Source organism: Budorcas taxicolor, chromosome 20 (assembly GCF_023091745.1).
Source record: "Budorcas taxicolor isolate Tak-1 chromosome 20, Takin1.1, whole genome shotgun sequence".
Lineage (NCBI taxonomy): Eukaryota > Metazoa > Chordata > Mammalia > Artiodactyla > Bovidae > Budorcas > Budorcas taxicolor.
In genome coordinates, this window is record NC_068929.1 from 42,515,621 (window position 1) to 42,587,709 (window position 72,089).

At 43.3% G+C, this 72,089-nt stretch overlaps 1 protein-coding gene across 1 annotated transcript; it reads left to right on the forward strand.

Moving 5' to 3' along the window:
* The first annotated feature begins 15,354 nt into the window (after window positions 1-15,354).
* Window positions 15,355-59,812, forward strand: AGXT2 (alanine--glyoxylate aminotransferase 2). The gene is made up of 14 exons (XM_052659306.1): window positions 15,355-15,442; window positions 22,120-22,208; window positions 23,311-23,495; window positions 27,296-27,419; window positions 29,035-29,129; window positions 33,540-33,633; window positions 34,300-34,393; window positions 39,004-39,104; window positions 39,667-39,759; window positions 42,941-43,073; window positions 44,829-44,920; window positions 46,677-46,826; window positions 52,570-52,668; window positions 59,696-59,812. Exons 1-14 carry the CDS (start codon window positions 15,355-15,357, stop codon window positions 59,810-59,812), a joined length of 1,554 nt encoding a protein of 517 aa, XP_052515266.1.
* Window positions 59,813-72,089: the final 12,277 nt, after the last annotated feature.

A 72,089-nucleotide genomic window follows, 5' to 3' on the forward strand; every position in this document is an offset into this window, starting at 1 on the left:
TGCATCTTTAGTTCTGTAAATCTTTAGTTATTGCACCTTGTGCTTTCTGTTGCCCATGGATTTATTAATTTGTCTCTTCCCATTTTGAGAGGACATCATGGATAGCTAAATCCATATCAAGAGGATGGGAGATGATGCTAACTGCTATTACCAGAACATCTTCACTTTTTACTCCATGCCGAAAACGATGCTTGCCAAACAAAATCATCCCAGTATAATATTATCATTATATTTCTACTCATGTTATTGAAAATTCCCAGCTCAGTGCCTGGCTCAATAAATGTTTATTCTCCTTGCCTCCCCTTCCTCTATTTATTTTTATTTGATATGTAAATGAAAAAAATAACACATGCCTGGCTGAAACAATATTCTTGATGGATTTTTGCTGCAAAAGGATTTGTAATCCAGAAACTATTTATATAAATTAGACCAAAACAATTTTCCTCCTTCTCTTCACCCTTCTGTATGATTGCAAAGTATAATTTCCTTCCTTTACCCCCATCCCTCACACAAGAAGCTGCTAAAAATAAAAATAAAATGAGATGGAACCAAGAACCCAGGGATAGATCAGAAAAGCTCATTTAAGTATTATAAAATAAAGGAAAAATCAAGCCATTTGGAAAAATAGCATGCTTTTGAACAGTATGATTCATCCATATTACTAACAACATCTCTTCTGACCAAATTCATTGGATTAAGTGTAAAATGCTAATCTTTTAATGGATCTAGATCTAGAAATCTTTACCTACTGCTTATGCTTGTGTTGCAGAATTATGGGATGGTGTGGGGTTTGCTTTACAAATTCTTCTCTGACTCCTAAATTCTCTATGGCCATGTCTTACCAGGGAATAAGAAATTTCTTACACGAATATCATTCCCTAAAACTTGGCGTCTGTCAAAGACTGACTCCCCCATGCTTACATTGGTGCCATCTGCCTTTAATTATTGGACACACATTTACTTTGAAGCTGGAAAAATTGGAGTGTCAGTCACCAGACACAGCATTCACATAATAATGAGTTGGAGAAGTACTGTGTAGCTAATTTTCCAAAATGACATGCTTTCCTAAAATGAAACAGAAATTATATGTTGCCACATCTTTCCAGAACCATATCTGAAACCTTAACCCCACCAAACTCTACAACTGACTAATCAACTTTTACACATTCTAAATCACCCCTATTTTGAGGGACTGTGAGATATAATACCTATTTAGCAGAAATCTTGATGTCTTGGGGTTGGAAGATAGGGCAGGATTATAGGAAATGGGGGCTTCCCTGGTAGCTCAGCTGGTAAAGAATCTGCCCACAATGCAGGAGACCCTGGTTCAATTCCTGGGTCAGGAAGATCCTCTGGAGAAGGGATAGGCTACCCACTCTAGTATTCTTGGGCTTCCCTGGTGACTCAGACAATAAACAATCTGCCTGCAATACGGAAGACCTGGGTTCAGCCCCTCAGTTGGAAAGATCCCCTGAAGGAGGGCTTGGCAACCCACTCCAGTATTCTTGCCTGGAGAATCCCCATGGACAGAGTTGCTTGGCAGGCTACAGTCCATGGGTCACAAAGAGCTGGACATGACTGAGCAACTAAGCACAGCGCAGCACATAGGAAATGGAGTTATTGAAAAACCTCCAATAGGACCTTATCCGTTAGGGAAGCAGATTCTCACAGTTTTATCCTTCTGAAGAGTACAGAAGAGATTAAACCCATTCTTGGTATTGTAAAGCATAGTCTACATTGGAGTCTTGACACTTAAATTGGAATTCTTTTGCCCATATCCTCACCTACTCCTGCTGCCTATACAAGTGTTAAGCAATTTTGTCTTATGATCAGTTTCACACTAAAACTTATACTTACCAATGAACTTGAAACACAGGTACTTTTATGAATGTGATAAAATATTTTTTAAGTAAATCTAGAGGATGTTAGTCAAATGCTACTTAGGTTGTCAGTTGGGGGAACACTGGTATAAGCTAAGGGAGCTCAGGAATTTTTATTACTGTATTTATAAATGTGTTTGAAAGAATTTGTAAATGTCACAGGTACATTTTTAAGGTGATACACATTTGCTCCATAAATTATTAAAAATTAATGAAATGAGTTTCAATGACATTTGGCAGTAGTTTTGCTTCAAGTGATCAATATTGATATTGTTACTGAACTATGTAATCTCATGATACATTTTTCAATACTTTTTCATAGCAACTGCTTTTGCAATGGTACCAATGCTTAATTTAAATTGAATCAATAAATTTCTTCCTAAGCAATGATTTCTGGAGGGTCTTTTACTATGTATGTGAAACATATTTAATGAATAATATAAGCTTGGGAGGTTTTAAATTTGTTTCAAAAAAAACTTTATTAGGACATATTTTTAAAAAAGAAGGAAAAATATCAGCAATCTAAGCCTCTCTGGAAATAAAAAACGCAGACACATGCTAAAATGTTTGGCTTAGAACACTCATCCAAGGCTTTTTTTCCAGGCATGCATTCTTGACCTCCTCTTTCAACATATTCCCTGATTTTATTTTCCTATTAATTCTAAATCAAAACTGACATCTTGCTTCCAACCCAGCTAAATTCTACATCTTCTCTTTCCACTGCCCTCAAGTTCCTGAGTCTTTAGCCATTTGCCAGACTCGAGCTTTAAAAATGCAAACATGTTTGGAAGCACTAAGAAATTCCTTGGGCCTTCTGGGAACAACCAAGACCAATGAAGATGACGGGTTCCAAATCTAATAAACCAGCTCTCCCAAGTGAGGCTTAAGCCACAAATCTCAGTGCCAATGATATACATTTTCTTTTGTTTACTTCTTTCTATCCCATGTCTTCACTTAAAACTCCAGCTGTGATTGACTTTTCCATTTATAATCTTTTGTCTTTTGCACCAAATATGCCATACACATGAAAATTATAGAGGATGATATAACAAAGATCTCCACTTACCAACACCCAAATTTCACAAATATTACCTCTTTACCAGACATTTTCTTTTTAATAAATGAAATACAATGGATGCAGAAAATGACATCCCTCAATAACCAAATTCTCTATCTTCCTTCTCCAGTGGTAACCATAATCCTGCAGTTGTATATCCATTCTGGCCATTTAAACAATGCCTTTACTTCATACATATGTATCTATAAACAACATGTACAGTTATTCTCATATTTATGAATTTAACATAAATAATAACATATATCATCATGCACTTTTTTTTCATTCAGCTTTGGGTTATGGAGATCCAAATAGATTCAATTGATTGGTTCTTTTTTCCTGCTTTTTGTTTTATATTAGAGTGTGGCTGATTAACAATATTATGATAGTTTCAGGCAGACAGCAAAGGGACTCAGCCATACAAAAAAATAAATGCATTCTGCCCCAAACTCCCCCCCAGTTCAGGCTACTACATAACATTGAGCAGTTTCCTGTGCTATACAGTAGGACCTTGTTAGTTATCCATTTTAAGTATAGCAGTATGTACACGTGATCCCAAACTCCCTAATTATCCCCTCCCCTCATTCTTCCCCCTGGCAACCATAGCTTTGTTCTCTAAGTCTATGAGTCTCTTTCTGTTTTGTAAGTAAGCTCATTTGCATCATTTCTTTTAGATTCTCCTCTGTCTGACTGCCTTCACTCAGTTCTCTCTGCTGCATGTAGTTGTGTACGTCTAAAATTAATTTGTTAATCCTTGTGTTGATCAACTTTCCATTTCCACTACTATACGTGACTTGTAATGAACATTCTTACCCGTCTCATATTTTAAATATTTTCAAGACTTTCTCCAGGATGTGCGTCTAGAGGTAAATTACTGGATCACATGAGACACATGTCTTAATATTTTCTCAGTATCTATAAATTTCTTTCCAATGCAGTTGTACCAGTGTCTACCCCAGTCAGCAGTGTAGGAGTTCCCTCCTTAATGATTACCTAGTATTGTCAGATATTTAATTTTTGACAATTTGATGATCATAAAGTAACTTGTTATTGTTGTTTTCATTTTCATTGTCCTAATGAATCCATTCTGGATCTGAATAACTCACCCCTGATTTGCTTTTATGCCATCTTTGTCATCTTCTGAGTCTCTACATAAGCTTTCAGTCCTACATCTGGGTGTCTCTTCCAGTCCAGTGATCTGCTTATCTATTCTTGCTCCAGTGTCCCCCTCTTATAGCTTAGTTTTATGCAGCCTTTTTACCCAGTAAATTAATTCCTACACCTCCCTATCTTCTTCAAAATTATTCTGGCAATTCTGGGCCATTTGTTTATCATATGAATTTTAAGCCTATCAACTTTCCAAAGCACTTCTGTGAGGAATTAAATTATTGTTAATAAAATTTATGTATTAATTCTTGGAGAAGTCACATCTTTATAACACTGTGTCTTCTTAATCATCATCATGAAATATCACTTCATTTACTTTTGTATTTAATAAAGCTTTACACTATTCTTCATTAATGTCTACATGTGTTTTACTATATTCATTCCTAGGCACCATAATATTTTGTTGCTTTTGGAAATCGTATCTTTTTAAAAATTATCTTATTCTAAGTGTTTGTTGCTTATATATAGAAACCACTGAATTTTTATATTGATCCTATATCCTGAAACCTTCAGTTCAGTTCAGTTCAGTCACTCAGTCATGTCCGTCTGTTTGCGACCCATGAATCGCAGCACGCCAGGCCTCCTTGTCCATCACCAACTCCCAGAGTTCACTCAGACTCACATCCATCGAGTCAGTGATGCCATCCAGCCATCTCATCCTCTGTCGTCCCCTTCTCCTCCTGCCCCCAATCCCTCCCAGCATCAGAGTCTTTTCCAATGAGTCAACTCTTCTCATGAGGTGGCCAAAATACTGGAGTTTCAGCTTTAGCATCATTCCTTCCAAAGAAATCCCAGGGCTGATCTCCTTCAGAATGGACTGGTTGGATCTCCTTGCAGTCCAAGGGACTCTCAAGAGTCTTCTCCAACACCACAGTTCAAAAGCATCAATTCTTCTGCTCTCAGCCTTCTCCACAGTCCAACTCTCACATCCATACATGACCAATGGAAAAACCATAGCCTTGACTAGACGGACTTTAGTCAGCAAAGTAATGTCTCTGCTTTTGAATATACTATCTAGGTTGGTCATAACTTTTCTTCCAAGGAGTAAGCGTCTTTTAATTTCATGGCTGCAGTCACCATCTGCAGTGATTTTGGAGCCCCCAAAAATAAAGTCTGACACTGTTTCCACTGTTTCCCCATCTACTTCCCATGAAGTCATGGGACCAGATGCCATGATCTTCGTTTGCTGATTGTTGAGCTTTAAGCCAAATTTTTGACTCTCTTCTTTCACTTTCATCAACAGGCTTTTTAGTTCCTCTTCACTTTCTGCCATAAGGGTGGTGTCATCTGCATATCTGAGGTTCTTGATATTTCTCCCGGCAATCTTGATTCCAGCTTGTGTTTCTTCCAGTCCAGCGTTTCTCATGATGTACTCTGCATATAAGTTAAATAAGCAGGGTGACAACATACAGCCTTGACGTACTCCTTTTCTTATTTGGAACCAGTCTGTTGTTCCATGTCCAGTTCTAACTGTTGCTTCCTGACCTGCATACAGATTTCTCAAGAGGCAGGTCAGGTGGGCTGGTATTCCCATCCCTTTCAGAATTTTCCACAGTTTCTTGTGATCCACACAGTCCAAGGCTTTGGCATAGTCAATAAAGCAGAAATAGATGTTTTTCTGGAACTCTCTTGCTTTTTCCATGATCCAGCAGATGTTGGCAATTTGATCTCTGGTTCCTCTGCCTTTTCTAAAGCCAGCTTGAACATCAGGAAGTTCATGGTTCATGTATTGCTGAAGTCTGGCTTGGAGAATTTTGAGCATTACTTTACTAGCACTTGAGATGCGTGCAATTGTGTGGTAGTTTGAGCATTCTTTGGCATTGCCTTTCTTTGGGATTGGAATGAAAACTGACCTTTTCCAGTCCTGTGGCCACGCTGAGTTTTCCAAATGTGCTGGCATATTGAGCACAGCACTTTCACAGCATCATCTTTCTAGGATTTGAAATAGCTCAACTGGAATTCCATCACCTCCACTACCTTTGTTCGTAGTGATGCTTTCTGAGGCCCACTTGACTTCACATTCCAGGATGTCTGGCTCTAGATGAGTGATCACACCTTCGTGATTATCTGGGTCATGAATCTCTTTTTTGTACAGTTTTTCTGTGTATTCTTGCCACCTCTTCTTCATATCTTCTGCTTCTGTTAGGTCCATACCATTTCTGTCCTTTATAGAGCCCATCTTTGCATGAAATGTTCCCTTGGTATCTCTAATTTTCTTGAAGAGATCTCTAGTCCTTCCCATTCTGTTCTTTTCCTCTATTTCTTTGCATTGATCGCTGAAGAAGGCTTTCTTATCTCTTCTTGCTATTCTTTGGAACTCTGCATCCAGATGCTTATATCTTTCCTTTTCTCCTTTGCTTTTCACTTCTCTTCTTTTCACAGCTATTTGTAAGGCCTCCCCAGACAGCCATTTTGCCTTTTTGCATTTCTTTTCCATGGGGATGGTCTTGATCCCTGTCTCCTCTACAATGTCACAAACCTCATTCCATAGTTCATCAGGCACTCTATCTATCAGATCTAGGCCCTTAAATCTATTTCTCACTTCCACTGTATAATCATAAGGGATTTGATTTAGGTCATACCTGAATGGTCTAGCAGTTTTCCCTACTTTCTTCAATTCGAGTCTGAATTTGGAAATAAGGAGTTCATGATCTGAGCCACAGTCAGCTCCTGGTCTTGTTTTTGTTGACTGTATAGAGCTTCTCCATCTTTGGCTGCAAAGAATATAATCAATCTGATTTTGGTGTTGACCATCTGGTGATATCCACGTGTAGAGTCTTCTCTTGTGTTGTTGGAAGAGGGTGTTTGCTATGACCAGTGCATTTTCTTGGCAAAACTCTATTAGTCTTTGCCTTGCTTCATTCTGCATTTCACGGCCAAATTTTCCTGTTACTCCAGGTGTTTCTTGACTTCCTACTTTTGCATTCCAGTCCCCTATAATGAAAAGGACATCTTTTTGGGGTGTTAGTTCTAAAAGGTCTTGTAAGTCTTCATAGAGCCATTCAACTTCAGCTTCTTCAGCGTTACTGATTGAGGCATAGACTTGGATTACTGTGATATTGAGTGATTTGCCTTGGAAATGAACAGAGATCATTCTGTCGTTTTTGAGACTGCATCCAAGTACTTCATTTCAGACTCTCTTGTTGACCATGATGGCTACTCCATTTCTTCTGAGGGATTCCTGCCCGCAGTAGTAGATATAATGGTCATCTGAGTTAAATTCACCCATTCCAGTCCATTTTAGTTCTCTGATTCCTAGAATGTCAACGTTCACTCTTGCCATGTCTTGTTTGACCAGTTCCAATTTGCCTTGATTCATGGACCTGACATTCCAGGTTCCTATGCAATATTGCTCTTTACAGCATAGGCCTTTGCTTCTATCACCAGTCACATCCACAGCTGTGCATTGTTTTTGCTTTGGCTCCATCCCTTCATTCTTTCTGGAGTTATTTCTCCACTGATCTCCAGTAGCATATTGGGCACCTAATGACCTGGGGAGTTCCTCTTTCACTATCCTATCATTTTGCCTTTTCATACTGTTCATGGGGTTCTCAAAGCAAGAATACTGAAGTGGTTTGCCATTCCCTTCCCCAGTGGACCACATTCTGTCAGACCTCTCCACCATGACCCGCCCATCTTGGGTTGCCCTGCGGACACGGCTTAGTTTCATTGAGTTCAACAAGGCTGTGGTCCTAGTGTGATTAGATTGACTAATTTTCTGTGAGTATGGTTTCAATGTGTCTGCCCTCTGATGCCCTCTTGCAACACCTACTATCTTACTTGAGTTTCTCTTACCTTGGGCATGGGGTATCTCTTCACGGCTGCTTCAGCAAAGCACAGCCACTGCTCCTTACCTTGGATGAGGGGTATCTCCTCACCACCACCCTTCCTGACCTTCAACGTGGGATAGCTCCTCTAGGCCCTCCTGTGCCCACGAAGCCACCACTCCTTGGATGTGGTGTGGCTCCTCCCGGTCGCTGCCCCTGGCCTCGGGGGCAGGGTTGCTCCTCCCAGCCACCTTATTGAACTCCAATTATTACTCCTTTCAATTTGTAGGTTTTCTTGGATTTTCCATTTTTACAACTAGATCATCAGAAAGTAATAACTGTGTTTTCTCCTTTCCTGACCCTTAAAAATTGTATTTCTTTTTCCTAACCTATTTCTTGGGGTTGGATTACCAGTACAGAAATGAATAGAAAGAGAATAGTGGACATTCCTTCTTGATCCTGACATTAAAGAAAGTGCTACTAAAATTTCACCATTAAGTGCAATATCCATTTTTGCAGATACTTTTGGCCATGTTAAGGAAGCTCCTTTCTATTCCTTGTTGGCTAATAATAATTTTTATCTTAAATTATTGCTGAAGGCTCTCAAATATTTTTCTACATAAGGCTTCCCTGGTGGCTCAGCTGGTAAAGAATCCTCTTGCAATGCAGGAGACCTGGGTTCAATCCCTGTGTTGGGAAGATCCCTTGGAAGAGGGTATGGCTACCCGCTCCAGTATTCTAACCTGGAGAATTCCATTAATTGTATAGTCCATGGGGTCACAAAGAGTTGGACACAACTGAGCAACTTTTACTTCACTTCACTTCATTGATACAACTGTCTTTTCTCTGTTAGTTAATATGAAAATTATTATAGAGAATTTATTTAGAGAAAACATTTCAATGTTAAATTACCCTCACATTCTTGGAATGAATTCTACTTGGTCATGATGCATTTTTTGCAAACTTTGCTGCCTCAGTTTGCTAACATTTTATTTAAGACTTTTGCATTTATGAGAGTCATCTTTTGTGCTGCTTAAGATATAATTCTCTGAGGTATTTAGTAAATAAGTTAAAATCGTGTAGGATTATGGAAATTCTTCTTTCTCCTTGTAATTCTGTCATTTTTTGCTTTATATATTTGGAGGCCATTATTAGGTATATATACATTCAAATATTCAGTTTTCCTAACAAATTATACCTTTCATCCTCCTCTTAACACTCCCTCAATTAAGTGGTCTGTCAGTCATTCGACCATATGCATTGTTGAACACGATGAGCCTTGTATGCCAAACATGGTGCTAGGATTTAGGAAGCATTAGAAACGTGCCCTCTGCTCTCCTGGGGACCATAATCTGATGCGAAGGCTGAGGTAAGTATTGTGTCCCCAGGTCTTACCAGACTGACTTTAAAAAATATTAACTCTAGTAATTCCACATGAGCCTTGCTCAAAGAGTTCATCCTAATAATTAAATTGAAGGACTTTGCACCTTTTTTTCAAGAAAATCAGTGTTGCCTGAAACTCTAAGGGTTACCATGTCTGAGCCTCATTTCCATGCAGTTCTTCTTCCCGACACACCTGCCAACTCTGCCCCTCAGTCTCAACACCTGCACACACCCTCATTCAGAGTCCATTCACTATGAACAGACTATCTGTCACTGGAGGTTTCATGTAAATTGGATTTTTTCTGAAATTCTTCCAAAACGTTTCCCTTTCCTTCAATCTGGCACTCCTAAACGAGGAGAGGGAAAGGATCACTTTGGAAAAGCTGTTATCTTACAGACCCTGCTGTTACTGGCAGAAGAATTAGGATCAAAGAGCAAAGTTCACTCAAGATTTAACTGATAAATCATTAGTAAACCTGTGTACAAATTTAAAAGACCCTATAATTATTAACATGACAACAGAATTTCCATGTTTCCTCATTTCTCAATTATCTTTCTCAAGAAGAAATTCCAACATTTTCCTAACTGATGAAATATATTCTGTATCTTAAAAGTAATTCACTATGTGGAAACTATAGATGGCAAGTCCCTTGACTGATGTCCTGATACTCCTATTTGCCAGTCATAGGAAGTTCCTCATCTTCTCTGGTCTTATATAAAATGAAAAAAATTATACCTGATCTGCTTAAAGAGAGAACAAAAAGAACCAGAGCAAATGTCTCTTAACATCCTTTATAATTCAATGATAATTTCTATATAATATTCATTTTACCTCTGAACCTAGAAGATCTTAGAGTGTTATTTCAAATGCCTCCTACATCTGAAAATGTAGTCATGTCCAACTCTTTGTGACCACAAAGACTGTAGCCCACCAGGCTCCTCTGCCCATGGGCTTCCCCAGACAAGAATACTGGAGTGGGATGGAATACTCAGGGATCCAACCCGGGTCTCTTGCTTTACAGGCAGAGTCTTCACTGTCTGAGCCACTCCTAGATCTGAAGGGAACCTAATGTTTCCTCCTCATCCTAGTTTTCAGATTCAGTGGATATCACTGTTGCTATAAAAGTCAAAAGACCCAACATTTTGGAAAACAGTTTTGTGTCATGTTAGGTAAATGACAAGTCGATGTCATTTCACTGGAGTGCATTTAAAACATATATACATTTTGACCTAGAAATTTCTCTTCAGGAATTTATCCAAAGTAAAAAAAAAAACAGTTATTCTAGTGCACAAAGTTCTATGCCCTAGGATGCTGGAGAAAATATAGCTGTCCATCTATAGGAACTCACTAAGTAAAATATATGGAGACTTCCAGCTTCTCCAACATGTAAAGGGCTTGGAAGATGTCACTCTCATTTTTACAAGAAACTGAAAACCAATGGCTTTTCTTGAACCCATTGGAGAAGTGAGATTGCAGAGAGAAATGTCACTCTGAAATCTAGAAATACAGGCAAGTCTCCAAAGTCACAGTCAAGACCTTCTTAATCTGAAGCCACAACTGGTAGAAACACAAAACAGCAATGTTGAAAAATTGCTAGAGGCTGAGTGTGGACTAGCATGAGAGTGAGAAACTCCCTGTTTGCCAGAGTTTTAAGAGGATCCTTAATTTTCTGGGCATCATCTACAGTACAGGAACACCACTAGATTTTCATGGTGAAGGTCCCTTTGGCTGGGGAAAAAGTGAAAATGTTAGTTGCTCAGTCGTATCTGACTCTTCGCAACCTGTGGCCTGTATCTCACCAGGCTTCTCTGTCCATGGGATTCTCCAGGCAGGAATACTGGAGAGGATTGCCATGACCTTCTCTAGGGGATCTTCCTGACCCAGGGATTGAACCCAAATCTCCCACACTGCAGGCAGATTCTTTACTGTCTGAGCCACCAGGGAAGGCCTTGGCTGGGGAAGAAGAAGAGTAACCATCACAAGATATGCACAGAGACTTCACCTTAACACAGATCTGTTCTCCAGGGCAGACTTTGCAGGAGTCCTGTATCAGTTGGCAAAGTGCTCCAGCCACCCCTATGCTTCCTACCTCACCTAAGGGAGAAAATAAAGAACATAGTGAAAAGGAATAAAGGCTTCAAGGAAACAGACTGGGAAAACTGAAGCCAGGGAAGGGAGTAGAGGGCAGATTTTTTTTATTCTTTTAGTTTATACTTACTGAAAATTCATAGATAAATACTTGTGACGATCACCCAGTTCAGAGACATAGGTCCACTAAAAGACTGAGATCCAATCATAAGATTTTAGCACTCCAGTTTCCCAGTGGCTCAAATGGTAAAGAATCTGCTTGCAATGCAGGAGACCAGGGTTTGATCCCTGGGTCAGGAAGATCTTCTGGAGAAGGGAATGGCTACCCATTCCAGTATGCTTTCCTGGAGAGTTCCATGGCCAGGGGAGCCTGGAGGGCTACAGCACACGGGGTGGCAAAAAGTCAGACATGACTGAGCGGCAAATGTAATAACAGAGGATTATAGCTGAAAGAGCTGCCTTGGCTCTATTTAAAGAGAAGGAAGCCCTAAAATCACAGGGGACAAAACAAGGACACTAGAGCAATTTGAATCCTCTGGCATGTACAGCTACAGAAAACAAACACATCCCAGCTTCTACCAGATTAACATAAAACCTCACAGTAAAAACTTATTTACCTCAGGTCCTGTGACCTAATACAGCACGTCTATCTTTCATTTAAAAGTTTCCAGGGATGCTAAAATGACAGAGGAAAAAAATAATCTGAAGAGACAAATTGAGCATCAGAATCAGACTCAACTATGACGCCAATATTGGAGTTATCAGACAACTTTAAAATAATTATGATTAATATGTTCAATGTCCTAATGGGAAAGGCAGACATTATGTAATATCAGATGGGTAAAGGAAGCAGATAGAAACTGCAAGAAAGAATTGAAAGGAAATGCTAGAAATGAAAAATGCATAACAACAACAAACAAAAATTTTAAGTGTCTTTGGCTCATCAGTAGACTGAACACAGCTGAGGAAATGATCAGTGAACTCTGAAGATGGATAAGGGAAATATCCCAGATTAAAATAGAGTGGGGGAAAAAAGAACCTCCAAGAACTTTGGGACAATTTCAAAAGATGTAATATGTGTATAATTAAAACACCAGAAGAAGAGAGAACTGGGAAGAAATACTGAAGTAACAATGGCCAAGAATTTTCCAAAATTAAATAAAACATATCACAGAATACTTTGAAAGAATTAGGAATGATGACTCAGATCTTTATTTTAAACAAAAAGCTATATTGTTGACTATAAGCAGTTTATGAAAAAAAATTGTGTATACACAGGTACACACATGAGAACAAATTTTTTCTGTTTTCACAGAGAGCATATATTGTATTATGGTAATCAAAATAAATGTCTTTCCTTTTGAATAATGAAGGTACAAGTGCTCACTGTGAAATAATTCCAAGTGCCATGCTCTGCTTCCCCACCCTAGGCAGCCCCAGATGGGTACCTCTCACCTTAATAATCTTTAAACTTAAAGCCCCCAAAAAATCTCAGATCAAAGGAGTTTACAGTCCGCAGTGTTCACAGAAGCAAAACAGATCACAGCCCAGTGGAGTTGAGGTCACGTGCCAGACTTCAGGAGCTCAGTGTTTTCTCACCTCAGTTCAACAGTGAGACAGCTTAGGCAGCCCAGTGAGAGGCTGTGTTGCAACTGGCCTCATTGACGTGGGTCAGTCCCATGGCAGTTCTTCTCCAAACCCCCAAAGCAGAATGGGGCTGGGAGCTGGGAACCCACACAAAAGTGGGCAATTTACATTGAATTTAAAACAGTTTCTGCGCTTACCTGGTACCCTCACCTCTCCTTGGCATCTGGGATAAAAAGATTGTTTCCCAGATGTTTGTGGAGGATGTGGCCAAGCCAGTGGGTCCTCTGTGAAAGGCGACTCGAGACGTCCACCCTATATGGTATTTCCCCAACCCCACCCTTCTTGAAGGAGGAGATGGAAAGGATGTGACCACTGGTTGAGCCAAAAGCTGGATCCAGGCGCTCAGAGACTCCTCACCCCCTCTTCTGTCCTTGGCGTGTGCGTTCTGCCCATCATTCACACAGTGGGAACTGGTCCAAGGATGCAGGCTTGAGAGAGTAACATGTACATTACTGGACAGTGTACCCGACTGACTTCACTTAAGGCCTCTATATAAAATTTTAAGGGGCTTCCCTGGTGACTCAGTGGTAAAGAATCCACCTGCCAATGCAGGAGACACGGCTTCAATCCCTGTTCTGGGAAGATGCCACATTCACGGAGCAACTAAACCTGTGCACCATGACTATTGAGCCTGTGCTCTAGAGCCTGGGAACCGCAACTACTGAGCTCACTTGCTACAGCTACTGAAGCCTGAGCACCCTAGAGCCTGTGCTCCGCAGCAAGAGAAGCCTGCGCACCAGCTAGAGAGTAGGCCCTGCTTGCCGCAACTAGAGAAAAGTCCATGCAGCAACAGAGACTCAGCACAGCCAGACAGAAATTAAATCAATAAAATTATTTTAAAAACACATTTTGAGATTCCGGTGGATGGGATGCAAAGATCTACTTTCCAAAGACAAGCCTCATAAGTAAGTTCCCTTGCTTATGAAATCTGCCACCTACCACTGTAGAGAGACCTGCCTCTTTCTTCTGTCCCTCCTTGCCTTCCATTAACAGGAGCCATTTCCACACCAACACCCCCTTACCCTCCCAGCTCCAGCTGCCTTTGTCACTCTCCCCACTTAGGCACTGCCCTACTCCACAGGCACCCACTCCAGAGCTGCTGGAAGAAGTCTATTCACAGCAACCTGGATGGATTTGAAAAGCATGGCTCTGAGTGGAAAAAAAATAAGTATGCATATTTACATAAATTAAAAGTGCATTCACCCCAAACAATACACATTTTACAAGAATTTGTTGTTGTTTTATCACTTAGTCGTGTCTGACTCTGTGACCATATGGACTATAGCTCACCAGGCTCTTCTGTCCATAGGATTCTCCAGACAAGAATTCCGGAATGGGTTGCCATTTCCTTCTCCAGGGGATCTTCCCAACCCAGGGATCAAACTGGGGTCTCCTACATCGCAGGTGGATTATTCACTGCTGAGTCACTGGGAAGCCCTTTACGAGAGTACTTATCAAGAAAAAGGTATACATTAAACACACAGAATAGTTACTTATGGAGGTTAAGGGTGCAGGAGACTCAGGAGTGACGAATGGGAATTTAAGAAATTAAAGCATAGTAAAAATAAACCCCCTAACTCCTCAGCTCTCAACTTCTTGCACTATTCTGATACCTAAGGCAGCAGTCCAGGGCCTTCCCTAGCTAATCGATGCCCCTCTGCTTTCCCATGGACCACCCTCTTCCCCATTAGTCCCTCCTGTCTTCCTCAAGACCCCCCACACCAACAGCAATGTCTTTACCTGTTCATTTCATGCATATCTTCCTTCTTTCTCTTTTTCACTGTTTCCTTTCTAAGTCTCTGACCCTTGCAACTATATCCTGGGCATTCTCCCATACACATCATCACCCTTCTGCAGAGAGACGTTCATCCAAAGAGACCTTCATGGGACACAAAACTAACAAAATAGTCCAGGAGAACCAGAGGGGTAGGATGCTGTGGGAGTTGGGGGGTGGAGGGGAGGTTCCAGATGGAGGGGACATATGTACACCTATAGCTGGTTCATGTTGATATATGGCAGAAACCAACACAATACTGTATAGCGATTATCCTTCAATTAAAAAAGTCCAGAAGACTTTTGCTTTGCCTACCTGCCTCCTGTTTTCTCTCTCCCTCCCTCTCTCCTTCCCTCTCCCTCTTTCCTTTGCCCTTTCTCTCCCCCTAAGGCACTGTTGCCAACCACGGAAGCTCTGCGGCCCCCGGAAGTGAAGGCAGTAATCCCTCCACAACTCCCCTCTGGAGCTCCTCCCCTTCCTTCCTAATCTCAAAGTCCAGCTGGTCAGTGAGCAGTTGAGTCCTTGCTCCGTGGGAAGCACAGGTTTAGTCGCTCCTGCTTCTGTGGGGACTTGCTTCCTGACTGCGAGAAATGACAGGAGCCTGGAGACATTTGCTGAGAGCTTTGCACCTGAAAACCTTATCTCTCTGGACCCCCAAGACGTGCTTTTCCCTTAACGGTGAGTGGAAACCAGGGGGATGTGGGTCAGTGGAAGGGTCAGTGAGAGCAGAAGGGCTGAGTTCTGGAGCTTGTTGCCTGAGATTCTGGAATTCCACACAGATCATCTAAGACGTGGGCTAGACCCCACCTTGTCAAACCCAGTGCCCCCTTCTCATGTTTAATATTTGGTAATGCATCCTTTCATCCCAAAATGAAATTCATGGGTAATAAAATCAGACTAGACACAATTTTAAACTAAAAATATTTGCAGAAACATAAAGAAGAAATAAAAGAAAGTAATTCAAATAATGAAGTATTAACTGTAGTATTAACTGTAGTTATCCTCTACTTTAAAAGACATAAAGCATCCTCACAAATTTCTGACATCCCCCTAGAAGGTGGTACCCCCCCCCCCTCAATTACCAACAAGGAAACTAAGCCTCAGAGAAAAGCCTTAGGTAAAGCCTTAAGTGGCTTTACCCAAAGCCACCTAAGCCAGGACTAGACTGTGAACCTCTTCTTCCACGCAGACTCTCCTTTTTCTCCAGCAGGAACAGACCTGGGGTGGCCAGGTCTGGTGGTAGCTTCATGTATTCCTGATTTTCACACATATCTTGTTTCACTTGGAGCCCACCACCTCCTCACTAATCCCTCTGATGAGATGTGAGCATAAGCAAGCATCATATATCTCATTGATGAGACATAGCAAGACCCCATGCCCCACAGGCCCTGAACAAAGGGGACCCTTTTCCATTGCCCTACGATGATCAATTTTATCTTCATTTTCTCCACATCTTTCCTTTCCCTCTCTCCTGCCTTCCTCTTCCATTTGCTTTCTTCCCCCTTAACAGCTGTGATTCTTTGAAACTTATTATATATCTGGTGCTCTCATCTTCAACCAAACTTATTAGGGAGTACTATGGTCCCATTTCACAGATGAGACAGAAGGATAAAGGATCATTTAAAAATTTGATCAAAGGCAGAAATGTGGACATGACAACTTGAGATTCAAAGCCAGGTCTGTTTGACTCCAAAGTCAGAGTGATTCCACCAGGCCCTTTCTAAACCACTCTTCTTCCAGTTCTGTTTGGATTTCTCTTTTCCCCCAGTCATGGGTCCTTTGCCAGAACACTATTTAACTCCAACATTTTCTGAGAAGGAGCTAGAGTTACACCCAGAGTCTCATACTCGGTAAAGAAGACACTATCCTAAAAGTACCAGTTGTTGACAAAGCAAGAGAAAATACTGTCTCTGCTGGCCCTTTCCCTTTTCTACTCCATCCCTGAGAGTTGTGGAGCTGGGCTGGGGGTGGGACCAGGTGAGGCTCGGTGCCTAGAGGTCTTGATCAACTCAGCGGAGATTCTTCCACCAAGGGCACTGCAGGGAAGAAGTCGTCTTGCAAAAACCCACAACACATAGACATGGGTGTCCTACTCTACCTGGCTTTTCAAAACACTTTGGTGCTTGACTTCCACTTTCTTAGCTACTAGTCTTAAATACCTGCCTGTTTGTTTGTTCATCCAAGCACACACTTATTGAACACACCCTTCTTATGGACCTGCTGGGTTCTACAAATAGACATTTAGTCAATAAGTAATTGAGCACTTACCCCTGTGCTTAAACCAAGCCACAGTGAGCAAAACAAAACCTTAGCCCTTATGTGTCTCAGTGGGGGAGACTGAGGATAAACAGAAAAATGCATAAATATATTTTTAAAATATCCAGTAGAGATATGGGCTATAAATTATGGTGAGGGGATAGAAAAATACAATGAGGGGAGGGGAGACAGGGTTCATGTTAGATAGAAAGATCACCTGGTGTAAGTATTGCCAGATATGCAAAAAAAAAAAAAAAGTGTCACAATCCTTATGTAACACCTACCTGTATATTGTGCGATATATGTGTGCACGCAATATTCAGCCTTGCCTCTGTTTGACGGGCACAATCACTTTAAGCTAACTATATCCACAAAGTTACAGAAGCAATTTGTTTTTTTGATGAAAGAGTATAGAAAATATCTTAGCTGTGCCTTTTTTACTAATTAGCTAAATTGGCGCTCGTGGTAAGGAATTCATCTGCCAGTGCAGGAGATACAAGAGACTCAGGTTCTATCCCTGGGTTGGGAAGATCCCCTGGAGGAGGAAATGGCAACCCACTCCAGCATTCTTGCCTGGAGAATCCCATGAACAGAGAAGCCTGGTGAGCTACAATCCATGAGGTCGCAAAGAGTCCAACACAACTGAGCACACACACACACACACACACACACAAATTATTGAATGCATAACATGTTCAGGCATGTGGGTATACACTCAAACATACCATTTTGCTACCATCTGCCTTCTCTCCCACAAGGAGGGGTGCATAGGAGAGCAAATTAATTGCACATAACCCCCATTTCCAGCTGAGAAACTTCCCAAGCCTCCAGCAAAGTCTTTCCTAAGAAAATCATTCAAATTAGCCTAAAAGTAGGTGTTCCACCTACACCACCAGACCATCCTTTCTGCCATCTGTGGACTGATCTAAGCCCAACAGAAGGCTAGGAGGGGCTCAGACTAGGCTTGCCCCCTAAAGTGCCAAAAGGAAGGACAAGAGTCACCAGCCTCAGAATCAGGCAGAGCTCTTGCTAGTGAACAACGTCAACTGGCCCCAGTTCACTTTAAGCAAAAGAACATTTATTGGAAGGATATGGAGGTGTTTGTAAGAATCAACAGGGTGGTGAGGGGTGGCTCAAAACTGCAAACACCTCACTTTTAGTCACGTCCTCAGCTCTAAGGTGAGTGATAATATCTTCCTTTCTAAACCCATTGGCTATGCCAAGTATCAAATGAGACACCCAAAGTGACAAGTTTGTTTTGGTTTTGAATTTTTAATTAAAGATATTTATTTCAGTTTTTGTTTTCTTATTGGAATATAGTTGCTTTACAATATCATGTTAGTTTCTGCTGTACAGCAAAGTGGATCAATGATACATGTACATGTATCCCCTCTTTTTTGGATTTCATTCACATTTAGGTTGCCACAGGGCACTGAGTAGAGTTCCCTGCACTCTACAGTAGGTTCTCATTAGTTACCTATTTTATACATGAGTGTACATCTGTCAATCCCAATCTCCCAATCCATTCCCCCTCTCGACAACTTTTTTAAAGTGACTTAATATGCTATGCAGAAATAAGGTGTCATTAGCACTTTAATAAACTTCTTTAATATTCTACCAAGTATGAGCATTGTATATTTTCAAATGTTTTATAATCTTTTTTTTTTCATTTGAAAGAATCACAAGCTCTTGATAAATTTCCACTCTGTGTTGAAAGCTGGTTATGAATATTAGAAAACTTTTTATCATTACAAAGAGAATTTCCCCTAGAATTTTCACCTGGAAATCCTCATGTGCACAATTTCCAGGAGTCTCAGAGAAGCTTTATTAAACTTCAAATCTATGGCATCCTCAAAACACAGGTTATTTTGAATAGAGAACGCAGGCAATTAACAATATATTTAGGTTTTTTCTAGTAAATAATGAAAACGGAAGCATTTTGCTTCTTTATGTCCACTGATTATTGTATTTTCTATTTTTGTTGAGTTTGGGTTGTTTAGCAAGAGAGACTTTTAGCTGTTTTAAGATGTTATCTACATTTTTTTATTTTTTCATTAAAGTACAAACAGCTTAGTTTCATGCATACAAATAGTGATTCAATATTTTTATAAACTATATTCTATTTAAATAATTATAAAATATTGGCTATATGCCCTGTGCTATACAATATATTCTTATGCCTTACTTATTTTATACATAGTGAAAGTGAAGTTGCTCAGTCATGTCCAACTCTGCGACCCCATGGACTGTAGCCTACCACGCTCCTCCATTCATGGGATGTTCCAGGCAAGAGTACTGGAGTGGGTTGCCATTTCCTTCTCCAGAGAATCTTCCCAACCCAGAGATCTTCCCAACCCTGGGTCTCCCACATTGTAGGCAGACACTTTACCATCTGAGCCACCAGGGAAGTTATACAGAGTAATTATACCTTTTAATCTCTTACCCATGTCTTGCCCCTCCCCCCATCCTTCTCACCACTGGTAACCCCAGTTTGTTCTCTATATCTGTGAGTTGGTTTCTTTTTTGTTATTAATATGGTTATTCACTTGTTTTATTGTTTGGATTCCACATATAAATATGAGATGTTATTTAGACTTATTTTACTTGTTGACATTATTTTTCTTACTTGATAACTAATCTTTCTTCCTTCCCTCTTCCTTCCTGAGAGCAGAATTCTATGAATTTCATTTTGAGCCCTCATTTCACCATCATATTCCCATGAATTTGGTGAATAAACAAATGAATGATTGAATATACCTACCTTGACCACTTAAAATTCAAGTTTTCTTTATCGAATTTTTCCAACTCCCCTTATTTTCCTCTCCAGACCACTTTCATAATTTCCTGTAGCTTTGGAGTCAAGAGACCTTTCAGTCTCCTCGGTGGGTAGCTTCAGTTCTACAGATAGGAAAATGAGACTGCAGGATTGAAGAGAGCTTGAATTCTTAGAAACACTCAGAATTTTTTTCCCCATTTCAGAAGAGTAACTAATGTAGAGAGGCACAATGAAAAGCTTTTCAAAAGGTGAAATTCTCAGAAAACTTAGTTTTATTTTTGGGTCATTTCTATGTATGGATAGCCAAAGCCATTTGCTTCTAAATTAAGAGCAATCATGACTATTTAGAGCAGAAAAGTGAATGACTTTCATGAAAGAAAGAAAACATATTCAGAGTCATTACTTTCCAGCTCATTTAAAAACACAATTGTTCATTGTGTTTCTCAGGATGATGACCCCATAGCCACACAAAACTCCAACATTTCATCCGTGGATTCAAACTTTCATGCTGAACAAGACAAATCATTTGCCAAGCTCTCTCCACCTGTAAAATTATCTCTATACTGACCTTGAACCTCAAAATTAACAGCATTCTTTTCCAAGAGTACTTATAAAGTTTCTTGACATCTCTTTCAGCTCCAGTGTTCTCTGATTCTATTATTCCATCCCCTGCTATATAGAGGGGTCAAAATCTGTGATGGAAAAGGAGGGTGGAGGTAGCCAGTGAATGAGCAAAATGGTACCAGGCTGGGAGTCAGAAACTCAAAGTTTTGTTCTTCTTCTGTAGCTAACTGAATTGGTGATCTTAAATTAATTCACCACTTTAGGGTGGCTTCAACATCTATAAAATGAGCATCTTGACCAAAAGAAAAAAAAAAAAAAAAAAACACCTAAGCTTCCTTCTAGCTCCGAATATTTAATGATTCCTCTGACTCCAGTTTATCTTGTGTTTTCCTGGACTTTGAGTTGTGTTTTACAAGAAGGTTTTGTCTTCCAAGTCTCTTTGCATGTATGTGTTATTATAGTCCATGGCCTAGCACCCCTTTTTTGTCCTCCCCAACAATAGTCAACAGCCATTCATTCCTTGTTTATTGAGAGCCAACGCAGTACCAGAAACTGGATTTGGCACTGGGATTCAGGGACTAGGCAGCCCAAAGCTTAGAAAGCACCTCCATTAACAAAAAGGATGTACTCCAGCAACCCTCCGGCCCTGAGGGAAGTTTGAGCTGAGCAGAGAATTGCCATCCTTACAGTATGGCGGCAGAGGGAAGAGCCTCCCAAGTTTGTGAGGGACCAAGGCGGGAGAAACCATGACTTTCCCCAGTAACTTCCATGCCTTCCCTCAGATTTGAGAGGAACTCTTTTTTTCTCCAGAAATTCATTATTTTTTGTTTTTTAATTTTATTGAAGTATAGTTGATTTACAATCTTGTGTTCGTTTCTGCTATACAGCAAGTGATTCAGCTATACATACATATAAATGCATTCTTTTTCATATTCTTTCCCATTGTGGTTTATCATAGGCTATTAAATACAGTTCCCTGTGCTATGCAGTAGGACCTTGTTGTTTAAGAAAATTCATCATTGGGAATTCCCTGACTAGGCAGTGGTTAGAACTCTGCCTTTTCACTGCTAAGGGCCTGGGGTCAATTCCTGGTCAGGGAACTAAGATCCTGCAAACCTCAATGCATGGCCAAAAAAAGAAAAAGTTAATTATTAAGGTACCTCAGTCTGTGGCCTGTGCAGGTGTCTGGACACTGGCTTGGTGACATCGGAGGCCAGAAAATTCCATCCTCTGATCATGCTCAGAGCCTCCACTTTGGGTTTTTGTTTTGCTATTTATTTATTTTATTGGAATATAATTGCTTTACAATGTTGTATTAGTTTCTGCTGGACAAATCAATTTACAATGTTGTGTTAGTTTCTGCTGGAAGTAAATCAATTACGCTTAGGCATTTGTAACTGAGATGTTCCCAGGCAGAACACCCATCACCTCGCCTCTTTCCCTACCTCCAGTTGCCTCCCCCACATCTCAGACCACCCTGCTGGCACCATAAGCACCCCAACCCCTTCACCTTTGGGGAGGCACTTCTGAGACTCATTCTCCTCGCCTGGCTGCCTTGTAATAAACTCTTTCCGAGCTGTTTGTTTAAAAAAAAACAAACAGATAACTCAATTTTAAATCCAAACTAAAATTTAAATGATTTTCTCAAAACTAAGAAATAAAATTGCCCTCAGGACTTTGATTTGAGTGACGACAGGTCATTTTTACGAACAGGCCTGTGTGATGCTTAGTTGAGGACATTAACCCACTCCGCTTTCAGCTGGTGCTTTCTGGACATCTGTGACCAGGTGCGGCTTTCATACAAAGCCCAGCATGCCGCCATGTGACTTCACACCAGAAAGATACCAGGTAAGCATCGAGGTTTTAGGAGAACTCCAGTGAGGCGATTCTTCTCAGGAGGGCCAAGGTAACTGTTTCCTCAAGAAAGACCCACAGATGGCCCTGCCTGCCACTGAGCTATCTCAGATATCGCAGCCTTCAAGTCAGTGGGAGCCTCCAAACTCTCTTACCCCACTCGGTGGTGTTGTTTGAAGTGTGTGTGTGAGAGAGAGAGAGAGAAAGAGAGCGAGAGGCAGAGATGGGGAGGCAAAGCAGAGGGAGGCGGAGAGTATGAGGAGGAGACTGTCCATGGCCATACGTGTATCACAGGGATACAGGTGTACATGTACACACAAGAAGAAATACACAGGCCACGCATGTGATGGCGCACATTTCATTCCATCCCATCTGTCAGTGCCTGATCTGACCTTCCTGAGTCCACCATCACAAAGTGTCATTCTCATTTTGCAGTCACGCAATAAATATTGGACTCGTTCTCTCTCCTTTCCTCTCTTTCGCTCTTTCTTTCTCTCTCCAACCACCCCCTGCCCTTCATTCTACATGACATTCATAAGTTAGAAACTGTAGAATCAATAAAGTCAGGAGGGACCCACAGAGATGAGAACGATAGGACAGAAGCTTTATAATTAAAGTCATGAACACTACAAGCACTCCATTTTTTTAATCCGCCCAAAAAAAAGAAATTAGAGGAAAAAAAACATGATACTTCAGACATTTATTTCAGTCTCTTTTTTCACAGCTAAAATCAACTCAAAGCCAAGGCTTTCTATGGAGAGGTAGAAAATTCCAGCCTCCTTCTTCATGTTTCGGAGAAGGTAATGGCAACCCACTCCGGTACTCTTGCCTGGAAAATCCCATGGAGCCTGGTAGGCTGCAGTCCATGGGGTCTTCATGTTTGATGTAGAAAAGGATCAAAGGGCCACATGAATAATTTCCTCCACTTGAGAGGAAGGCTCTGGGTGTATCTTGCAAGGAGGTCCCTGGGCAAAGAGTCACCCTGGTGAGTGAGGTCAGAGGGGAGCCCAGGCACTGCTGTGTGGACTTGCTGTTACTCTGTAAGCCATGTGGGGGTAAGGACGATGCTAAGCACTTAACTCTTGTCTACTTACAGTCCCTGGCCTATAGCCGAGTCCTGGAGGTCCATAAGCAACATCTCTCTCCTGTGCACACAGCCTATTTCCCAGAGCCCCTGTTGCTCCACCAGGGACACATGGAGTGGCTCTTTGATCATGAGGGAAACAGATACCTGGATTTCTTTTCTGGGATTGTCACTGTCAGTGTTGGTCACTGCCACCCGTGAGTATCCTTAAAATTTCTAGATTTTTCACCCCAAGAGATATATGGAAAACAGGCTACGGATCACGTTAGTGACTCAGAACCTCAATGAAAAACTCTCTCTCTTTAGGCACATGGCAGTTTGTGGCTATCGTGCTCCTTCTTATTTTCTGGGTAACAACAACAAAAATCTTCGCACCATGCTTTGCCTTTTCTTAACAATGTAAGATTTTGTCATCCTCATGGTACATGCAATGGGATGTGTACCATGTGATTGAAGTATGGCTGTGTGTGTGTTTCTCCTCAATAGCAGCTATAGCTTTTCAAAGAGAGGGCACGCACTGAGGAAAGCGCAGTGAAAGTGAAAGTGTTTGTCACTCAGTTGTGTCCGACTCTGTACAACCGCATGGACTATAGCCTGCCAGGCTTCTCTGTCCATGGAATTCTCCAGGCAAGAATACTAGAGTGGGTAGCCATTCCCTTCTCCAGGGGATCTTCCCGACCCAGGGATCGAACCTGGGTCTCCTGCCTTGCAGGCAAATTCTTTACCACTGAGCCACCAGGAAAGCCCAGAGAAGGAGGGCAGAAGAGGAAAGGGCAGAGAAGAAGGGAAAACCTGGTATTCTCAGAGTACACAGGGCAGGTGGGGGGGGTGGGGATAAGAGATGATGAGAGATGAGAAATCACTTCTAATCCAACTCTTCTTTTTTTTTTTTTTTTTTTGACTTTATTTTACTTTACAATACTGTATTGGTTTTGCCATACATTGACATGAATCCACCACGGGTGTATACAAGCTCCCAATCCTGAATCCCCCTCCCACCTCCCACCCCATATCATCTCTCTGGATCATCCCCATGCGCCAGCCCCAAGCATCCTGTATCCTGTATCGAACATAGACTGGCACTTCGTTTCTTACATGATAGTATACATGTTTCAATACCATTCTCCCAAATCATCCCACCCTCTCCCTCTCCCTCAGAGTCCAAAAGTCCGTTCTATAACTCTTCTTTATCAACTCTGTGCAATGGAAGAGGAAAGAAAGGATGATAAGAAGACGATGTAACCGGAGCTGAAAATTTACACCACAAGTGGATGACTGCATTAATCTTGAGATTTTCTGTGATTCTGATCATCAGCCCACATGCGGATACCCTGGGCAGGTCCCTCTGTGGCCCTCTTTGTTTGAGTGCAGCCATCTCATTTTAAGATCTATTCTGGCTTGCCTTTAACAATCTGATCAATAAAACTCATAGTACATGGGGCAAAAATAAAGCAGCAAGTCTAAATAAGGTGTGGGCCCTTCTGTGCAAGAGAGGGTGAAAGGTCTTTTCCATGAGCACCTGTAAGGCCATGAGGAGGGAGTTATACTCCCAGGTCCAGCCCTCACCTGTTCCTCCCTCAGCTGTCTGCATCTTCAGGAGGAACTAGTCCCAATCGAAGGGCTTCCCAGGTGGCGCTAGTGGTAAAGAACCCGTCTGCCAATGCAGGAGATGAAACAGACGCAGGTTCGATCCCTGGGTCAGAAAGATCCCCTGAAGTAGGAAACAACAACCCACTCCAGTATTCTTGCCTGCAGAATCCCATGGATGGAGGAGCCTGGTGGGCTATGGTCCATACAGTCACAAAGAGTCAGACACTGTACATACACACAGTCCCATACCACGTTCTGAGGAGTGTGAAAAATAAATTTCAGATACATTTTAAAACATAAGATAAACATGCATGAAAGAAGTAAAGAAAAAATGAAGTAGAGAGCATTTTTAAACAGTCACATTGAATCCTCCCAATTACGTGCAACATGGTGCCTGTGAATGAACCCCTCCCACTGGCTCCCATGACCTTGATGCATCTCCTGGTTACCCACTGACCATTCACCTCATCCCTCTGACCCCCTAACTCTGGGTGTTTCCAGCTCTTTCCTGAGCCCTCCCCTCTTCTCTCTATACTCCCTTCTTCTCTTGTTATTTCCCCCACAGAACTGGTCTCACCCCATCTCCCCACCTCTTCTCACTTAGTTGCTACATTTCAGCAGCCTCACCCAGCCGTTCAGCCTCGGCTCCTCACCAAGCTATGATAACATGTCTAAGACACCCAACATGGGCAGTAAGATGCCCCATGTCTCCCTCAGCCTCCAGGATACCCCCTGTCCATGATACTCCACCATCAGCTGCAAATCGACATTACAAAGACCAAATCCACTGTGCTTCCCACAAAACTGTTTCTAGTCACATATTCATTTATTCAAGGAGCACATATGAGCCACCTCCTCTGGGTAAGTCCTTGCTAGGAGCTGGGTAGTTAAAACAAGACTGGTTGTGCTTCTCAACCAACCCTGGGTTTTCCCCCGCTATCACAGGAAAGAATACTAAATTCATCTTGGGCCCTTTTCTGCCTTTCACTCTATATAACCAACCTGATACCAAGATCTGGTTTCCCTCCACTGAAATGCCTTTCCCTACGAGCCCCTCTCAGGAGGTCCCAGTGTCCTAGTTCTGCTCGCCCCACACCTGGAAGGCTACCATGCCTTCCAGGTAACTGGCCTCACCAATTCCAGTCTTCCCTCCTACCTTCATGTGGCTCTCAGATTTATTTTGCTAAAGAATGCTTTTGTCAAGTGTCTCTTCCACGTAAGAGGTTATTAATAATCCACAATTCTCTGAAGTGAGATCTGTGGGACACTGATCACAGGAGAGGTTCATTGTTAAAGGGTTCCATTAGAAAAAAAGGTTGAGAAACACACTAAACTCCATCTCTCCCTCCTGGGGAGACACAGGGCACATTAGCCTATTAAAGGTACTGATAAGTCCTGCAGTAAAGAATTTGATCTGGTATTCCTCAAAATTGTTTAACCACTGAACTGATTTTGTGTGTGTGTGTGTGTGTGTGTGTATCAATTATTGATAAAAGACTTCAGCCATTTCTCTTCTCTGGAACAAGTTCACACACCTTGGCCTGTCTTCAAGGCATTCCAAGTCAGGTCTCACATATTTATATACCTTTAGTTCCCTCTTTCAGGGAAGGCAATGGCACCCCACTCCACCAAAAATCCCATGGATGGAGGAGCCTGGTGGGCTGCAGTCCATGGGGTCGCTAAGAGTCGGACACGAATAAGCGACTTCCCTTTCACTTTTCACTTTCATGCATTGGAAAAGGAAATGGCAACCCACTCCAGTGTTCTTGCCTGAAGAATCCCAGGGACTGGGGAGCCTGGTGGGCTGCCGTCTATGGGGTCGCACAGAGTCGGACACGACTGAAGTGACTTAGCAGCAGCAGCAGTTCCTTCTTTCCCTCAAAGTGAGACTTTGGATTCACAGAACGTGATAACAGAATGTTCATAAACACCGACCATTACTAAGACCCAAATCTTGGAATCGTCTTTAAAGGAAAAGTTGTTGATCTTATAAACATGTGTTTGATTGAGCTATAATTCTTTAGAATAAAATGGAAAGACACCCAGGCTTACATGTAGTCTTTTCTATTTTCCAAACTCTTTAAAGCGTAGTTAATAAGAAAATCTAGTTAGAAGAGATTATACCTTCAAAATTCCTTCTTCTCTGGAAATTTATCTTTTAAAATCCCCAGCAATCAATCATTTAGTCCTCTTTTGAACACTTTTCTTGGTCAGGAATTCATTACCTTTTGAGGCAATACGTTCCATTACCAGATACTTCTGGTAGCTAGAGAAGCTCTTTCTTGTGTTTGGTTGACTCTTGAAACTCTTTGATGAATACCCATCGGTTTTAATTCGATGGTCAGTGTTGTGTGGGGAGGGACATGCCCACGGCAGTGTGGGTAACTCTGCTCTTCCGTTTATCCAGGAAAGTAAACGCAGCAGCGCAAAGGCAGCTGGGCCGCCTGTGGCATACAAGTTCTGTCTTCTTCCACCCTCTGATCCACGAATATGCAGAGAAGCTTTCAGCACTTCTTCCTGAGCCGTTGAAGGTCTGATGCTCATAACTCAAAGGGGCAGGATCCGCTGATCCCAGGGAAGCGGGACGGCGAAATGAGAGTATGTGCAGGGAATGTGGTCTGTGCACTCAACATCTAAAGTGAGTGTACTGGTAGCCAAGAAGAGAGAAACCAATGAATTGCTGCTAAAACCAGCTGACATTCACTTCATCAGCTCCAAGTGGCTGCCTCTCCTGATCATTTTCCTTACCATATCTTTGCAGACATCACTTCAGGGGTGCCCAGCCTTCCTGACGCTCTCCTCTGTGTTACTCAGGAAGTTTTCATCTCTTGGCTCCACACTGCCTCTGCCAAGCCATTGGCATTTCTTCTTTAACAAAGAGTGAAGCCATTTTTTTTAGAAAATTAATATACCGTTAAATTCATTTGGTCTGAGATGCAGTTTGATATTTTGCTAAATGGGATGTTTTTCTGCATCTGAAATGATTGACTTTTTTAACTGGATTGAGAAGTGAAAATGTTGGCCAAAATTTGCATTTCAGGATTCAGTGAGTTAATATCTATGTAAAACAGTGCCCCGTACCTGGTGTCAGCTATGATTATTATTTTACCATATTATCTAAGTACCCTATTTCCTATATGATATACAAGAGATGAAGAAATCTGAAATAGCTGTAACCTAAGTTCAGGGCAGGACTCCAAACTCTTGGTTACCTCAGTCAGGAACCCCAACACTGGATTCATGCTCAGTCGTGTCCGACTCTTTGCGACCTCGTAGACTGTAGCCCACCAGGCTCCTCTGTCCAAGGAATTTTCCAGGCAAGAATATTGGAATGGGTTGCCATTTCCTACTCCAGGGGATCAAACTGTGTCTCTTCCATCTCCTGCATTTGCAGGCAGATTCTTTACCAACTGCACCACCTGAGGAGCCCGTTAGATGGTGCTATCTAGCCTTAAAGTTCATTTGACGGACCCTAAATGGCAATCCACTCCAGTACGATTGTCTGGAAAATCCCATGGACAGAGGAGCCTGGTAGGCTACAGTCTATGGGGTTGCAAAGAGTCGAACACGACTGAGCAACTTCACTTTCACTCTAAAACCTAAAATCAGGTTAGGAAGGATCCAGTGCCCTTGAGTGCTCCGCTTTCCTTCAACCAGGATAAGCTGCACTTTCTGTTTGTTTGCTCACTTTTTTTAACATTCACAAACATTGAACAGACAGGCTGGGATCCTCTGGGGGCCTCTGGGCCAAGCCTTCAGAGTCAAGCAGAATGATTCAGTTTCAAGAGCCAAGAGACGAAGTTCTTTGGCTGCTAACCACTGTACATCTCAACAAGCCTCTCCATCTTAGCACTTCGAAGAGCATCAAGTAATTCTAATGGAAGCCGGGAATGTTTCACAATTTGGGCAATCCCTTAGCCATTGTTGTATCTCTAATGCTCAGCAGCTGCTCAATGAAGAGCTATAGAATCAATAATTAAATGATGAGACTCCATGGGGTCACAGAGTCAGACAGGACTGAGCAACTGAACTGATTGGTATGAAGGGAACTCTTCTTAATAATCAGAGGCTGGCATACACTGTTTCACAATTTCAAATGAATTCAATAATCTGTGTTTCATGACCATGTGTACTTTTTTCCTCCAGGTCGTTTTCTTGGTGAACAGTGGTTCAGAGGCCAATGACCTAGCCATGCTGATGGCCAGAGCACACTCAGACAGCACAGACATCATTTCTTTCAGGTAACCACACCTTGGAAGATTCATTTTAACACTGACTCACCCCAGTATTAAATGTTGACCTCTAAAACATAGCCTAGAGCAGGAGAGAGACTTTCACAGGGGTGTTTTTCTAATTTCAGGATTTAGGGTAGGACCTACCAAATGAATTTTATGGATGGATAGCACCATAAAAATTGGCCTGATCCAAGTAGGGGTCCCTAACTAATAGAGTTTGGAAGCCTAGTTATGTCATAAATTCTCTATGGAATTAAAAAGAAGGCTACAAGGAAGCTTTTTAACTTTAAAGATATGGTATAGAAATGAACACATTGTTAACCAACTATGTGCTGTGAGCTAAGTCACTTCTGTCATGTCTGACATTTTGCAATCCAATGGACTGTAGCCCACCAGGCTCCTCTGTCCATGGGATTTCCCAGCAAGAGTACTGGAGTGGGCTGCCTTGCTTCCTCCAGGGGATCTTCCTGACCCAGGGATCGGGCACACGTCTCTTATGTCTCTTCCATTGGCAGGTGTGTTCTCTACTACTACCACCACCCAGTGTGCTCCAAAACAAAATACAAATTTAAAAAGAATAAATTAAAAGTAAAAAGAGATATGATATTGACTGCACCCTATGCCAGATAGTGAAAGACTGGTCTGCACCCCCAGAAACTTTGCCATGTGACACTGGACTCACTTTCATCTTTGCTTATGATAAGAAGCTGTATACTTATTTCACAGCACCAGTTGTACCATTTTTCACCTTTTTTTCTAAATTCAGAGTTCAGCTCAGTTCAGTTGCTCAGTCGTGTCCGACTTTTTACAACCCCATGGACTGCAGCACGCTAGGCTTCCCTGTCCATCACCAACTCCCAGAGCTTGCTCAAACTCATGTTCATTGAGTTGGTGATGCCATCCAACCATCTCATCCTCTGTCATCCCCTTCTCCTCCTGCCTTCAATCTTTCCCAGCATCGGGGTCTTTCCCAATGAGTCAGTTCTTCGCATCAAGTGGCCAAAGTATTGGAGTTTCAGCTTCAGCATCAGTACTTCCAATGAATATTCAGGACTGATTTCCTTTAGGATTGGCTGGTTTGATCTCCTTGCAGTCCAAGGGACTCTCAAGAGTCTTCTCCAGCACTACAGTTCAAAAGCATCAATTCTTCAGTACCCCAGCTAACCCTGTATATTTCTGCTCCTTTGGATGACTTTTGAGAATCAATAATTTAATATATTCAGTTCAGCTCAGTTCAGTTCAGTCACTCAGTCATGTCCAACTCTTTGTGATCCCATGAATTGCAGCACATCAGGCCTCCCTGTCCATCACCATCTCCCAGAGTCCACTCAAACTCACGTCCATTGAGTCAGTGATGCCATCCAGCCATCTCATCCTCTGTCATCCCTTTTTCCTCCTGCCCCCAATTAGAGTCTTTTCCAATGAGTCAACTCTTTGTATGAGGTGGCCAAAGTACTGGAGTTTTAGCTTTAGCATCATTCCTTCGAAAGAACACCCAGGGCTGGTCTCCTTCAGAATGGACTGGTTGGATCTCCTTGCAGTCCAAGGGACTCTCAAGAGTCTTCTCCAACACCACAGTTCAAAAGCATCAATTCTTCTGCTCTCAGCCTTCTTCACAGTCCAACTCTCACATCCATACATGACTACTGGAAAAACCATAGCCTTGACTAGATGGACCTCTTTTGGCAAAGTAATGTCTCTGCTTTTGAATGTGCTGTCTAGGTTGCTCATAACTTTCCTTCCAAAGAGTAAGCGTCTTTTAATATATTTATTTATTTATTTATTTATTTGGTGGTGCTGGGTCTTCACTGCTGTGCCAGCTTTTCTCTAGTTGTTGTGAGCAGGGGCTACACTTTTCTCTAGTTGTGGTGTGTGGGCTTCTCATTGCAGTGACTTCTTTTGTTGAGAAGCATGGGCTCTAGGGCATATGGTCTTGGTAGTTGCATCTCCTGGGCTCCAGAGCACAGGCTCCATGGTTGCGGCACACAGACTTTGTTGCTCTGCAGCATATGGAATCTTCCTGGATTAGGGATTAAACCCATGTCTCCTGCATTGGCAGGCCGATTCTTTACCACTGAGCCACCAGAGAAGTCCCAACATTAATTAGAAATATTTGACGGCTTTATTAGTATTAAAAATGATATAAAAAAACTAACAATTTTGTTTGTATTTGCCTCCATTGGATAATTTTACATAGGATGTTTACACAGACTCATAATAATGTTTATGTAGAAGACAGGCATGACATAATAAAAATGGATGGAGTGAAGAAATAGTCCCATTCTCCCACTATTCTGGCCATGACTTCTGTCTAAATCCAAGAGAAGATTTATTTCTAGAAGATTTGATTACCAAGGAACATCTAATGTTACACATTCCAGATAAAACATGTATGCAGGGACTACAGGCATGAACATTTGCTATCAAAGAAATACAGTGATAAAGAATTGTGATTTTTTTATACCTAAATAAATATTCTAGTATATGCTCAGCTCAGTTCAGGTCAGTCACTCAGTCATGTCTGACTGTTTGCAACCCCATAAACTGCAGCACGCCAGCCCTCCCTGTCCATTACCAACTCCCAGAGCCTACCCAAACTCATGTCCATTGAGTTGGTGATGCCATCCAACCATCTCATCCTCTGTCGTCCCCTTCTCCTCCTGCCTTCAGTCTTTCCCAGCATTCAGGGTCTTTTCAAATGAGTCAGTTCTTCATATCAGGTGGCCAAAGTATTGGAGTTTCAGCTTCAACATCAGTCCTTCCAATGAACACCCAGGACTGATCTCCTTTAGGATGGACTGGTTGGATCTCCCTGCAGTCCAAGGGGCTCTCAGGATTCTTCCCCAACACCACAGTTCAAAAGCATCAATTCTTTGGCACTCCGCTCTCTTTATAGTCCAACTCTCACATCCATACATGACCACTGGAAAAACCATAGCTCTGACTAGATGGACCTTTGTTGGCAAAGTAATGTCTCTGCTTTTTAATATGCTGACTAGGTTGGTCATAACTTTCCTTCCAAGGAGTAAGCATCTTTTAATTTCATGGCTGCAATCACCATCTGCAGTGATTTTGGAGCCCAGAAAAATAAAGTCAGCCACTGTTTCCACTGTTTCCGCATATATTGCCCATGAAGTGATGGGACCAGATGCCATGATCTTCATTTTCTGAATGTTGAGTTTTAAGTCAACTTTTTCACTCTCCTCTTTCACTTTCATCAAGAAGCGCTTTAGTTCTTCTTCACTTTCTGCCATCTCTTTAGTTCTTCACTTTAGGTGGTGTCATCTGCATATCTGAGATTATTGATATTTCTTCCAGCAATCTTGATTCCAGCTTGCGCTTCCTCCAGCCCAGCGTTTCTCATGATGTACTCTGCATAGAAGTTAAATAAGCAGGGTGACAATATACAGCCTTGATGTACTCCTTTTCCTGTTTGGAACCAGTCTGTTGTTCCATGTCCAGTTCTAACTGTTGCTTCCTGACCTGCATACAGATTTCTCAAGAGGCAGGTCAGGTGGTCTGGTATTCCCATCTCTTTCAGAATTTTCCACAGTTTATTGTGATCCACATAGTCAAAGGTTTTGGCATAGTCAATAAAGCAGAAATAGATGTTTTTCTGGAACTCTCTTGCTTTTTCGATGATCCAGTGGATGTTGGCAATTTGATCTCTGGTTCCTCTGCCTTTTCTAAAACCAGCTTGAATATCTAGAATATGTATGTCCAGATAAATCATAATCTATTCAGAGCAGTCTTGGTCCTACTAGGGTTTAATACATGTTTGTGTTTCCGCTTTCAGGATATATAACCATTCCTTCGAATAGTCTCAATAGTCCTAAATCCTTTTTGAAGGGTGATTTTGATTTGGGAAGTTGTCCAAACTTATTTGAAACCAAGAGATTAGGATAATTTGTAATAAATATGACTGCTTCAGTTTCCAGAAATAAAGCCTGTGTTTCTTCTATGTTAACTAGGATGGCTTATGAGACACTTGAAGAAAAGTTCCCAAAAATGTTAAGTAACCGCTGCATCACAGGAACAAATACTCATCTTCTCAAAGAGATTACTTTGCTGACTCATTGAATATATAATTTCTGGTATGTTGCTAAAAGATGAGTCTCATTGCTTAGAGGAACAGAGTAGGGCAGGTCTAAGGTCAGAGCTCTCGGCCAGATGGCCTCCAAAATTCCTTTCACAATTCAAATCTGTGATGCTAGGAGAAAACATGAATAGGTAATTCATTTGACACGGGCTTAGAAGATTTCTTTGAGATCATTGAGGTTGTAGGTCAATGGTGCTCTTTTTCATCTCCATAGCTTTCATGGATTTTTTTTTTTGTTGTCCAACCCAGTGTTCCACAGGCCAGTGATCAAATGAAAGCACACTTAACCCAGTCCTCACACTCTGTTCTGTCTGCAGAGGAGCCTACCATGGATGCAGTCCTTACACACTTGGCTTGACAAATGTGGGCATCTATAAGATGGACCTGCCTCATGGGACAGGCTGCCAACCAGTAAGTTCTGAGATGTTTGCCTTATTTCTCGAAAGACTCCTAGGTGTATGGAATCATGGATCAGATTTTTCCAGTCATTAGGACTAGAAACTATGACGCCTGTGATTAATCAAGGCCTCAATTTGACTTAATCAAATAAAAGACCATTTAAAGGAAACATTTCTTAGACAGACCTTCAGAGTCTGAGTAATACTTAATATTAGAGATGCTTTTACATTTTGTTTTGTTTTTAAGTAAAACTGAGTCAATTACTAATAAATGCATTGAAATAAATTCCCAGAGCCTTGAATCCATATAATTTCCGTATACTCATCCTTGTACTCACCTTCTGTTCTCACCCACTGTACCCACCTTTTCAGCATCAGAATCAGATACCTAATTATTCTCATTCTTTCAGATGCCATTACCCACCAAACTCGAGCCAATTGTTTCCAGGCAGACACGGAAATCAGTTTCCTTTGTAGAGTGGCCTCATAACTGATTTCCAAGAACAAAATTATCTCTTCAAAGCAGAATATCAAGTTTTTGTCCTAAGTGGGAGAAGAGTAAGGAAGGAATCTTAGTATCAAGTTAAGAAGCCCTCTTGCCTTGATTGGTACCATATGTTGCGTCAAATTGACTGTCTTGTGTTCATGTCTTGCCAAACCCCCTCTTTGTCGTTTGCAGACAATGTGCCCAGATATTTTCCGTGGCCCTTGGGGAGGAAGCCACTGCCGAGATTCTCCAGTGCAAACAATTAGGAAATGCAGCTGTGCACCAGGTCCAACTGAGTGGGGAGGGTGGCACGTGGGGGAAGGTCAGGAGGGGGAAGGAATGAGAAGAAAGGCAAATTGGAAAAAGTGGGAAAGGCAAAGGTCAAGTCAAATACAACTAGGAAGTCACTCCTCACTGAGCCAACAGTGCTTATAGCCAATGACCGCAATACCATCAGAGCATCCACCCCCTGTTAGGAAACACATCTCAGCATCTCACGCTTATGAGACCTAAGGCAGAAACACACTGTCACCCAGTGCTTCCTTAGAGGCATTCTCTCAGCTCTCCTAGCAATGGTTCTGCTACCAATATAATAGGAAAACAAGGTTGAGGGGATTATTCACCAGTTCCCAATGGAGGTCACCAATTCCCAATGCAGAAAGGGGAAAGAACACTTTTAGAAATTTCGAAACTCCAGTCAGGAAGTTCCCCCAGGGACTCAGAATACCAGCCAAAGAGTATTTGTCAAAACAGAAGGTGGTTCCTGAAGGCTGTTGACATGTCCTCAAAAACTGTAAAGACCTTCTCACCAGGAAAGCTGTTATTCATCAAATGCATTGTTATTTACATTCTTTACCGCTTCCTCACATGAGGGAGAGGAGGCCTGGAAGCAGCCTAAGTTCTTGACTTGTCAGCAAGCCCCACACCATGCTTGTCATCACAGGGCAGGACCCTTTGGGTGACTGCTCCCAAATAGCACTGGAGAAAAGCATGAAGTTCTCCTGCCAAGAGCTCTTTGATGAAACAGTGTGAGTCACTGGGCTGAGAAGAAGAAGGTAAATGGAAGCCTTAAAAATCTGCTTTGAAAGTAAGAAAATTCAGTCACCTTAAAATTCAGATGGGATAATGGTGGAGGTGGGAGGCTGAAAGCATGAGCTTTAGAACAAGATGTTATAGTCACAGAACATAAAACCGTGAGGAAGTTTTAAACTTCACTCAAATTCTCCTTCTGAAAGATGAAGCTCCTGTTTCTCATCTGTGAAATGTAGACAGCAATATCTGCCCCTGTGGCCCCTTATTCCAGGCCTTCATGAGACCAAGGAAGAGAACTTTTAGAACTTTTTCTTAATGGGGATGCCTTTTTAAAAAATCTTTGGGCTGTACCACACAGCATGTGGGATCTTAGTTCCCTGACCAAGGATCGAACCCACAGCCCCTGTGTTGGCAGCATGGAGTCTTAACCACTGGAACACCAAGAAGGTCCCAGAAAGAGAGCTTTTGTAGAGTCAGGCAGACTGTGGCAATGCCCAGGGCTACTATGCCTGCACCTCACCTCCATGTGGCACCAAAAACTAAAATCAGTTGGCTGAACCTCACAGATGTCCATCCACCTGCAAGTGCATCAGCGCAGATACTTGGAGGCAGAAGACATGGTCCTTCCCTTCCCTCCTAGCTCGGTGTCCCTCTCTCTTCATCCTCTGCCTCCTCCCTCTTTTCAGCCTTCTCTCTGCCAGGCCAACTTGAAAATACGAGGACCCCAGGCTCATCTCTCTAGTGGTCTCTGGAGGCTAAGTGATAGTGACAGACAGACATTTCTGCCTCTCGGAACTGTGGCCTTCGGCACGTCTGAAGTCAGCTTCTTTCTTCACTCATATCTTGAAGAGACAAGACTAATACCCTCTCTTTATACAAGAAGTGATATCAGCCTCCTCTAGAGCTATTAGGCTTGAGAAGCATTGGGTCTTTGCTATAAAAAAGCATATTTATATATCTTTGTAAATACATCCCAACATATAAATTACTTGGCATAGAGAAGTTTCCAGGTCCTCTTAGAGTTCACTCACTGAACACATAAAGGTGCCAGGTTTGACAGGGGGCATTTTTTTCACCTCAGCAGGATGTCACCTGTCCCCTCATCAGTCTGGGAAAGAATCCAATATGTGTGTGGTAGAGTTCATTCTCTTCTCCACCCCCTCCTCAGGATGTTTTCTTTCCAGCTGTTCATTTCAGTCCCTGAATGTCAGATATACCTTGGGATGAAAAGCACCTCTCAACCCACTGCCCACATAATGTTCCTAACCTCATACTGATCACATCATTTCTCTTTCTTCTTTTGCAACACAAGCTCCTTTTTCCTTAAAAATTGTTCTTTCTTGGCTCCCCACTCTTGCTTAACTCTTTGTGTGCATGCATGCTAAGTCACTTCAGTCGTGTCCAACTCTTTTTGACCCCGTGGACGATAGCCCACCAGACTCCTCTGTCCATGGGATTCTCCAGGCAAGAATACTGGAGTGGGTTGCTATGTCTTCCTCCAGGGGATCTTCCTAACCCAGGGGTGGGATCCACATCTCTTATGTCTCCTGCACTGGGAGGCAAGTTCTTTACCGCAAGTGCCACCTGGGAAGCCGAACTCTTTCTATCCCACCAGATAAAATGAAAACACTTCCCTCTTTATGCCATTTCCTGGATAAAATCCAGGAGAGCAGTCCCTCTCCACCTGCTTGATGTTGTCATGATGACACCACTACACCAGGTCTCTCTCCAGAGGTGGCCTGACCTGGGCTTACAGCAATGAGCCAATGAAGAAAAAAGCCAGTGACAGCTGATGACTCACATTGCTGAACTTGTGCACAGTGGAGGAAGAATTTATAAAAAGTCTAGCACAGGTTCAAGCAAAATCTTCTTCATGGTTTGTTTTGTCCAAATTTAAGCCATTAGGGTTGATTTTGCTCCACATTTGGATTTCTCAAGTGACAAATGGTCTTGCTAAATTCCCAAATTATATCCTTTGAACATATGTATAATTCATCCTCTAAGGTCATCCTTGGTTGTTTTCTTTTCCTTTCTGAATACAAATAGAAAATTTCAATCTCCAGGGGCACATATTTATTTGTCTACTATATCCTGCCCATCAAACAATATCAGTTCAGTTCAGTTCAATCACTCAGTCGTGTCCAACTCTTTGTGACCCCATGAATCGCAGCACGCCAGGCCTCTCTGTCCATCACTAACTCCCGGAGTTCACTCAGACTCACGTCCATCGAGTCAGTGATGCCATCCAGCCATCTCATCCTCGGTCATCCCCTTCTCCTCCTGCCCTCAGTCCCTCCCAGCATCGGAGTCTTTTCCAACGAGTCAACTCTTCACATAAGGTGGCCAAAGTACTGGAGTTTCAGCTTCAGCATCATTCCTTCCAAAGAAATCCCAGGGCTGATCTCCTTCAGAATGGACTGGTTGGATCTCCTTGCAGTCCAAGGGACTCTCAAGAGTCTTCTCCAACACATCAATTCAAAAGCATCAATTCTTCGGCGCTCAGCTTTCTGCACAGTCCAACTCCATAAATGATGCTAATAAGTGTACTTTCTGGTTTCGATATACCTTTCATTAATTCCCTTCTTCAAACCCTGAGCCACCGATTCCAGTTCACCAAAGATCAGGGAACGCTGTTGAGCAAGCTTTTCCAAACGTTGTATGTAGCCTAAAAGTATGTTTGGGGCCAGGTCATGTTTTTCTCACTTTTTAAGAGCTGAAGTATAAACTATATTTATGCCTTACTGTTGATGGTGATAACTGAAGGTTTCTGTTCCTTATCTCTAGCTTTCAGGAGACAGGACCACATCCATGCCTCTAAGCAAGCATCATGATGGTAGATGGTGACTTGCCTCCCTGACTGCTTTCACCAGAGACCCCCATCACACTCATATCTCCCTCTGCCTTTCTTCTGCTATTCATGGATATGGGTTTAGATTCAGAGATTATGTGGTGCTATCCACCAAACTACAGATGTGGATAAAAATTCTGAAGGTTCTCATATATGGACACACTAGTTCTGGGACATTTGCTATTCCAGAGGGGACTGCTTCCTCTCCCCTGAGACAGTGGATGAAAGTTACATGACTGTAGTACTTTCCTCTTTAGAATTCTCATTGTTCTATAAACATATTTGTTGGTGGTGGTGTTCAGTCACCAAGTCGTGTCCAACTCTTTACGACCCCATGGACTGCAGCAGGCCAGGCTTCCCTGTCCTTTACCATCTCCCAGAGCTTACTCAAACTCACGTCCATCGAGTCGGTGATGCCATCCAGTCATTTCATCCTCTGCCGTCCCCTTCTCCTCCTGTTTTCAATCTTTCCCGGCATCAGGGTCTTTTCCAATGAGTTGGCTGTTTGCATCAGGCAGCCAAAGTATTGGAGTTAATATATAAACATACTTACTAACCATAACGACTGAGATACTTTGTAGTTTTAAAATGGTATATCAGATTAAGTGGCAATACAAAGTAAACAGTTATTTCCAAATAAATCAAATCCACATAGCAATTACATCTGAATTAAATCTACTGTGTCAAGAGAACTGGCTTCCTTAGGTGAAACAGCCATCTATCCCAGACTCAATGATGCTCTGGGGTGTTTCTTCCCCAGATGGAAATGACTGAAGTGGTTTGTTTACATCTTTGTGGCTAGGCTAGCCTTGCTGCTCAGAACAAAGCACAAGTTGTTCTGACAATGTTTCCCTTTCAGAAGCCTATATACCCATATGCTGCTTTGCTGTATCTTGAGGGACTCTTGTCAATATACTATCCTGGTTTCTTTTTTCCTATGTTTCCCCCTATTCTTCTGGATGCCTTTCTCACATCTTCAAATACTGTGTTGTGTTTTGTTTGTTTGTTTATTGCAGACTGCTGTCAAGCTAAAGACCAGTATATTGAACAATTCAAAGATACTCTGAGCACTTCTGTGGCCAAATCAATTGCCGGATTTTTTGCAGAGCCAATTCAAGTAAGTGTGTTAACCTTAAACATTAACTGAACTCAGTTGTAAATTATCAGTTTTAACTCATACATTCTAGTGACTTCCAAATTATTTAAGTGATCACTGTTATGTCCCTCTATGCCATTTTCTTCATCCCCTTGAAAAAAAAAGGCCCCTGGTTTTCAACTGACCTTTAAAAGTCCATCTTCTGTACTCTTAGACTGAACAGACAGATAGATGAAACTACTGAATTTGTAAATCTGTAAAAATAGAAAACCCCAGCAGTTTTCAGTTGCTTATTACCCACACTGTCAGGGTGAGCCGTTCTGTAATCTTACTAAATCCCCTTAATCTATTTTTCTCTACTCTCAGGAAAGATCACATTTGCAACCATTTCCCAGAAGGCATGGCATTAAGAGGAATGGCTCTTCTTTTCACCCATAGTTGAAACGTTTCTAGAAACAGTTTCAAAAATTGATAGCATCACTAATGCTAATATTGATCATGATCTGTCTTCAGTTGGTTTTTTTTTAATATTTTCAAGGCCCTATGCTGTTATTCTAGGTCTTCTTGGTTTGGTCTTTTGCAGGGGGTGAATGGCGTTGTTCAGTACCCGAAGGGGTTTCTAAAGGAAGCCTTCGAGCTGGTGCGCGAGCGGGGAGGCGTGTGCATTGCAGATGAAGTGAGTGGCCACGGAGGAGGTGTGATGGAGCCAGGACAGGAAAAACTTGGGGAGAAACCTCTAAACCCTGCTCTGCAGTCCAGGCAGAAAGCATCTACTTGCAGATTCCAAGATGAGGGTATAAGTTAATCTTTGACTCATTGACTGACTAGTTCATTACTAGATTAGAACATCAATGTCCCAAGTGAGCAGGCCTAGGACGTTGCCATTCCTCAACATACTTTTAAAATTCCTATTTGACTCAGCTTAAACTTAGTTTAACCTCACAACCAAGTTTTCATCTTAACTTTTGCCAAAATAGTATTAGGCAGACTGGCAGCATTCATCTCACCTTAATAACAAAATCTGTTTGGAAATCACATTTAGAAAAAAAAAAAGTCCAGCCTCTAAGAAGAGGGCCATAATCACAGATATTTGAAAAGTAGTTCCAGGGACTCCCCTGGCAGTCCAGAGGTTGGGGATCCCACCTCAATTACAGTGGCTTTGATTCCTGGTCAAGGAACTAAGATTCCACATGTCATGCTGTACAGCCAAAAAAAATTGAATTGAATTGGGGGGAAAAGAGTGAACTGAAGTTCAAGATAGTTAATTGGCCTGTCAAGATCAGGCAGCTAGTAGGGACAGAGCCAGAACTCACACCCAGACTCAAAGACCACACTAACCACTTGGCAACCCACCTTTCAAGAATGATTGGACTGTGATGTAGAAAGACAAAGGGTGGCAGGAAAGGCGGGAACAGAAGAAACTCTTGAGGGCAGAGCCAGTGCTGCACCCAGGGATCTCACATGCTTTCTTAATCAGCTAACCTTGCCTTTCCCTTCTATAAAATGAGGAATTTGGAATCTACAATAAGGGCTTCCCAAGGTACTGCTAGTGGTAAAGAAGCTGCCTGCCAATGCAGGAGACATAAGAGATGCAGGTTCAATCCCTGGGTTGGGAAGATCCCCTGGAGGAGGGCATGGCAACCCACTCCAGTATTCTTACCTGGAGAATTCCATGGACAGAGGAACCTGGGGGGCTACAGTCCATGGGGTTGCAAAGAGTCAGACACTACTGAAGTGACTTAGCATGGGGCCATATTGGGCCATCAGTCTTTCCTGGTCTGGCATGGGCTGGATTTAAGTTTGAAATTGACCGCTTTTAGGCAAGGCATCCGCACACATAGTTCCCACTCCAATTCATAGAGGTGGACCTAGCCTGCTTCTCTCATGGCTATGTGTTTCTTACCTCCTAAGGCCTTTGAGTTTATGAAACTTAGAATGAGTCATCTCTGCTCAACTGAAAGATTCTATGGAACTGACACCTCCTAGATGACTTACATGGTGTATGGCCCTACATAATTTCATGTATTGTCCAAGCAATCTGATTTTTTTTACCATTTATTTATGGTACTTAGATGAAATAAAAAATGAAAATAGACAGGCAGGTTGGATGGATTTGCCATGAACTCTTCTTACATTCTCTCTTTTGGGCAACTTCATCAGCTTGTGTTCAGGGACTCAAAACTAGGAGACTCAGGATTCGAGCCCAGGTCTGTCTGACTCTCACATAAGCTCTTCTCCTGTGTTGCTCACTCTTATCTAATTGTAACCCCCAAATCTGCCTTTGCAACAGCACCTTGGAGAGAGCAGAAAAATAATTTAATAAAAAAGTCTGAGAAGGACCTTTACTCTTTCAAGAGCATTTCAGAATCAGCTTCAAGTGCCTACACCTCTACCCCAGAAGTGCAGCATGTATACAGAAATAGAGACAGTCCAAGAGACTGAGAACCAGAGGGAATTAAGGACCCATCACCAAAAAAGGCTCTGGCAGAAATTTGCATGGGAATATTTGTGTGCATTTATTTAGTTAGGCACTTCTGCCACATTTTAATTCATTCTACAAACACTTGGTGTCTACTTTTATCAGGCACTCTGCTAGATATTATGGATAAAGAGAAAAATGAGATACAGTCTCTGTTATTAGACATGTGGGTGTATGCATTGCTAAACACTGCAGTCACGTCCGACTCTTTGCAGCCTTCTATACTGCAGTCTGCCAGGCTCCTCTGTTCATGGGATTCTCCAGGCAAGCATACTGGCGTGGGTTGCCATTTCCTTCTCCAGGGGATCTTCCCGACCCAGAGATCTAAACCACGTCTGTGTCTTCCACATTGGCAGGCGGGTTCGTCACCACGAGCGCCACCTGGGAAACCCTATTAGACATGTACTCTGGTGATAACAGTCCAAGGTGAGAGGTTCTGATGGCAGCCTAGGTGCCTTGTAGGAAATTCCTAGCCCAGATAGTGAGGAAACCATGTTTTGAAGAACAAGAGGCATTAGCGAGAGACAGAGCAGGGAAAGGGCCTTCTAGGAAGAGGAAACAGCACGGACAGAACAGCTGCGGGCAGCTTAGTTCCGTCCTGAGTTAACCGGCTTTACTGAGTCCTGCTCACGACTGATTCTCAGGAAGAAAAGGACACGACAGGGAAGAGGACAATCAGCCTGTCTGGGCTGAATGGCAGACGCCCCAGCGCCAGTCTGCTTGCTGTAATTACTGCCTCATCCAGCATGGGGCAGACTCAGCCTTCCCACAGAGGGGCCTTATTCAGGGTTGCTAATCACAGCAACCTTTTTCACATGCATTATTTATATAACCCAGTGGCACCCCACTCCAGTACTCTTGCCTGGAGAATGCCACGGATGGAGGAGCCTGGTGGGCTGCAGTCCATGGGGTCGCTAAGAATCAGACACGAATGAGCGACTTCACTTTCACTTTTCACTTTCATGCGTTGGAGAAGGAAATGACAACCCACTCCAGTGTTCTTGCCTGGAGAATCCCAGGGACAGGGGAGCCTAGTGGGCTGCCGTCTCTGGGGTCGCACAGAGTCTGACATGACTGAAGCGACTTAGCAGCAGCAGCAGCAGCAGCAGCACCACAACCCTGTGATGTATTGCTATTAAGTGTTTCCACTCAACAGAGCTAACATAGGTCCAGAGGAGTTAAGAAACATGTCTAGAGTCACTAGCAAATGGCTTTTGGTGCCTAAAAGCTCAGGCATGGTGCTTTTTCCATCATAGTACAAAGATGGTGGTGATGATGGTGTTAAGGAGAAGACAGAAGAGAAGGCAAGACACCAGAGGGTCAGGAAAACCAGTGTTTCTCAGAAAGTTCCCGGTGATTTCGGATTTGTTTCCATCAGGTGCAGACAGGATTTGGAAGGCTGGGCTCTCACTTCTGGGGCTTCCAAACACACGGTGTCCTGCCAGATATTGTCACCATGGCTAAAGGGATTGGGAATGGCTTTCCCATGGCAGCAGTCGTGACAACTCCAGGTAGGAACCACGGGCAGTTTGTGTCTGCTTCTGGGCCCCCTGCATCTCCAGTCATAGAAAACATGTGTATTGTACCTAGTGTGGGCTGGGGACCGTCATGGAAACTACACATGCATTTCCCAAGTAATGTTAAAGGGAAACAGTCTGTTTGCCAGACTGTGGAAGAAATGGAAGAAAACCAGCCCTTTTTGCTCTTTGCTATAGGGAAGACCAATTCTCCCAGCCTCACACTGAGATATAGGGTTCTACTACATTGACAAGGTCTAGGCAAATGTGCCTCGGAGAAGGCGATGGCACCCCACTCCAGTACTCTTGCCTGGAAAATCCCACGAACAGAGGAGGCTGGTAGGCTGCAGTCCATGGGGTTGCTAGGAGTGGGACACGACTGAGTGACTTCACTTTCACTTTTCACTTTCATGAATTGGAGAAGGAAATGGCAACCCACTCCAGTGTTCTTGCCTGGAGAATCCTGGGAACAGGGGAGCCTGGTGGGCTGCTGTCCATGGGGTCGCACAGAGTCGGACACGACTGATGCGACTTAGCAGCAGCAGCAGTAGGCAAATGTGCCCAGACAAAAACAAAAGCAAAACCAAATCCAACACAAGAGATCGTGTTAACCAACCTGAAGCCTGTTAAAGTTTAAAGCTAAAGTTTCCAAGGAGTCATATTCTTGAAGAACACTCCAACTTAGTCTTGCCACCCCAATAAGCTATAGACTCAACCTCCAGAGTGATAGTTTTCTCTGCTGATCATCAACAACTAAACAATACAATCTCACTTAGCTAAACAGCCTATAAAATGAACATTAGAATTATTTTTATTACCCATTTTAGTGAAGTTTTACAGAGAATACTTTTATGAACCACTTATTATTGAAAATCTTAAGATTATTTCATTTATTTTTCCCAATAGCAAGCACACTTGAGAAACTCCAAAGGATAATTAAGTGCCTTGTAATATTTCAGTGCTTTTATCAAATGAGGAAAGATGGTGTTGAAGGTGAACTATAATGAACCGAATATATATTTTCACCCTCAAACCGTCTGGAGATTGTTATGAAATCCTTGCTATGAGAGTTTTAAAAAATATTTCCTTCTTAGTCCCAAGAGAGGAAGACAGAAAAAAGGCTAACTAATGAGGATTCATGTAAGTGCCCATAAATCAAGTTTTAAAGTACTTTTCAATTCACACAACACATTGAAGGTTTTATTAGTAAACTTCTCATGGAGTAAATAAGCAATTTTTCCTTATCTATTGTATTCATCAGCTTGGTCTATCATAACAAGATATTGCAGGCTGGGTAGCTTAAACAACAGACATTTATTTTCCCACAGTTCTAGAGGCTAAAGTCCAAGGTCAAGGTAAGAGCCCAGTTGAGTTCTGGTGAGATCTCTCTTGAAGATGACCCTCTGGCTGTGTCCTCGTGTGTCCTTTTCTGCAGTGAGAAAGGGCTCTGGTCTCTCTTCTTCTTATGAGGGCACCAATCCTATTGGATTAGGGCTCCACCCTTATGAACTTAGTTGCCTCTAGAGAGTTGCATTGGGGGTTAGGGCTTAAACATATGAGTTGGGGATCCCTGAGGAGAGAGACAGTTCCATCCACAACATCACTATCTGGTGAGTGACGAATGAATTGGATGCCATGAAATACATTGTAAACACCTTTCTACAACATGAAAGTAAATATAATCCAAGTGGCATGATGAGAAATTATAGATGCGTCACTATTTATCCACCTTTTATTTTCTCCCCCTAGAGATTGCCAAGTCCTTAACCAAGCACCTGCTTCACTTCAATACCTTTGGAGGGAACCCCATGGCCTGCGCCATTGGTTCAGCCGTCCTTGAGGTACGTTCCAGCAGCTGTGTCAACATCATTCATTTCACCAAACAACTACTTCAAAACTACACACATATTATCAGGACTCTACCACATGACATAATTAAAGTGGAGAGTTAATTCCTAGTCCATGAATTTAAGTTTAGATTTCCAGTTATTATTCTGCTCCCTCTCCCTTTTTTTGAGATTTACTATCAGTGCTTCATGTATTGGATATGAAATAATATATAATAAACCTCACACACATGAGAAACATAAGAATTCCCCCAAATTTCTTTTGTGATTTGATTGGTGTTTTATGGATGCTGACCAATGGCAATTTTTGATGTCAGCTGAACTTTGGTCCTGTCCTGTATATGCTTCCTTATACTTGTTGTACTATCATAAAAGAAAAGACAAAAGAGCAAATGACTTCTCTGCAATTCTAACTAGGTGATTCAGCTGTGGTTCAGCATTAGCCCATTGATTTTTGCCTGTGGTCTCATCTGCTGGAAAAGGTTTGCATAATTATATGAATAATAGCACTTGATGCTAGTGGTAAAGAACCCCCGCCCACCCCTGCTAATGCAGGAGACGTAAAAGATGTGGGTTCAATCCTTGGGTCAGGAAGATCCCCTGAAGGAAGCATGGCAACCCACTCCAGTACTCTTGCCTGGAAAATCCCTTGGACAGAGGAGCCTGACAAGCTGCAGTCCACAGCATCACAAAGAGTCGGATATGACTGAAGGGGCTTAGCATGCGTGTATTATATGCATAATAGTGCTTGCTTAAATAAGTGTAACATCGTTTCTGAAAGACTGCACAAGAAATTATTAACAGTGGTTGTTTGTGGGGAGGGAAACTTAGTGGCTGGAGGACAGGGATCAGTGAGGCTCATTCTGCTCTTTGCTTCTGTACTTGGTGATGTTTGAACAAAGTACATGTTTCGCTTATTCAAAAAAAAAAACAAATTTAAAAGTATTTTTCAATAAAAATAAGTAAAAGCTGCTCTTTCTAATTAAAAAGTATATTCAAATATGACTAAATCTCAAGAAAGAGAAAGTGTGGGTAGGATGTGACATTTATTTCATTCTGTAGAAATGCCAACGAGTGTTCTTTAAGTGCTGTGTCCCCTCAAACAATTTAGCAGGTAGGATGGAGGTGAACACGGAGCTCTTAAAAATGTCAAGTTCTGCCTTCAGTCATGCGGTTACTATCGGCTGGTTATAAGTATAGCGGACTGCTCATATGTGGCCCAGAATCACACATCTCTTACTGTATAGCACAGGGAACTCTGCTCAATGCTCTATGGGAGCCTGGATGGGAGGGGAGTTGGCAGGAGAATGGATACATGTATTTGTATGTCTGAGTCCCTGTGCTGTTCTCCTGAAATGATTACAACATTGTTAATCAGCTCTAGTACAAAATAAAACGTTTAAAAAAGAAAAGAATCACAGATCTCTGCTGTGAGCGGAAGTAGGTGAAAATCCTTTATTATCTCAGGTGCCCTGACTCTGGGCCCACACAGAGCCCAACATTAAGATGACTCTCTTATTTTTCCTAAATGTTTACCCGCTCCTGAAGATGAGAAGGGTATGAGGGAAGCTTTCCCTCTACCAAGCCTTTTTTTCTCCCTACAGCAGATCTTTCTATGAGACGAGGTATGGCCACATGACTTTGGGTTCCATTTGTCTGGTCAAGTTTTGTAAACAGGTCACATACATTTATTTCTCAGTCCCTTTTAAACTGTTTAAATGGAAAGTCATTTGGGGCTTTCTCTCAACAGGTGATTAAAGAAGAAAATCTACAAGAAAATAGCCAAGAAGTTGGCACCTATATGTTGCTGAAGTTGGCTAAGCTGCGGGATGAATTCGAAATTGTGGGAGATGTCCGAGGCAAAGGTCTCATGATAGGAATAGAAATGGTGAAGGATAAGGTAGGTGGTGATCTATCGGTCTCTCTGTAGCTTCTTGGGGCAGCAAGAGTTAAGGCAGGAAGACTTGGCTACAAGCTCATTCATTGAGTTAGAGCAGGCAAGGACTGCAAGACTCAGTGAAGCTCATTAGAAATGAGTAGAGAGTGTTGGGACTTCCCCAGTGGCCCATCAGTAAAGAATCCACCTGTCAATGCAGGAGGCACGGGTTGGATCCCTGGGTTAGAAAGATCCTCTGGAGGAGAGCATGGCAACCCACTCCAGTATTCTTGCTTGGAGAATCCCATGAACAGAGGATCCTGGCTGGCTCAAGCCTATGGGGTTGCAAAGAGTCAGACGCAACGGAAGCAACTGAGCATGACAGAGAGCATTGAGTATAAACATGGAGAGTTCTATAGGAGTAAGGAGGAGAGTTTGAAAAAGAGTAGGCAAAGAGCATCTGGGGAGGGGCAGGAAGCCCAGAGAGCTAGTAGTAGGGAAAAGGGCCAGGAGAAGGCTGTGGTGATGCTTTGGTGAGGATGTTAAAGATTTATAGGGTTTTGTATTTATTTGTGAATGGACTTTAATCTCTCAGGGAACCAGGTGGAATGTGACTTTCTGATGACATACGCCACTGTGACCTTAAACTCAATATGACGACAACTGAATTTGGTATTTTCCCTTAAGCCAGTGATTCCTCCCAAGATCACTGTTTCTGTTCCATATCTCCACTCTTCTCCCAATTCCCCAGCCTCAAAACCACCGAATAATCTGTGGCTCCTTCTCTCTCCTTATTTCTAATGTCAAGTCTTATTGATTCTTTCTTCACCATGTTTCTCAAATCTTTCCCACAGTTCCTGCTGCTGCCCCTAGGGTCCATGTCAGTAGGAAACCATCCCAATCCTCCATAAAAGTAAAATCTAGATCCTCAGAGGAGAGTGACAGCAGGAGAACTCTGGCACGGGAAGGAACAGTCAGATTGATGCCTTCCCCCTAATTCTTATCCACGGGAGATGTCTTGCTGTTTGCTCTCACCATACCATCCTACTTTAGAAGGTCTGAAGCTCAATTCTTTCAATATTCAGCCCAGACCATGGATATAAGACTTTTCCCTTAACACCTCACAGCAGAGACAGTACAAGGCTGGAATGTTTAATTAAGATTTGAAAGCTACGGGAAGACAGCAGAAAAATAAGAGTACTATAATATAAGAGCAGGCCCTCGGGCTCACAAGCTGTGACACCCACATCTTCAGCTTGGGGCCCTGTCAAAGGCTGTTTTAAAGTTCAGACGAGTCCATTCCAGTCCTCTCCCAACCCAGGAGCTCCCTCAAGGATATCTAGTCTCCTCAAAGCCCAGAATCCCCCGAGGAAAGCCCCATGAGAGAGGAGGCACTCCTCCCTTCCCCGCTAGTCCAGACCCAATTACTGTGTGCTTTAGGACTTGTGGACAGAGACATTCATTGTCCTGGTAAAACATCAGAATTCTCCCAAATGGCCATTGGTACCAAACAAGCTAAGTGATGGTACATCCATACTATGTGGCACAGAAATATGTGTGACATGGGAAGATGTGCAGACTGTATTATGGGAAAAATAAGACAGGCTATAAAATAGTGTATATAGAATGAGCTCTTTTCCTCTTCTCTCTGCCCTTCAGTAGTTGTAAGCATGGGGTCTGAAGGAACTTCTCTATCGCTAATTCTATCCATTGTCCCCTCAATGACAGTACATTCAAATACTGCTCAAACTTTTCCCCAGTCATGGAATATGGTACTCTCTTCTCTGTATCTAGCTTTGGAAATCGTAGCCTTTTTCAAGATCTGACTCTTCCCCACACCTCCTCCTTAAAGCTTGCCTTTGCTTCTCCTGTCTAAAGGGCTCCAGCCTTCAGAGACTCCCTCTCCTACTCCCTATCTAAAGAGCTCCTTTGAAAGGATCTTTCGAATCATGTACTTGTTGACTCAGTTTTCAAGTATCAATATCTTCTTTTCCTATGTAAACTATATGCTTTTGAGGCCAGGAAATACACAGATGGTGAGCACTTTACCAGTGTTGATTGATTGATTTCAGGCCCCTGCAACACTTCAGACCACTTTCATGTAATTGAAACAGTACAGAACTTGGCTTTGATGCTGTATTGATGTATATGATGTCTTGATGCTGTACAATATAACCCAGATTTAAAACTTCCATGTGCTATTGGTAAGGATGTGAACTGGATACAGCCCTTTGGACAGAAATTCATCTGTGTCTATTAAAAGATTAAATGTATACATTTTGACCTAGCCATTCCACTTATAGAGATGTGTCCTAGAGAAATATTCACCGATGTGTGTAGATATAAATAAGCAAGGATGTTTGCAATATTGTTTGTGATCATAAACAAAAATAGAAAACCACATATATGTCCAAAAACAGGAGATAAAGCAAATTGCTCTACCAACAAGAGACAAAATACTAGGCAGTCTTTAAAAAGACTAGGTCCATGAGGGTGGTATGATTTGAGAGAATAGCACTGAAACATGTATATTACCATATGTGAAACAGATCGCCAGTCCAGGTTCGATGCATGAGACAGGGTGCTCAGGGCTGGTGCACTGGGATGACCCTGAGGGATGGGTTGGGGAGGGAGGTGGAAGGGGGGCTCAGGGTGGGGAACATGTGTACACCCGTGGCTGATTCATGTCAATGTATGGCAAAAACTACTACAATATTGTAAAGCAATGTCTCCAATTAAAATAAATAAATAAATTTTTAAAAATAAATAAAAAGACTAGGTCCAGATACATTGATATGGAAAGATGTTCAGGATACATTGTAAATTGTTCAAAGCAAATGCAAAACATTATAAAAGGATGAATTACTTTTAAAATGTGCATTTAAATGCATTTGTATGCATAAAAAATTTGTCTCATTCACACCAAATTACTAACAGGCAGTGTCCCTAGGAGTAGGATTTTAGGAAGAGAAACTTCCAATTTTTACTAAATGCATGTCCATACTGCTTTAAGGAGCTTTTCCCAATAACCATGAATACTTTTATACTGTTTAAAAGAAAACCTACCCTCTCAAAACAAGTTGAAAAACAAAACCAAAATAAACATGAGGCTACATTATATCCTCAAGAAGAGGCTAGTTACTAACATGCCTATTTGATTATGGGGCTGCTGGAACTTAGGTTCAAGCACAGAGCTGGGTCAGGCTGTCCTGTGGCTTTGCCTTGTTAGATGTTTTCAACTGTGCTTTTCTCTGCATATGGCTACAAGATGGTCGGTCAGCCTTGGCAGCTGAGGCTGCTGCTCCTGCTGCTGCTGCTAAGTCGCTTCAATCGTGTCTGACTCTGTGCGACCCCATAGACGGTAGAGAGTGATAGAAAAGGACAGAGGAGCAGAGAGGGTGCTGGCTCAGACCAGGGTGAGACTAAAGTCCCTCCCCAGGCCCTTGATGGCCACCCAGACCCCAGCAACCCAGCTGCCCCTCGGGAACCCTTCCTGACCTCTGAACTCTCATCCCCTACACCATTCACGACTTCTTTCTAGTTTTCACGGTTTGTGCTGTCCCGTGCTTAGTTGCTCAGTCGTGTGTGACTCTTGGTGAGCCCATGGACTGTAGCCCACCAGGCTCCTCTGGATTCTCCAGGCAAGAATACTGGAGTGGGTTGCCATGCCCTCCTTAGGGGATCTTCCCAAGCTAGGGACTGAACCCAGGTCTCTCACATTGCCAGTGGATTCTTTACCAGCTGAGCCACCCAGAAAGCCCTTTCACCATTCAGCCCTAAATTATATTGCTGTGTTAGTCTTTCCTCATGAGAGCCTCAGGGACAAGCAGGACAACATTTTGGATCGATGAGGTGATCCTAGTCTTTGACCCCATCACGTGTCCTCTTCTTGTCTGAATGTTTGAGTCATATTTTCCTAGTCTTAAAGCTTCACAACAGACGGAGAATACAGACCTCTCTGGAAGGTACAGTCTGAGTCTGTGCTCAGCCACTGACACCTAACCAGGAAAGGATTCAGGGTGGATGGGGCAAGGGGATGGATACCCAAGCCTAGGGGAAGGCAGATGGGAAGCCCAGAGCAGAAAAATGAAGCTGGGAGCACGGGAGGGAGCCCTCCTCCACCTCACAGGGAGCGCAGGGGCTGGCCCTTGCGCCAGGAACCTGCCTTTGAAGCCAGAGAGCCAGACCCAGTGTGGATGCTCACAGGGCTGTGCCACACTGATGCCCGCAGGGCTGTGCCACACGGATGCCCGCTGGGCTGTGCCACACGGATGCCCGCAGGGCTGTGCCACACGGATGCTCTGAGGGCTGTGCCACACGGATGCTCGCAGGGCTGTGCCACACTGATGCCCTCAGGGCTGTGCCACACGGATGCCCACAGGGCTGTGCCACACAGATGCCCGCAGGGCTGTGCCACACGGATGCTCGCAGGGTTGTGCCACAGAAGAGAGGCTGGTGGCGATGTCAGTGCTCAGCGCTCACAACTGAGGGATCAGAGCCCAGCATCTGAAGAGCATTTACAAACACAGATGCCTAAGCCCTGCTCTCCAGGCTTCCCAGGTGGCTCAGTGGTAAAGAATCCACCCGCCAGTGCAGGTTCAATCCCTGAGTCAGGAAGACCCCCTGGAGAAGGAAATACCAACCCATTCCAGTATTCTTGCCTGGAGAATCCCCACGGACAGAGGAGTCTGGTGGGCTACAGTCCATGGGGTCACAAGAGTCAGACGTGACTGAGCGACTTAGCACACAGCACATGATGTTAAGATGGGATCGTGGTAAAGTGCTCGCAGTAAAGAACCCGCCTCCCAGTGCAGAAGACATTCAGAGATGTAGATTCAATCCCTGGGTTGGGAAGATCCCCTGGAGGAGGGTATGGCAACCCATTCCACTATTCTTGCCTGGGAAATCTCATGGACAGAAAGGCCAGGTGGGCTACTGTCCACGGGGTGGCAAAAGAGCTGGACATGACTTAACGACTAAACAAAGCCCTGCCCCAAGTAATCAATAGGCCTGACCTGAGGTCTAAACGTCTGTAGTTCAAAGTGGCTTCCAGATGATGCAGATGCAGGGGCAGACTTGACTGTGGAGGGAGCATTGGTGTCCCCAGTCCAATGTCATCAGACAGGTGCTGGCAAGCCTGGGCCCACAAGTAGTCACCACCTTCAGATGCCATGTGACCTGAAACAACCGCTGGGTTTCCAGAGAGCTTACCTCTCCTGACCCTGGAGTATTCAGTCTTGGGTGAAAAAGAGCAAATTCCACAAGGAGGGAAGACGAGGACACAGGGCCGCACTGTAGCTGCCCCGGCTGTGCTGTGACTCAGGGAGAGCCTGGGCTGTTCGTGCCCTTGTGCAACTTCTGAGCCATATCCTGGACTCTGAAACGAACTTTTTACAGGGACAAAACCAAGTGAAGAGATGAGGACAATTTCCAGACAAATAAAGCAGGCTCCAAATATGGCTATTACAGAATCAACCTCCTGGGGTAACCACCTGCAGCGCCAAGATTCACTGGTGATCTGCATTCAACTTCATCTTGCCTTTGGGAATCTGGAATGAATTGGGATAAAAAACAAATATTTTTAATAATGCCACCCCCCAAAATAAATCTGATCCAGAAATTAATAGCTTTATTCAATTATAGGGGGAGAGAGATTGAGAGGGAGAGGAGAGCATTGATTGCTTCAGTTGCTTTTAATTTCTCTTAGAAATAATGTCTTTAATTGTTCAAACATCAAACATAGAATATTTTTAAAATGTATTTACAGGAGAGCCACCAGCCTCTTCCCCGTGAAGAAGTAAATCAAATCCACCACGACTGCAAATGCATGGGGCTTCTGATTGGCAGAGGCGGCCTTTTCTCTCAGGTAAGAAAAAGGCTGGTCTTTACCTAATAGTTCAGGTAGGCCTCTCCTACTGTCCCAGTGCTGGCCCCTTTCCTTCACGCCTGTGAGAGGGGAACCCAGTTCCACTTCGTCTAGGCTTCCCTGCTCGGTGCTGTGTTTAGTCACTCGGTCGTGTCTGACTCTTTGTGACCCCATGGACTGTAGACCACCAGACTCCTCTGTCCATGGAATTCTCCAGGCAATAACACTGGAGTCGATTGCCAAGCGGTCCTCCAAGGGATCTTTCCAAGCCAGGGATTAAACCCAGGTCTCCTACATTGCAGGCAGATTCTTTACCATCTGGGCCACCAGGGAAGCTCAGCCTTTACAGCTCAGTTCAGTTCAGCTCAGTCGCTCAGTCGTGTCCGACTCTGCAACCCCATGAATTGCAGCACGCCAGGCCTCCCTGTCCATCACCAACTCCCGGAGTTCACTCAAACTCATGTCCATCGAGTCAGTGATGCCATCCAGCCATCTCATCCTCTGTTGTCCCCTACTCCTCCTGCCCCCAATCCCTCCCAGCATCAGAGTCTTTTACAATGAGTCAACTCTTCTCATGAGGTGGCCAAAGTACTGGAGTTTCAGCTTTAGCATCATTCTTTCCAAAGAACACCCGGAACTGATCTCCTTCAGGATGGACTGGTTGGATCTCCTTGCAGTCCAAGGGACTCTCAAGAGTCTTCTCCAACACCACAGTTCAAAAGCATCAATTCTTTGGCGCTCAGCTTTCTTCACAGTCCAACTCTCACATCCATACATGACTACTCAGATGTTTTCAAATGAAAGGGACAGTTACGCCGTTAGGCCACTAGAGGGCGCCATGCTAAATGGTTTGGTTCCCGCGGTTCTGCGGGGAATGGACACACAGGACAGTCTAAGGTGGCCGAAACGGGCTGCACTGACAAACCAGAGGACTTACAGGATGGGTTATAACAGTGTCATAACGGTCATGCATAAATAGCTTGTCTCATGTATGAATTAGTTCTAACCTCTGTAAAAGCAATCCTAGTTATTTTTAACTCAGTGCTGGACTCTAACCCTGTGAATCCCAGGTCTACCAAGCTTTAGTGGCCACTGTGGCCAGGAGCAATGTCACAATGCTGGCAGGCCCAGGTGACCCTGCGGAGGAGGTGAGGGACCACCCTGGCTGGGTCCCTGATGAAGAACTCAAAAGCAGCCACTCCCAGTGTCCTTTACCTTCAGGCTGGGAAAGGCAGAGACCAAGCTCTCCCTGCCCCAAACTCCTGGCAAAGCCAAGCACAGCCCTGCAGTTCGGACCCTGGCGTGGCCCTGCCGTGGGCAGGGGCTGCCTACTGCTGTAAAGTGAGCTGCCCACTCCCTCTCTCACATCCCAGGACCCTCTCCAGGAATTAGCTCCAGGACAGAGATTTAAGATTTAGGGTCACGCCTGTTCCTCCCCTAAGTTGTCCTTGGCCTTTGGCCTCTTTCTTTCCCATTTCAAACTTGAGTCATCCTTCCTAGTTTCTCTGCTCCATTGCTGCCCCTCAGTCTATTTCAGCAAGCACTCTTGACCGATGCTTCTTAGAGAAAATGGAAGCTACTGGGCAAGGTCCCTGAAGACGCTCTTCTGTCTGGGAGCCATTTCCCACCTCCTTTCCTAAAGGTTAGGGAGAGCGACTCGTCCCTCCTGTTCAGATCTGGATCTGCCACCTCTGCTCTGGACCCTCCGCACTCCCTCCACTTAAGGAAATAAGTCTGGGTCCTCTTGTTTCTGCAGCTTTTCCTTAGCTTCCCATTAGCTTGTAAACAAAGAAACTGAAAGCTCTCCCAGCCCAAACCAAACCATAGCAAACAAAACCAGAGGAGCACTTTTGCTGGGAAAGGCTGAGGTTTGTCTAGTCCTGGTCCCAGATATTTTTCCATATGAATCAGACAGAGAAAATTAATGCTTTGAAATCCCAAGATGGGCTACTTATGAAGATAGGGAACAATTCATTGTTTACTTGCTTTGTTATTCCTTGGTTACCTGACACACACGTAAGTGCTAAGGAGCCACTGGTAGGCTGGATACGAAAGCTACAATGATAAATAAGATTTATCCTTCCCTCCATGGAGCTGGCAGAGGAGAAAGGCATAAACAGAAAATTATAATACAATACAGGAAGCTTGCCGATAACCATAAAAAGGGATAGCATAGGAGGAAAGAGAAGGGACTCCTGGGTCAGCTTTTCTGACTAGGCTGAGCCTTGCTGCTGCTGCTGCTAAGCTGCTTCAGTCGTGTCTGACTCTGTGCGACCCCACAGAGGGCAGCCCACCAGGCTCCTCCGTCCCTGGGATTCTCCAGGCAAGAACACTGGAGTGGGTTGCCATTTCCTTCTCCAATGCATGAAAATGAAAAGTGAAAGTGAAGTCGCTCAGTCGTGTCCGACTCTTTGCAACCCCATGGACTGCAGCCCACCAGGCTCCTCTGTCCATGGGATTTTCCAGGCAAGAGTACTGGAGTGGGGTGCCATTGCCTTCTCCAGGCTGAGCCTTTAACAGTGATAAACTCTCAAAGCACACATAGAAACATGGCAGTGTGTGAAAAGCTACACACACAAACACACACATACCATGGGGCTGGAGCAGAAGATGGGAGGCTGTGAGTGGTAAAGATGAGAATCTTATTACTTTTCAGACACTGTTCGAAAACTCTTTGCGTACATTGATTCATTTAATCCTCTCGAAACACCTATGAAATAAGTATTATTATCCTTATTTTGGGTTTCCCTGGTGGCTCAGAGGTTAAAGCATCTGCCTACAATGCAGGAGACCCAGGTTTGATCCCTGGGTCGGGACGATCCCCTGGAGAAGGAAATGGCAGCCCACTCCAGTATTCTTGCCTGGAGAATCCCATGGAGGAAGGAGCCTGGTGGGCTACAGTTCACGGGGTCGCAAAGAGTGGGACACGGCTGAGCTACCTCACTTTCACTTTCACTTTCATCCTTATTTTACAGATGAAGAAAAGGAGGCACAGAGAGGTTAAGTAAGTTGCCCAAGTCACACAGCTAGGAAGGTGCCCAAGTCACACAGGATCCAGACTCAGGCAGCCTGATTTCTGAATCTGTCCTCTGAGGAAGGTGAAGCTGCGGGGACATGACTGGAGACAGGGAGTGCAGGTGGGGGCTGATGATTTTGTTTGATCTTGAACAGCAGCAGCAGCGATAGAGGAGAACCAGGCAGGGAAACGCACAGGGCTTGGGTATGAAGGAAGGGGAGCGTCAAGGATGACTCCCCCGGGTCTAACTTGCTTTAGGGAGTGTGAGGATGAGTGCAGCTTCAGACTTGTTCCCTTTCCTTCTTAGACAAGTCTGTAGATCAGAGGAAAAATTAAGGCGAGGATCACAATTTGGAGGTCATCAACGTAGAAGTGGGGAGTGGAGATCTCCTGGGAAGGGAGTCTGGATGTGAAATGCAGAGAGGTGAGGAGAGACATGTGGGTCATGTCAGCATTTAAAGGGCAGGTGGAATAAGAGATACCTAGATGGAGACAAAACACTGGCAGAGAGGGGTTTCCCTGAGGGGCCAGTGCTGAGACTCCTCGCTCTCAGTACAGGGGGCCTGCGTTCGATCCTTGGTCAGGGAACTAGATGCTACAACTAAGACCAGACACAACCAAAGAAATAAATATGTAAAAAACAACAACAACAGACAGAGAGCTGTGAGGAGAGTGAGAGGTCATAGAAGCAAGAGTGGAGAGGTTTGGGAAGGGCGAGGGATTGGAATGCTAAATGCAGATGAGAAGACCAGGAAGGATAAGTAAGCGCTGGAATGTGCTCATTGTATTCTGCACTCAGCAAGTGACTAGTAGCTTTAGTTAGGAGTCAGAAGGCTGGTGGGACAGAAACCAGACTGCGCTGGGTTGAGATGTGAATAGAGGGAAGGCAGAGTGAAACCAGACTTTTTATTTATTAAGTATAACAAAAGGAAGGATAATGTTTGTATGGTAGCTAGAAGGGACCAGGAAGGTCAACACATTTTTATTTGTATCCAGTACTCTTGCCTGGCCCCTTCATGGGTCACTGCCTTGTCATGGCGAAGGGCTTGTGAACTCAGTGAAACTATTAGTCATGCCGTGCAGGGCCACCCAAGACAGACAGGTCATAGCAGAGAGTTCTGACAAAATGTGATCCACTGGAGGAGAGAATGGCAAATCACCCCAGGATACTTGCTGTGAGAACCTTATGAACTATATAAAAGGCCAAAAAGATATGACACCAGAAGATGAGTCCCCCAGGTCTGACGTTGTCCAATATGCTACTGGGGAAGAGCAAAGGTTCAGTGTTATGCGAACCAAGAACTTCCAGATGTCCAAACTGGGTTTAGAAAATGAAGAGGAACTAGAGATCAAATTGTCAACATTCACTGTATTATAGAGAAAGCAAGGGAATTTCAGAAAAATATCTATCTCTGTTTCATTGACTATGCTAAAGCCTTTGACTGTGCGGATCGTGACAAACTGTGGAAAGCTCTTAGAGAGATGGGAATACCAGACCATCTTGCCAGTCTCCTGTATGCGGGTCAAGAAGCAACAGTTAGAATCCTGTATGGAACAACTGCTTGTTTCAAGGTTGAGAAAGGAGTACAACACAACTGTCTGCTGTCGCCCTGTTTATTTCATCTATACGCTGAGTACACCATGAGAAATGCTGGGCTGGATGAGTTACAAGCTGGAAATCAGAATAAGTGGGAGAAATACCAACAACCTCAGATATGCAGATAATACCACTCTAATGTTAGAAAGCGAAGAGGAACTAAAGAACATCTTGATGAGGGTGAAGGAAGAGCGTGAAAGAGCCAACTTTAGACTAAATATTTTTTAAAAAACTTGGATGGTGGCATTTGGCCTCATTCAGTTCAGTTCAGTAGCTCAGTCGTGTCCGACTCTTTGCGACCCCATGAATTGCAGCACACCAGGCCTCCCTGTCCATCACCAACTCCCGGAGTTCACTCAGATTCACGTCCATCGAGTCAGTGATGCCATCCAGCCATCTCATCCTCTGTCATCCCCTTCTCCTCTCATTACTGCATGGCAAATAGAAAGGGAAAAGGTGGAAGTAGTGACAGATTTCCTCTTTTTTCAACTCCAAAATCGCAGAGAACAGTGACTGCAGCCATGAAATCAGAAAACGATTGCTTCTTGGCAGGAAAATGATGACAAACCCTAGTGTGTTGAGAGACATTACTCTGTCAACAAAGGTCCCTATAGTCAAGGCTATAGTCTTTCCAGTGGTCACACACTGTTGTGAGAGCTGGACCATAAAGAAGGCAGAATGCCAAAGGATTGATGCCTTCAAACTGTGGTGCTGGCTCCTGAAAGTCCCTTGACAACAAAGAGATCAAACTAGTCACTCTTAAGGGAGATCAACCCTGAATATTCACTGGAAGGTCTGATGCTAAAGCTGAAGCTCCAGTATTTTGGTCATCTGATTTGAACAGATGACTCATTGGAAAAATCCCTATTGTTGGGAAGGAGAAGGGCATCAGAGGGTGAGATGGCTGGACGGCATCACTGATGCAATGAACTTGAACTTGGGCAGACTCTGGGAGATGGTGAGGGACAGGGAGGCCTGGTGTGCTGCAGTCCACGGGGTTGCAAACAGTCAGACACAACTAGGCAACTGAACAACAACAACAGCTCTTACCTGGAGAATCCCATGGATAGGGGAACCTGGCAGGCTACAGTCCATAGGGGCACAAAGAGCCAGACACGACTGAAGAGACTTGGCATACACGCATGCATGTGTGGCTTGGATTCGATTTACAAGAGCTTTAAGCTTTATTTATAGACTGAGGGGAAGTTGAGGAGGAGGTGAAGATGCAAGTGAATGCAGAGATGTTTCCTGGAGGGGAGGTGAATGGCGTTTCATGGGCCAAAGGCACAGGTGGAAAATTTGGAGTCAAATACTAGAGACAGCTCATTCTCTGAACCTTCAGGCAAGCATATAAGAATACGTGTGGGAGCGAGCAGATTTACAGAGCATTCTTGCCTGACAGCCTCTGAGAAGCATGAGGCAAGACTGTCTGTGGAATAGAGTGAGGGGTGTAGGAGTTGAGCCAGGGATGACAGAGGGCCTGAACATTTAGGGCACCAGCAGAAGCAGCACTCTGCTTTCCTTGGTGTGTCGGTCCACCAGCGGCTTGAGTTTCTTTACCGCTTCTCAGCTGTCTGTTGGAGCAAAGTTCTGTGATAGCTCTGATCGGGGCTGGGACTTTGCTGTGTGAGTACAGCAGCAGAAGGGCAGAAAGGGGCAGGTGAGAGAGTGGTTTATATCCTCAACCCTGTGCTCCGAGCTGGGTCGGAAGGGGAGGCGGAGATCTAAGCCGAGTGACAGCTGCAGAGATCATGGAGGCATGAGGAGACTGCTGAAGTTTCCACGAGAAAGGCAGAGGCAGTGGGGATCAGAAATTGAAGAATTCCTGGTGAAGATGAGGCTTGTGGGGCTGGCCTGGGCTGTGCGGGAAAGCGAAGGAGGATCGTAGATGAAGTTTCTGGAAGATGTGGCAATCAAGAAATGGGACTTCCCTGGTGGTCCAGGGGTTAAGGCGCCATGCTCCTAATGCAGGGGCCTCAGGTTCAATTCCTGGTCAAGGAACTAGATCCTACATGCTGCAACTAAGATCCAGCACAGCCAAATAAGTAAAATTTTTTAAAAAGAAATGGAGACGCTAGTTTGTTGGGTTGTACACAGGGAGGCAGAAGTCAACCTCAGTGGTGGCAGAATTGGAGGGTGGATAGAGGCCTAAGACCTCAGTGGAGGTGGTGCAAGGACCAGGAGGTCAGCAGATGACAAAAATGAGAAGAGGCAGAGAAGATGGTACCAGAATTGTTGAGACTAGAGGATGATTGGCCTGGATACAGCACTGGGTCAGGAGGAGACCAACCCTTGGGGGAGATACAAGGAATGTTATGAAAGCAAGATGTTGGATCCCCAGTCTAGCGCATCTCCTTGGAATCATAGTTCGCTCTATGGTGACCCTTTCCTCTATTTTCCCTTTGTCTCCTCAGACTTTCCGCATTGCGCCCTCAATGTGCATCACTAAACCAGAAGCTGATTTTGCGGTGGAAGTGTTTCGCTCTGCCTTAATTCAGCACATGGAGAGAAGAGCTAAATTAAAATTTTAAGAACAAAAACACCACAAGCCTCAAGAACTCCCCACTTATGTTCAAGAGAAATTCCGAAACCACTGGTCTTGGTTGTCGATGGTTGACTGCCTACCAGCCATGTTTGTTAGCAGAGTCCCTGTTATCCCCTATTACCTTGAGAAAGCTATCCTTCAGGAAAGGATCTGACTCCCTAGCTCAGAGAATAAATCCTAATTAATCTGGGTTAATTATGGTAACTTGACTCCCCTCTAAAATGAATGTTTATACCTGATATGTGACATGATTCCTCCAGGAAAATCTTCTGGTGGAGGCGCCTTCAGGGAAGTGTTTCTTCATCCTCTGCTCTTCATCTTCGGAAGAGACGTCTTCTTCTTGTACCAGAGCATCAGATGTCAGGATAGAATGGCTCCAACCACAACGGCCACTTTGCAGCCTTGAGGACAGAGCTTATTTGCTGAGGTCGGAAGGTAGAGAGAAGCTGAGTTCTTAGTGACGTCAACAGGCCGCTGACTTGCCCTGTCCTGGAGCCACCTTACCTTCGGGCTTCTTATTATATGAGAAAATAAATCCAATAGATACACCAGTCTTTTTGATTTTTCTCTTATTACAATCATAAGCATCCTGAGAAGTGAGGCAGAAAATACCCCACGTAGATAACTGTCCTGTCCTCTGACTCCCTTAAAATGTCTATCAGAGTCTTCTTTGTCTCTGCTGCCGTCATCTTACCCTAGACTAAATTCCCATTACTCCTATTTTTTTAATACTATGTCTGAAATTATTTATAACGAGACTTGTCGCAGTCACACATATTTTTATAGATTCTTTTTTAAATATTCATTTCCACTATGGTTGATCACAGGATATTGAATATAGATAGTTCCCTGTGCTATACAATAGGACGTTGTTGTTTATCCACTCTAAATGTAATAGTTTACATCTACCAACCCCCAAACTCCTAGTCCATCCCTCTCCCTCCCTGGTTCCCCTTTGGCAACCACAAGTCTCTTTATATGTCTAGGAGTCTGCTTTCATTTTGTAGATTCCTATTAAAATAGTCTCCAAGAATTTCCCAAACTTTATCATCATTAGAATGCACATTCATAGCACTTTTTTCCCATACATGTATACCGCTTGTCTTAAAATTGACTTAATAGGGCTTCCCTGGTGGCTCAGTGGTGAAGAATCCGCCTGCCAATGCTGGAGACACTGTTTGAAGATCCCACATGCTGCGGAGCAACTGAGCCCATGTAGCACAACTATCCATCCTGTGCTCTAGAGCCTGGGAGCCACACTCCTGAAGCCCAAGCACCCTAGAGCCTGTACTCCGCGACAAGAGCAGCCACCGCAATGAGAAGCCCGTGCAACGCAGCCAGAGAGCAGCCCCTGCTTGTCGCAACTGGAGAAAAGCCTGGGCCGCGATGAAGACCCAGTACAGCCAAAATTGAATGCGTTTTGTCAATTACTTTTTATAAAACATACTGGCCAGCTGAGACCCTCTCCTTAACACAATCAGAAGATCCATAAAACTGAATGGGAAGTCACTTTCTCAGCCGGTCATTCAGTTTGTTTGAGCTGCGTCCCAGTTTGAAGCGCCGTCCTAATGGTCTACCCCTGAAGTGTTTGTTCCACTGAGAGATGCTGCACCACAATGCCAAGTTTGTCTCCCTCAGGCATTGACTTAAAAATGGGCTTCCCTTGCACAAAACCTTCCAGTGGCTCCACACATTCCTTTAGATAAGATTAAAACTTCTGTAACAAGGAGCTCAATGCCTTCTCATAGCCAGTACCCAAACAGAGCAAACACTTTAGAAATGCTCTGTTTGGGCACAATGGAAAGATGATTGGATTATGGGCCAAATAACCTGAATTCTAAACTCAGTTCTCCCATGAATTGGCTATAGATGACCTTGGCAAAGAATTTTCACCTCTTTTTGACCCCCTTTTCCCAGGCATATCAGTACTTGCCCTTCCTACTTCCTAAGTTGTCCTGGGAATCAAGTAAGCTAACAGATGTAAAAGTGCTTGCAAACTAATGAACCAAGCAAATAGCAATTTCTTCTTCCAAGCTACATTCCCTTTCTCTCCTTCACAATAAAATGCCCTAAGAGGAGGGTTTTTTGCTCCAGTGTACTTCCTTGCCTCCTGTTATGCCTCAGTAACTAGGACCTCATTCTGGCCTCTTGTTTTTGGGCAGCTGCCTTCTCTAAAGGCCACTAGTGACTTTCGTATGGCCCAAATCTCCTTATGGCCAAAATGCTTCCTTTGAATGTTCTTTCTAAGCAACTGCTGCTTCTTGAACTGATTTCCTTAGATTCTGATTGTGGTCCTTCTATCTCAGATGCCACCTTCTCAGTCTCCCTGGCAACTTCTCCACTACAGGGTTCTGTCCTGGGCCATTTCTTCCTTGCTAGACTCTCTCCCTGTCAGCAACCTCATCTACTTGGGAAATTTCCCCTAACTTGACTATACTGATGACTTGCAAATATTCATCCTGTAGACTCAATTTGTTTGAAAATGAAAGGGAAAACCATGGACTGTAGCCTGCCGGCTCCTCTCTCCATGGAATTCTCCATGGAAGAATACTGGAATGGGTAGCCCTTCCCTTCTCCAGAGGATCTTCCCAGCCCAGGGGTCCAACTGGTGTCTCCAGCACTGGAGGGTGGATTGTTTACCAGCTGACCCCCAATTCCAAGATTTTAGCTGTCTAGACACTTTCATTTGGATGTCACCAGGACACTTCAAACTCAACATTTCTAACACAAAACACACTAAATTTCTCTCCTACAGTGAATTTCTTCTTGATTAATGAAACTTTTGTCTCAGGCACATCATTTAGGGCATTATTTTTATCCAAGTTATCTTTTTGCCTTTCACACTGAGACAAGTTGTGACCTGGGACCCTCTGCAGCAGTGCTGCGATGCTTGCACTGGACACATCTCTCCTCAAGCAACAAAATACAAAGAAATTATATGGGACTGAAAATAACTGCAAGCTTACACAGTTGGGGCAAATTCTGGACAAAAGATAGAAAAAGGCCAAAAAGCCCAACTGCCACTTTTGAAGAGCCTGGCGCAAAAGCAGTCTACTGTGCATGCCCCTTGTACACAATACCACCTAATGGGTGAGCAGACCACCTAAGCCACCCACCCCTAGTAGCCACCCACTACTACCCTTACCCCATAAAAGGAATAATCTCACTCTCACCTCAGGGAGCGAGCTAGCAAGGGTTGTTTGCTCTCTTACTCCCCTCTGCTGCAGCAGTGGCCCCATTAAAGACTTGCCTGAATTTCTTGTCTGGCCTCTGATCACTTTCTATTGATTAAGGAGGCCAAGAATCCTCCTTGGTAACAATATAATAACTCTCAAAAATACTTTCTTCAATGTAAGTTTTCCAATATGGCCCATTTATACCAAAATTGCCTTAATTTGGGTCATCATCCTCTCTCCTGAATGGTTTCAACTATACCTCCTCACTGATATTCTGGACTCCTTCCCAACCTGTTGTGTACATTGATTCAAAGTCAGTTAATTAAAGGACAAATATGATTGCATCTCTCATCTTATGAAGGCTTTGAGGGCTCCTTATTGCCCATGGAACAAAGTCCCAATTCCAGCTATCATGGCATTCAAGAGCTTTCACAGTTTGTCCCCTAAGTTTTCAAGCTCCCTTTTTTCTTTCCATGTCATGCATATTGTTGCTTTGCATCTATAGTTCACTCTACTTGGAACATTCTTCTGGTCTTCTTTGTCAGTGAAAATTAAGGGATCAGGGAGACTGCACAAGAAAGACAACATTTCCTTCTGTGTTCTTCTTCAAAGCCTTCCCATTTCCGATATTTCTTTTCTTTCCAGATAAAGAAAAAGGGGAAAACAATGAAAATAATGTTTATATCAACCATTTAGAAATTTAATAAAATATGAAGAGAAAAAAATAAAACACATTTAAAACAAAATACAAATCAAAAAAAATTTTTTTCATGCTTAGGCCAAAATCCTTGCCATGCAGGACACCCTGTCTTGGAAGAAGGGGCCTCAGGGATTTAATTCATGAACATATGCCTTGTAGCTTCCTAAATCCCACAGGATCTTGTGTACATCTAGGACTACCCCTCGATAGTCTCCCACCTCTTGGAGTCCTTGTAGAGGAAAGGCAGAAATGGAATTCTGAACCGTAGCCTGGTCCTAGGCCTCTTTTATTGACTATGAAGTCTGCATGAGTCTATCCAAGTGCTTTGGTCAGGATAAACGGTTCCTGTTTCTTGAAGAGCATTTGGTGATTAAGATGTGTGAGCCATCAGAGGCACTGTGCAGGAAGGGCAAGCATTGTGTCCTTAGAGCAAGTCTTCATTTCTTTCACTGGTGTATGCACATGATGGATTCCTAATTCTTTCCATCTGGAGCCATGGGTAGGAGTTTAGCACCATCATTCCTTGCCCTTCCATTTTCTGCTCTACCCACAGGAGGTGGGATGTAAGCCAGCTTACATAAGGCAAGAAATCCGCATGCTTGCCAACTCTTTTCTATTTCCTTTCTTATTGAAAGTGCCTAAAGAGAAGGTAATGAACGCTCAGCTGAAGTAAGCTTTTTTCTTCCACAAGGAACATATTGACAGTTAATCATGTGATGAGAATATAATGTTAAAATGTTGTCAGCTGTTTAAAACCCTTGAAATGACAGTCCCCTCAGGAGGGAGTAATTAAAAAAAGGAAAAACCATGAAGCTTTGATTATACCATTAATAATAATAATTTTAAAGAGATGTAAAATAACACTGATAAACTAGTAATACAGCAATAAACTATGGTCTTCTTTGTGTTTCAACGCCCCATCTTTTACATCAAAGTAGTTTTAACTTTCCAGTAATTCAAAATAACCTCCTAAGGTGTCTGTAATCTATGGGAGGATTTGATGCTTCTTCCACCTTTAGATCCCACTTAAATCATCAGCATTGGCCACTTCATCACCACTTCATGGTCATGTTTCGAAAGCAGGTTTGAAGTTTCCAGGCCCTGTAGCAGCACATTGCTCTGGTTACTTTAAAGCTGAAGCCACATTTCCAACTAAGGGATGAATAGTAAACGTGGCACAGCTTTGCCCATTAAAACCAGGCACAGTCGTAGAACACAGCACCACAAACTATCTCAGCAAAAACGAAAGGGCCACCTAACTCACTCAGTAAGAGTGAAGACACAGAACCAAAGGCCCAGTTATGCCAACCCCTTTGGGTTTAGTTCAGATAAAGGTAGGCCAACCTGGTCTGACTGGTGACAGATGTAAGGAGTGTTGGCAGAACTGGCAACGTTGTGCTAGTAATCCAGGATGGAGAAGATAGAGACGTCAAGAACGTGATTTCATCAAGAACTGGTTGGGGAGGGTCCTTGCAGACAGCAAGTAATGAAAACACAAACTTTTAATTAGATGAGACAAAATGATGTGACCGAGGGAGACTGCTCATGTTCTCCATGTGTTTTGTCTTGGGCAAATTAAACTCTCTGAGCTGAAGTTTCCTTGGTCCAAAAAAAGAGGATGGTATAATATAGGCACATGGGACCTTTGGGAGGATTTAAATAAGCAAATACACTGGCAGCTGCTCAGTGAATATTAACTCTTTCTTTAGCGTCCCTTTCCTTTCGACACAGAACTTGCTTAGTTGCACTTGGCTCTCACCATCTGAGAAAGATGTCAAAGCCTGTGGAGACATCTTACCTCTTAACCAGACTCTAAACTGGTGACCTCGTCTTCTCCATCCTCATATACATCAGGCCTAATGCAGTGCCCCTCACAGAAAGGCAAAAACCAACACCTGAGGTGCTGTGTGCATTTTATCAACAGATGCTACAGTTACCAACAGCCTAAGGCAGCAATTAGCTTATCTGAAATAAACATTTAGCCATCTGATAGGGGCTTGTATGTGTGTATTCAGAAATGTAAATTATATATATTGATGCTGCTGCCAAGTCACTTCAGTCGTGTCCAATTCTGTGTGACCCCATAGATGGCAACCCACCAGGCTCCGCCGTCTCTGGGATTCTCCAGGCAAAAACACTGGAGTGGGTTGCCATTTCCTTCTCCAATATATATTGGTAAATATATAATATTTAGAAATGTATATATGAATAGGAGCAAATAATATATAAAGAAATCTCTATTTAGAAAGATATATATATATACACACACACTTAGATCTTGGTAATGAAGCACCAGAGGTAACTTTAGAAAGAAAAAGAAGCCTCGCTTGGATGAATTGTGAGGCTGTACTATCCACAGGCTTCCCTGGAGGCTCAGATGGTGAAGAATCTGCCTGCAATGTTGGAGACTCGTGTTTGATCCCTGGATCAGGAAGATCCCCTGGAGAAGGGACTGGCTGCCCACTCCAGTATTCTTACCTGGAGAATCCCATCGACAGAGGAGCCTGGCGGGCTATAGTCCATAGGGTCACAAAGAGTCAGACATGAGTGAAGTGACTGAACACAGTATCTGCAGGAGGAATCTAGAGGGTTCTTGGGTATCTCGTATTCATTTTCCAAGGGGACTGCAATTCTCTGTACTCTGCTTAGGCCCCTAGTTCACACCCCTGCCCTTCTCATTCTCAGTAAGTGATGGTCCTTTATCAGAAAAACACTGAAATTATCCAGCAAGGATTCCGATCACGTCACTCTCCTGCTTAATACCTACAGTCTAATGTCCTCCCACTAGTCTGTCCCTGGCTGGCGTCCAGGCCTGGTGGCCCTGCACCTTTCCCTGACTTCTGCATGCCTGTTTTCCCCCTACAATGCCCCCGAGCCGATCCCGATCCCAGGGCTGCTTCACCATGCTCTCTCTGCCTGGAGCCCTCAGGCTTTTTCACCAGCTACCTCTTCCTCAGCCTTCACAGAGCCAATCATCACATTCACAGTCAGGCTATTTCACACAAAACCTACACCTCTGCTGCTGCTAAGTCGCTTCAGTCGTTTCCGACTCTGGGCGACCCCACAGACAGCAGCCCACCAGGCTCCCCCGTCCCTGGGATTCTCCAGGCAAGAACACTGGAGTGGGTTGCCATTTCCTTCTCCAATGCATGAAAGTGAAAAGTGAAAGTGAAATCGCTCAGCCGTTTCTGACTCTTAGCAACCCCATGGACGGCAGCCTACCAGGCTCCTCCATCCATGGGATTTTCCAGGCGAGAGTGCTGGAGTGGGTGCCATTGTCTTCTCTGCACAGATCTATCCTTCAGGATCTTGTAGCTTGAATTGTTCTTTCTCTTCTGAATTTTCAGCTTCTACAATTCTTTGTCTTCTTTCTCTCAGCCTAAAAACATACCTCTCTCTCCATTAAAAAAAAAAAAAAAAGTCTTTCAAATGTAGATCTTTTTCCTAAAAAGCTGCTAAGAAAAAATCCTGGGCACTGCTATATATCACTCCCTCACTGCCCCTCTCTCAGTACCCCACAGGCTGGCTTCTGAGAAACGATTCTTGCAAAAGTGACCTACAACCCCTGTGATGGTGAATTTTATGTGGCAACTTGACTGGGCCACTTGGTGCCTAGATAACTTATGAAACTTTATTTCTGGGCATGTCTGGGATGGAAGAGATTGGCATTTGGATTGCTGGGTTGAGTGAAGCAGATGGTCTGCCCAGGGTGGATGGGCATCACACAATGTGTTGAAGACTTGAACAAAAAGGTGGAAAAAAATTGGATTTTCCCCCTCTGCCTGACCACTTGTGCTGGGCCATCCATCTCCTCTGTCCTCAACACACCTGGTTCTCAGGCCTTCAGACCCCAATGGAAATCTCTGCCGTCAGCCCCTGAGGCTCTTGGGCCTTCAAACTATACCAGCCTGCAGACAATAGACCAGGGAACTTCCCAGTCTCCATAATCACATGAGCCAATACCTTATAATAAATCTAAATTTGGATAACATATGGATATATAGATATATAGCTATATCTCTTTTTAACTACATAGCTGTGTACATTATTATGCACTTTAGGTACACTATATACTTTATTCACATATGCATATCATTATATACATAGCTATGTATGTATGTGTATAAATATAGCTCCTATTGATTGTTTCTCTGAAAAGCCCTGACTAATATAACCTGCTAACTGCCAAATTCAGCCCTCACCTCATTTAGAATGTCTGTGGCAGCTGAGATTACTGGCATCTTCTCCTATTTTTTTAATGTCTCCATGACCTTCCAATCTCATATTATCTCTTTGGGCATCCCAGATGGCACTATTTGTAAAGAACTCGGATGCCAATGCAGGAGACATAAGAGATGTGGGTTTGATCCCTGGGTTGGGAAGATTCCCTAGAGAAGGGCATGGCAACCCACTCAGGTATTCTTGCCTGGAGAATCCCATAGACAGGAGCCTGGCGGGCTACAGCCCATAGGACTGCGAAGAGTCAGAAATGACTGAAATGACTTGGCATGCAGGCACTCTCTCTTTAGTCCTTTTCATTCTTATGCATTCGTTTTAGTCCAGTTTGTTATTTTATGCTGGTGTACCTGCTGGACTTTTATCTTGATCTCTTTTCCCCCTCTCCATATACTTTATCTGTGTGATTTCATCCATTATCCATGATGGCTTCACTTTCTAGATGCTGATGATTCCCAAGCACATGTCCAGGGCCACCTCCTTCTGGCCTACAGACTCACATCGTCAGCAGTTCCTTGAACATTTTTGCTAGGTATCTACTGTGTTTTCTTCCTCCCCCTGGAGCACATATGCTCTCCTGGCCTCAGGAGATATTGATTGTGCCCACTACCTTCTTGCCATGAGAGCCTGGCCCCAGTAATCACTGTCCCCCAAGACAGTCTTAACAAAACTTCTGATTCTTGCATGCCCCCTGCCATCCTTTTGTGCTGCCCCACTCCCCCTAATCACAGCCTTCTTGCCTCCTCTATCAGCCCATCCCTGGCTGCCATGAGTAACTGGGAGCTTCATGGCTGGCCTTTGGCACACTTAGGGCCTTCCTTGTCCTACTCATTGCTCTGCTCCCTTCCTTGTCTCATTGCCCAGCTTGAACATGATTACCTCATCCTCACTTATGAAGAGTTAAGCAGCTGGCCTTTCTGTTATCTAACTCCTCTGCTCCAGCTAAAAAGTCCCAACTTACAGGCATTGTTGATTGCCACTTGAGGCAAATTTTTTTAAAGCGAGGAGGTAGGAGGAGAGAGTGAAAATAATGCCAGAAATAAAATATTAAAAAAAAATTTTTCTTTTCTTCCTGTGATGGTACTGGGGATGGGGAATGTCAGTGTAGTGAGTGAACTCTAGCAGAGCTGTCATTAAAAACCACTCTTCTGCTGGAGCTGGTGTCTAGCTAGCTCCACTCAGCACTGCCATGTAGCACCAGGACTAGGCACAGGGGCCTGACCCATGCTCTTGGTGGTCCTGTGCCAATTCCATCAACCTGGGCAGGAGGGTCCTCTTTATTCTTGGTAAAGACTCTGATGCTGGGAGGGATTGGGGGCAGGAGGAGTAGGAGACAACAGAGGATGAGATGGCTGGATGGCATCTCTGACTCGATGGACGTGAGTCTGAGTGAACTCCAGGAGTAGGTGATAGACAGGGAGGCCTGGCGTGCTGCGATTCATGGGGTCGCAAAGAGTCGGACACGACTGAGCGACTGAAGTGAACTGAACTGAACATCCCTGGAGTCAACTACTAGACCCTGGGAGCCATCTCCAGTAAGCTCCCTGCTTCCTTCTTTTTAGCAGCATCCTACACTCCATCCTCTGTTTAGCAGGAGCATTGCTTACCTTCCCAGGGGCATTGCTTTCCTCTACCTGCTCACCTCTTCTCCTACATCTTCAAGCAGAATCTTTAAACTCAGAGTCAACTCCTCCCTTACGCCTCTTAGCTCTTCCAGAGAGACGGTGGGGAGAGGAGGTGGGTTTTGGTACAAGAAAGCAAGATATATTATCATTCAGCCTTTTTAGTGCAGCAAAGAAAGGAAATATTTTAATTTCTATATTAGAGTTTTAAAGATTCTGACTTTGCCACTCTTGAAAATATCTTTCAGAAATGCATGCTGTCTAGATATGCAATCTAAAAAGAATATATTTGTAAGAAACTAAAAATAGAGCTACCATATGACACTGCAATGCCACTTCTGGGCATAAATCCAAAGAAAAACATGATACATGCACCCCATATTCACTGCAGCACTGTTTACAGCAGCCAAGACATGGAAGCAACCTCAATGTCCATCGACAGAGGAGTGGATACAGACGATGTGGTGCGTATGTACAATGGGATATTACTCAGCCATTAAAAAGAATGAAATAATGCCACATACTGCAACATGGATGGACCTAGAGATTGTCATGTTGAGTGAAGTAAGTCAGACAGAGAAGGAGAAATATCTTATGACATCCCTTATATGTGGAATCTAAAAAGAAATGATGCAAATGAACTTACAAAACAGAAAGAGACTCATAGACTTAGAGAATGAACTACGGTTCCCAGGGGGAAGGCTGGAAGGAAGGGATAGTTAGGGAATTTGGGATGGACATGTACACTGTTATATTTCAAATGAATAACCAACAAGGACCTACTCTATAGCACATATAGCTTTGCTCAATGTTATGTGGCAGCTTGGATGGCAAGGGAGTTTGGGGGAGAACGGATGCATGTATATGTATGGCTGAGTCTCTTCACTGTTCACCTGAAACTATCACAACATTGTTAATCAGCTATCCCCCAATAAAAAATAAAGTTTTTAAAAAATGAAAGGAAAAAAATTATAAACAAATAAAAAGAATATATTTAAAAAAGAACGAAGTTGGAGAACTAACATTTCCTGATTTCAAAACTTACTATAAAAGCTACAGTAATCAAAACAGAATGGTACTAGCCTGAAGATGACACAGAGACCAATAGAATATAACAGAGAGTCAAAATTAAACCCTTGTGTATATGATCAATTAATTTTTGACAAGGATGCCAAGACCACTCAATGAAAAGAGGATAATATTTTCAACAAATGGTGGGGGTTGTGGGGACTGGTTATCCACAGGCAAAGGGATGAATCTGAATCCTTCCCTTGCAACACATACAAAAATTAACCCGAGATGAATTAAAGTTAATCAAACCTAAGGGATAAAACTATAAAACCCTTGAAGAAAATATAGGTACAAATCTTCACGACTTCAGATATGACAATGATTTCTTAGATAAAACAAGAAAACTTTAAAACTTTCGTGCATCAAAGTGCACTGTCAAAAAAAAAGTGCACTGTCAATAGAGTGAAAAGGCAGGCACAAAATGAGATAATATGTTTGTAAAATCTTATATGTGATGAAGGCTAAATATCCAGAATATATATTTTTAAAAAACTTACAGTTCAACAACAACAAAATGATTCAGCTCAAAAATGGACAAAAAACTTGAATAGACATTTCTCCAAAGATGAAATACAAATGACCAATAAGCACATGAAAAAAACACTCAACATCATTAGCCATTATGGAAATACAAATCAAAACCACAGTAAGGTACCAACCACTTGTACCCATTAGGATGGCTATTATTTAAAAGAATAAAACAAGTGTTGGCAAGGATATGTCAAGATTGGAACTCTTGTGCATTGCCATTGGGAATGTTTTCCATTATGGAAAACTGTATGGCAGTTCCCCAAAAAGTTAAACAGGATTACCGCATGAGCCAGCAATTCCACTTCAGGGTGTAGATCCAAAAGAATCGAAAGCAGGATTTTCTAGCATATATTTGCACAACCATGTTCATAGCAGTATAACTCACACAGCCAACAGATGAAAAGAACTCAGATGTTATCACTGGATGAATGAATAAACAACATGTGGTACAATGCAATAGTATTCTGCTTTGAAAAAGAAGAAAATTCTGATAAACGCTATAACATGGATGAACCTTGAAAACATTATGCTGACAAGCCAGTCACAGAAGAATAAATACTGTACAAATATTTATAGGAGGTACCTAGCATAGGCAAAGGGGATAACTTTGGGGGAAGACCTGACTGCATTCTCTCCTGAGGTATGGCTGTGATAATACTGATAGAATTACACTTGCGGTTAATTAAATTTTAAAGAAAATAAGACACTGGGTCTAAGAAGCTGAAGTTTCCATTTGAAAATGGTTCATGGGGTCAAAGCTGAGAGCAGCCTCCACTAGGTGTTCTGTTCACCTCTAGCCCTCCAGTGCAGAGTGATTTCAGAGCTGGCCCCGAGAAGTACAGAGTGAGTTATTCAGTTCAGTTCAGTCGCTCAGTCGTGTCCGACTCTTTGCAACCCCATGAACTGCAGCACGCCAGGCCTCCCTGT

Coding starts and splice junctions, on each gene's coding strand:
- AGXT2 (XM_052659306.1), top strand. CDS start 15,355: ATGACAGGAGCCTGGAGACATTTGCTGAGAGCTTTGCACCTGAAAACC. Junction 15,443..22,119: donor GACGTGCTTTTCCCTTAACG/GTGAGTGGAAAC, acceptor CTCCGCTTTCAG/CTGGTGCTTTCTGGACATCT. Junction 22,209..23,310: donor TCACACCAGAAAGATACCAG/GTAAGCATCGAG, acceptor GTCTACTTACAG/TCCCTGGCCTATAGCCGAGT.